We start from the raw sequence: 72,089 nt of genomic DNA, 5'->3' as shown, positions 1-72,089 counted from the left end.
ACAGAGGTTGAGGGGACATGACAGAGGATAGACTTTAAATGAACACTCTAATGCAAATACTATCAACAAAGCAATGGGTTCAAATCAAGAAAACATCTAATGCCCAGTGGACTTACGCGTCGGCTATGGGGGGTGGGGGGGAGGAAAAGAAAATGATCTATGTCTTTAACGAATAATGCTTGGAAATGATCAAATAAAATATATTTTAAAAAAAAAAAGATTCTGCTGACAGATATCTATCTATGTCCAGGACACTCTTCTTCCTTTTACAATAAGTTTCTGGCTCTTGTCCTTTCTTCTTTAACTCCTCCTTTCATGATAGAAGACTTCAATATACATATTGATATTCCCTCAAAAACCTTAACCTCCCTGTTCTTCAACTTACTTTTCAGTTGCTATTGCTCTACTCCACCAACTCTATACACAAAGATGGCAATACCTTTGAACTTGGCTTCACCCACAAATGTACCATTTCCATGTTCAGGAACTCTAAATTCTTTTATCTGATCACAATCTTTATCTGATCATTCCACTGCTCATTCTACCTTCTATCCACAAAACTTGTTCACCCTCATCGCAAGTCTCCAATCCTCCAATGTCTCAATTCTTTTCAAGGCCACCGCCCTGAAATGCTTCCTCATATTGATCTTTTCATGAACAACTTAAATCCTCTGTTCTCTTCCCTGCTTCCTTGTTCTATCACTGATCTAGCTCTGCAAATCTTACTCCTTGGCTCACAACCACCATAACCGGCATTCATTCCTATCCACCTGCTGAAGAACAAAACTGGAGAAAAATCGCAAAATTGTGCAGCGTAAGCTCACTACAAGTTTGTGACACATTTCAACTGGGCCCTGATTGTGGGAAAACAATCCTTTTACACTAATGAATTCACTATCTGATTCAGCACAGAAGCTTTTCCAAACCTTTTCATTCCTTCTCAAACTTCCTATGCCCCTGATTCCCACTTTTTCTCAGCTCAGAAACTTGTTTCATATATCTCTAAAAAAATTGAGGCTAGTCTCAAACTGCCCTATCTTTCCCCCTCCTCATTTCATATCACTCTGATGGTTTCTGTCACTTTCTCCTCCTTCCTCTCTAACTTAGGAGGTAGCCTTGTCAAAGCAAACCTTTCTACATACACAAGCTATTTAATAATATATTGTCTTGTCCAACAGATTAGGGAGATCAATTTGGGAATTAGGAAGATCAACTCTTTCACTAAATGTTCAGTATCTTCTTGTCCACTGTCTGCTTTACTATTGTCTCCAAATTCAGCCTTGTCTTCTCCATCTTCAAAAATCCCTCTTTGATCCAATCATCTCTGCTAGCTAGCTATTGTCCTAAATATACATTCTCCTTTTTTTAAAATACTGAAATGTCTTGAAAAGATTGATTACAATGGAAACTTTCATTTTTTTATCACATTCTTCTGAATTTTTTTAGTCCAACTTTAGAATTTATCATTCAACTGAAATGGCTCTCTCCAAAGGTAATGGTGATTAAAAAAATTTTTTTTTACATAAAACTCTTACCTTCCATCTTGGAATCAATATTGTGTATAGGTTCCAAGGCAGAAGAGTGGTAAGGACTAGGCAATGGGGGTCAAGTGTGACTTGCCCAGGGTCACACAGCTGGGAAGGGTCTGAGGCCATATTTGAACCTAGGACCTCCCGTCTCTAGGCCTGGCTCGCAATCCACAGAGCTACCCAGTTGCCCCAGGTAATGGTGATTTTTAATCACCAACTCTAATGTTACTTTTTCAGTTCTCATCCTTCTTGATCTTCTTGTAGCCATTAATACTCAGCACTTCCTCCTTGATATTTTCTTCTCTCGTGGTTTTCATGACTACATTCTTTTCTAATTCTCCTCCAACCTGTCTGACTATTCCCTCTCTCATCTCCACTTCATTCATTTGATGCCCCAACACCATAGACATCCTCTAAAGTTCTGCCCTGGGTCCTCCTCTCTTCCCTCTCTATCCTATTTCATGTGGTGATCTCATCAGCTTCCATTTAGTCAACTATAATTTCTATGCAAATCATTCATAGATCTATTTGTTCAGACCTAATCTGTTGAAAAACCTATTGGACATTTCAAATTGGGTGTCTTGCATCTGCAAGACATCTTAAATCCAACATGTACAAAATTAAACTCATTATCTTCTTCCTAAACTGTTGCCTCTTTCTAATTTCTCTGTTACTTTTGAGAATATCACCTTCCAGGCTTTTAACTTGTTATTCCCGATTTCTCAGTCCTTCTCAACACTGAATTGTAAAGTCTTCTTGTTTCTACCCTAAAAACTTCTCCCCTAAAATTCTTCTCTTCCCTGACATTCACACCGCCAGTGGAGGCCCCCGCCTTTATCACTTCATGTCTAGACTATTTAAATAGTTAATCTTCCACAGACCTTTCAAATTGATCTTCCTGAAATGCAAGTCTTAGCATATCACACATGTAAACCTGTCCCCTCCCTCACCCTTCCCTATTCAATTATAGTGGCTCCCTATTGCCTCCAGGATCAAATGTAAAATCTCTAGCTTTTAAAGCCTTCTGTAGGTTAGGTATTTCTTAACCTTTCTAGTCCTCTCCACACACTCTACAGTCCAATGACTTTGACCTCCTTCCTATTTTTTGAACAAGATACTTTATCTCCCAACACCGAGCATTTCACTGGCTTTTCCTTATCCTTCAAATTCTCTCCTAGTCCCTGCCTCCTGACTTCCCTGGCTAAGTTTCAGCAAAAGACTCATCTCTATAAGAAATATTTCCTACATTTGGAAAATATAATCGATCATGAAATGTGGTGGTGATATGATTGATTTTTTTTAATTTCATTTAATTAGACAATTTAGAAGATTATACCTTAGTTACAAGAATCATATTCTTTCACTCCCTTCCCCTACCCCTTCCCATAGCTGATGTGCAATTATACTGGGTATTACATGTGTCCTTGATCAGAACCTATTTCCGTGTTGTTGTTTGTACTAGGATATTCATTTAGAGTCTACCTCCCCAGCCATATCCCTTCGACCCATGTAATCAAGCAGTTGTTTTTCTTCTGTGTTTCTGCTCCCACAGTTTTTCCTCTGAATGTGGACAGTGTTCTTTCTCGTAGATCCCTCCAAGTTGTTCAGGATCACTGCATTGCCACTAATGGAGAAGTCCATTACATTTGATTGTACAACAGTGTATCAGTCTCTGTGTACAATGTTCTCCTGGTTCTGCTCCTCTCACTCTGCATCAATTCCTGGAGGTTGTTCCAGTCTCCATGGAATTCCTCCACTTTATTTTTCCTTTTAACACAATAGTATACCATCACCAACATAAACCACAATGTGTTCAGCCATTCTCCAATTGAAGGTCATCCCCTCATTTTCCAATGTTTTGCCACCACAAAGAGTGCAGCTATGAATATTCTTGTACATGTCTTTTTCCTTATTATCTTTGATGATTGGGGTTTTGATGTTAAAGGATTACACTACTGCAGATATGAATAACATGGAAATAGGTTTTGAACAATGATACATGTATAACCCAGTGGAACTGCTTGTTGGATTCTGTAGGAGGACAGGGGGAGAAGAGAGGGGAGGATCATGAATCATGTAAACATGGAAAAATATTCTAAATAAAAAAGTGGGGGAAGAGAAATATTTTCCAGTCTTCCTTAATAATAGTGCCTTCTCTCTGCTATTATCCTGTATATGTCCTAATTGTACAAAGTTGTTTTCATGTTATCCCCCCATTAGACTATTGGGATCTCCAGTGAAACTGGGACTTTTATTTAAACTTTCTTTCTCTCTCTAATTCTTAGTACAGTACCCAGCACATAGTGGGTGTTTTATAAATATTCTTTGACTGAATTGTGCTCACTAACTCTCTGAATTCCAGTTATTGGGATATGGACAAAAGCTGCTGGAAAATGTCAAAGCAGTCAGACAGAAATTAGGTTTAAACTAATCATTCCATATACTATAATAAGATGCAAGGTACAGGACCTAAATATAAAAGGCCATATCAAATAAATTAGAAATGGGAAGGAGATACCTTCACATTTATGAATAGGGGAAGATTTTTATCAAACAATGAATAAAGATGATTATAAAAGATGAAATGAATAATGTTGATTACATATAATTGAAAATTTTTGTACAAAATCAATTTCGTTAGCATTAGAAGAGAAAGAATTTTTAAGTGTAATATTATTTCAGCAATGATCAAAAATCCTTTTCTCCCTCCCTTTTTTGAAGAAGAAAATGAAAGCAAAATTCTTATAACCAATAGGCACAAACAAAATAAAAATTTTAATTAACTATATCCAAAAATATATGTCTTATTCTTACTGAATCCATAACTTCTCTATCAGAAGGTGAATAGTATGTATCAACACTGGTCCTCTGGAATCATGATTATTCAATGTTTCTTAAATCTTTTGAATTATTTTTATAATGTTATTATTGTTTAACTTTTTTTTTTATTCTGCTCACTTCACTCTCTATCAGTTCTTACAACTTAGAAGAGAATTGGTTGAGGGGAAAAATCTTTGAGAACAGATATTTAAAAAGAATTGTATATAAAATGCTGTTACATATAGTTTTTTAAAGTATACAAATAAATCAGCCTATTAGTTTCAAAACTATCCAGCTTGGCTGTATCTCCAGCTGAATTTCTTTCTGTTTTTTTTTTTGTGAATAAAAAAAAGAAAACCAAAAAAACACCCGACCATCCAATGATTCAGTTTCCTTTTTGTTGTACCAGCACCAACACTCCTTTCAAATCTTTCCCCAACCAGTGAAAAAATATCTTCCCTTTAACAAATTTGAATAGTGTCTCAAGTAAACTTGAAAAAGATAGATGTACTCCTGGTGAAATCAGTTTATTAACAGTAACTGGGCACCTCAGTAAAGACCATGGACCCAGTGAGAAAGGGAAGACCCTCTTTATTGATAAACAAGAAAGAAAGGGAGTCTTAGTAGTCATAGAACATTACAATTGGCTATCCTAAGAAAAATGGTCTAGCATTCCCTTTTTATTTTTCATTGATAAACTGGCACCCAGCTATTCCTCATCCCACCATGTCATTATCAACCAATAAATCAACATTTATTAAGGACCTATTACAGAATGGGATTATAGAGCGAGTTAGAAATTGAGTTACTAATGATACCTATTTGTTCAAGCTTACTCTTTCTTGAAAAGTTGAGTAAGCACAAAATGAAGAATAAATATAATTTACCTTCATGCCTACTGGTTACCAGGAAATCCATAAGTATCTCAAATGTATAATTTAACAGAGTTAAATATCTATACAAGCAAAGACCACACACTTTTAACAACAAGAAAATAGGTGGATTCAGTTTAAATTCAGTGATTGAATGTTGTGGAACAATCTCAGGAGGATAATGATATGACAGGCAAAAATATCAATAAATAAAGAATCTGTGACTTTCCCCCCAGTGTGGTAGATCTCCTAACTATCTCTACAGACATACTTACTGCATAAATATTAGGGAATTAATAAACTTATTAACAATAGCATATATGACTGTTAGTTCTATTACCACAGGTTCAGTAAGAATAGAGCATATGGGATATGTTTCCTATTGATACATCACTAAATCATCTTCTTTCCTGGTCATATTTTCTTGATAATTTAGAATTCTTGCTCAATTCTTCATTGGGATATGGTATAATGTATACATCATCATTGTCCATTTCTCCATTTCCTTTTCAGTTACCTGTAATTTTAAACTTTGGAAAGTGTAGACTTCATGTTTTGAAAGCATATAATAGCCCTTATAAATATTGGTGTTAAAAATGGACCTTTGTTGCAGGAAAAGGCTTGGAACCATTACAATTCCCATCATATTTGCCAAATTTAATCCAATTCAGGCCTCTTCAATTAAGAATTAAAGAATAAAATTAAAGAATAAATACTTTTATTAAAGAAAATGATAATAAGGAGACAACATGCCATAACTTATGGGATATAGCAAAAGAAGTAATTAGAAATTAGTAGAAAATTCTCCAGTTTATAAATTATAAAAAAATTAAAATTTTTAGATGAAGAAATTAAAGCTATATACAACTATGTAAAATGATCTAAATAATTATTTGAGAAATGCAAATTCTGAGATATCATCTCACACCTGTCAGATTGGCTAAAATGATAAAAGGGCAAAATGGCAAATATTGGAGGGGATGTGGAAAAATAGGGACAGTAATACATTGTTGGTGTAATTGTGAATCACTCCATGTTTTTAAAGTGCATTTGGTAAAGATATCTTATTTTACCAATTTCATGTAATAACAATTTTCCACATATGTTTTCTTAGGTTAGGTGAGAAAATTGTCTTCCTTCTTCCCTTCCCTCACCCTTCCCAGAGCAGATAAGTAATTTGATCTGAGTTATACATGTATTATCATGCATAACATGTTTCCATAGTATTCATTTTTGTTAGAGAATATTCTTATATATATATGTATATATATCTCTATATATAAATAAAACTAAAAACCCAAAATAAGAACCCAAATAAACTAAAATGAAAAATCATATGCTTTCATCTTTAGTCTGACTTCAACAATTCTTTTCTCTTGTGGCAAATAGCTTTCTTTGTCATAAGTCCTTCAGAATTGTCCTGGATTATTGCTGAGAGTAGCTAAGTCTTTCAGTTGATCATTCCACATTATTGTTGTTACTATGTACAATATTCTCCTGTTTCTACTCATTTCAGTCTGCATCAGTTAATGTAGATCTTTCCAGCTCTTTCTGAAATCATCCTGTTCATTTCTTACAGCACAACATCACCATCCTATATCACGATTTCTTCAGCCATTCCCCAACTTATGGGAATCCCCTCAATCTCTAATTCTTTGCCACCATGAAAAGAACAGCTATAAATATTTTTGTACAAGTAGTTTCTTTCCCCTTTTTTGATCTCTTTGGGATACAGACCTAGCAATGGTATTGCTGGATCAAAGGGTATGCATTGTTTTATAGCCCTTTGGGCATTAATTGCCCACCAGATTTGTTAGAACTGATCCATTTTGAAAAGAAATTTGGAATTATACTCAAAGAGTTATTTTAAAAAGTGTCTATACCTTTTGACTAAGGTGAAGAAGGGAAAACTAAAGGAAATAAATATAACATCTCTTTTTGTGATGGCAAAGAACTGGAAACTGAAGGGATGTCCATCAATTGGGAAATGGCTGAAAAAGTTGTGGTGTGTGACTGTAATGGAATATTATTGCACACAAGAAATGAAAAAACAAGATAATCACCAAAAATGGACTTATATGAAATTATGCGAAGTGAAATGAGTAGAACCTAGAGAACATTGTACATGGAAACAACAGTAATGTAACTTGATCTGTTGTGAATGATTTAACTATTATAAACAAGACAAAGATCCATCCCAGTTTAGGAGCAACTGTAGCATCATATACCTAACACATTTCACTCTCTCTAGCCCTTAGGGTATTGGCTAAGACTGCTTCCAAGTATGCACAATGAAAAGGCCATTGTGAAAGGATGCCCATGCTCTTTGGAGGATGTGCAGGTATTCTTTATTTCCTGTTCACTTAATTTGTGGTGAAAAAACATCCTTCATGTTGGCTGCTGAGCCATAACTGAAAATACATATAAAAGGTATTACTGATCAATTTGATCTCTCTGTCTCTTAGTTGTATTCAAGGGCAATGTGTTCTACGTAAGGACCTGGGACCTTAATCATCACACCAAAGCAACTCTGTGACCCCTCTGAGCTAACGGTTGCTTTTGTCTCTGTTATTTATAATTCTTTCTTGGTCTTGAGTAATGGAGATGGAATGGACTAGACTTGTTTGTTTTGAAAGGTTGGAGGAGCAGTGTAATTGTGTTCCATGCCAGAATTTGTATCATCTAAGCCTGGGAGTCCAATGTAGCCCAAAGTAGCAAACTTTAAACTAAGCCATAAATGGATCAGTGCTATCCTCTATAAGCAAGGGAGCAACACCAACTATGCCTAGTGGGGTAAATGTTTTATAGCAATCCATTTAAATTAGAGTCCACTCTCCCCAGAGCCCAAGATCATAGAGGGGAGAGTTGATTCCCTCATTCTGGGGTGGGGATGGATGGATTTGTACTTTGGCTCTTGTATCATTTTAATAAATCTTTTTTTTATAAATTATGATAATTATTTAAATTGATAGTGGGTTACTAAATACTAGATCAATAGTGATTCAAGATATACTTACTATAAGTAGTTATTGGATATTATGAACACACCAGAATCTTCTATAGGAAACCCTTCTCAAACTCTTTTAATTTTAGTACCTTCCTTCTGTTAATTATTTCCTATTTATTTTGCATATAGCTTCCTTGAATATATGTGTATATATCTGTATCTATACAATAGATCTGCATCTATTGTTTGCATGTTGTCTTTCCCATTAGATTGGTGAGCTTCTTTAAAGCAATGACTATCTTTAGCCTCATTTTTATATTCCCAACTCTTAACACAGTACCTAGCACATAGGAGGCATTTAGCAAATTGATTGACCAGTGATTGAGAATGTAAATAACATTAGAAGAATCATCCCAATATGTTGACCCCTGGAGCTTTGAGAGGGAGTTGTAGTTAGCCAGCTCTGGGGACCCAGGACTCTTAGTGGATATATGGGTTGATAAAGAAAGCCCAGAGCCTCACTTTATTTGAATATTGAATTTAAGTAGAAAAAGTAGAATAAAAAGTGAAGTAGACTCTTTCTTCCTCTCTCTCCTTCCCATCCAGGCAATAGTATAATCTAACCAGTTATCTTCTGTATCATTTAATAGGCAGTACTTTTTCAGGCATGATACCGGATGTCATGTCCTACTTTCTTTGTTCATAGGAGGGTTGAGGATGTTTCTGAAGTATGCGCCAACCTGATAACATACCCGAGAGAAAAAATAAGGTCCCAATCATGTAATAAACCACTTGATTACAGAGCCAAAGGATAAAAACATTGTGTGAAGGTCAAGATCAAGGAGGAGTTCATGGGAAGACATTAAGTAGGTCCATGTTATAATCAAGGGAGAGGTAGGAAATGGGTACCAGATATCCAAGAGTTCATTCAAGAAAAACGGTTCTAATGAATTGAAGGAAATAAATATGTATGGGGAGTATTGGCTACTGAAAATACAGTGTGACTTCTTTGGCACTTCTCCCATAGCACCATCTTTTATGTTGGAGGATGTACTGACAAAGCCCCCTCCTCTTATTTGATGCCAAGCAGCTGCGAGCTACAGTTGGCTTGGACACCTAGGAAAGCATAATCAGCCTTTATAGACTTGGCATTGTATTTTCAAACTATTAAGGGATGCCAAATGGCATACTACCCAATCAAGTCTTGAGTTTCTGGGGATCCTACAAAAGAAGGGGATGTCTTTCTGATGGATATTTTTCTTCAATTAACAATAAGTAAAGGGTCTTTTTAAAAAAGACTTTTGTCATAGACCTGCAATTTCATATATATTAACCTTGTCTCCTTATCTATACTGTGAATTATTTGAGATTAAGGGCCATATCTTTTACTTCTATATCTCCTACAGCAGGTGGGAACAAATAACATGTAGGAATATTGCTGACATATTTATAGAACTTTGTCTCTGATTCATTCATTCAGCATCTTGTCATTGGAAGGCACCTTAGAGGTAACCTAGTCCAATCTCCCAACCATTCTAGTCCTGGAATTATTACAATATTCCTGACATGTATAGTACCCAACATTTTAAAGACACCTTTTGAATGACTCTTCCCTTTGTTACAACTCAGACTCTCTCATGCCTTAATAGTTTGAAAATACAAACTTTTATCCGAGGTATCATAGAAAATTCTTTTCAACTCATAATAGCTTTAACCCTTTTGACCTCTAGCTTGATAGCTTGGGTTTCATTCAAATTATCCAGAGAATTTGTTTGAGAATAACTTTAAAGAAGTTTGGTTACGTTCAGAGAAGGAGATTTTTTTCAGCTCCCATAATGCCCCTTGTTTCGATGCAAATCAATTTGGGAGCAAGACTGAAAAGGGCTGAAGAAAGTTAATGAGGATGTGATTTCTTATCTTCCTAGTAACCTAAATTGGTGTACTCTTGATATTTTACAGTCTTTATTCCATATTTCTTCATGTTTGTATTTCCTGTAGTCCCTTGGACATAGTGGTTTGGCATTTGTGAGGATCAATAATGATTTGATTAAGGTATATATAGGTATGTGTAGCCTTAAGATCTCTTCATCCTATGAGATTCTTGACAACCTTAAAATAAATACTGTAGAATACAGATGCCCAAATGGCCATAAAACTATGCATACCTTTTGACCCAGCAATACCACTACTGGGTCTGTACCCCAAAGAGACCAGAAATAGGGGGACAAGACCTACTCATACAAAAATATTTTAGCCACTCTCTTTATAATGGCAAAGAATTGGAAAATGAGGGGATATCCATCAATTAGAGAATGACTGAATGAGTTATGGCACCATAAGAAATGACAAACGATGATTTCAGAAAAAAAAAGTAAAAGATTTCTATGAAATGATGCAAAGTAAAGTAAAGCATAACCAGGAGAACAGTGAATACAGTAACAGAAACATTGTAACATGTCATCAGTGAAGAACTAAACTATTATCAGAAAATTAAGGTCCCAAAATAATTTCAAGGAACTCATGATAAAAATACTCTCTATGGCCAAAGGAGAATCTGTTGGAATAGGATTTCAGATGAAAGTATGCCATCTTTCATTTTATTTTCTTCATGAATAAAAACTCATTATGTGTGTGATATGTGTCTTCTGTCATGGCATGAAGAATATGGAAGTTTATATTTCATGAAAGCACTGATATAACCTGTTATCAGATTACTACTTTGTGGAGGGGAGAGAGAGGGAAAGAGAAAATCTGAATCACAAAAGGTCAGAAAACAATTTTCAAAACTTGTTTCAATAAGTACTTTTAAAAAATAAAATAAATATATAAATAAATAAATAAATAATGAAGAGAAGGTCCACTCAAAGCATTGGAGATCTTCCCATTATTTTGTTATTCAAGCTGATCATCAATTGTCTCTGATTTTTCCCACATGAATACGCTATTTTCTTTTTTGGTCATGTATTTCCTTAATTTTCTGTAGTGTCACTTTTCATGTATGTTATTGATAATATGATACCATCCTTGTGCAGAAACCCAGAAATAAGACTACGGGTAGCATCAAGGAAGAATTGAAGTTCAAGAGAGTGCCCTGTTCTCCCTTAGAACAGAGCCTACTTTTAAAATAAAAGTGAAAGTCAAGAAAAAGCCTGGGGAAATGAGCAAACACACACACACACACACACACACACACACACACACACACACAAAACACCTAATCATAGGAAAATTTTATAGCATCAAAGAACAAGGCACAGGCACAAAAGGGGACAATGAAAGCATGGCAAACACATGCAAAGTTTCAAAGAAAAATATGAATTGGTCTCAGATCCTGGAAGAGTTAAAAAAGAATTACAAAAAACAATTAAGAGAGGTAGAGGAAAAATGGGGAAGAGTCATGAAAGCAATTGCAAAAAGAACTGAGATAAATCAAAAAGGAAGCTCAAAAGCTCATGGAAAAAAATCATGCCTTAAAAATTAGAAATGGGCAACTAGAAGCTAATGATTTCATGAGACATTTCATGAGAAACAATCAAGCAAAATCAAAACAAACAAAAAATAGAAGGAAATGTGAAATAGCTCATAAAAAACATTGATCTGGAAAATAGATCCAGAAAACACATTTTAATAGTTATTGGATTACCTCATCAACTGGGGAATGGCTGAAGAAATTGTGGTATCTGATGGTGATGGGATACTACTGTGCTGAAAGGAATGATGAATTGGAGGATTTCTATGTGTACTGGAAAGACCTCCAGGAATTGATGCAGAGCAAAATGAGAAGAACCCAGAGAATGTTGTACACAGAAACTGATAGATTGTGCCACAATTGAATGTAATGGACTTTTCTACTAGCAGCAATGAAATGACCCAGGACAATCCAGAGGAACTTAGGAGAAAGAGCACTATTCACATCCAGAGAAAGAATTGTGAGAGTAGACACACAGAAGAAAAACATATGATTGATCACATGGTCCGATGGGGAATATGATTGGGATTTTGTCATTAAAATATGAATATATTGCAAATATGAATAACATGGAAATAGGTTTTGAACAATGATATGTGTATAACTCAGTGGAATTGCTTGTCAGCTCTGGGAGGGGGTAGGGAAGAGGGATGGGAAAAATCATGAATCATGGAATCATGGAAAATATCTAAATAAAATAATTAAGATAATAAAGGATTAATGGGCTATCTAAAACCATAATAAAAAAGGCCTGGACATCATAATAAAATAAATTATCAAAGAAAATTGCCCTGTTATTCTTGAACAAGAGAGTGAAATAGAAATTTAAAGAATCCATAGATCACCTCCAGAAAGAAATACACACATGAGAACTCCAAGAAATATAGCTAAATTCAAGAGCCCCCAAGCTAAAGAGAAAAAACTGCAACCAGGCAGAAAGAAATAATTGATACCATGGAGCTATAGTGAGGATTATACAGGACTTAGCAGCCTCCACATTAAAGGATCAAAAAGCATGGAATATGATAGTCTGGAAGGCAAAAGATCTAGGTTTACAACCTAGAATCACCTGTCCAGCAAAACTGAGTATATCCTTTCAGAGGGAAAAATGGCCATTCAATAAAATAGAAGATTTCAAAGCATTCCTGATAAAAATACTAAGCCTAAACAGAAAATCTGATGTCCAAACACAAGACCCAAAAGAAGTCTATAAAGGTAAATAAGAAAGAAAATTTAAGGGACACAAAAAACTGTATGTATTCCTACATGGAAAGAGGCTATTATAATTCTTTAAAATTCTTATTAGCAGTAGATCTATTAGAAGGAGTATACTTAGACAGAGGGTGGGGAAGTAATTTTATTAGGATGACATGATATGCCAAAAAATCAAAGGGTGAAAAAGTATTGCATTGGGAGAAAATGGAAAAAAGAAATGGAATGGGATAAATTGTTTCAACGAAAGAGGTGTGAAAAACTGTTACACTGGAGAGAATGGTGAAGGTGGTAATGGACAATGTTAAATTTTACTCTCATTGTAACTGGCTTAGAGAGGGAATAACAATCATACTCATTAAAGAATAGAATCATATCTTACCCTATAGAAAAGTAGCAGGGGAATAAGACAAGGTCAGGGGAATGGTAATAGGAATGAGGGGGAAGTAGTAGAGGGTGATAAAAAGCAAAATATCTGGAGGAGGGACAGAGTGAAAGGAAAAAGATCAGGATCAAAAGGAGAAAATAAGATGAAAGGTAATACACAGTTGGTAATCATAACTGTAAATGTGAATGAGATGAACTCACCCATAAAATAGAAGCAGATAGCAGAGTGGATTAAAAACCAGAATCCTACTATATGTTGTTTACAAGACACACATTGAGGAAGGGTGACACACACAGACTAAAGGTAAGGGGATGGAGCAGAATCTATTGGGCTTCAGTTGAGGTTTAGAGAGCAAGAATAGCAATCATGATCTCAGACAAAGATAAAGCAAAATCTGATTAAAAAAGAGAAGGAAGGAAATTACATCTTGCTTAAAGGTACTATAAACAATGAAGTAATAACAATATGAAACCAAATGCACAAAATATTATAGACGCTAAATATTTATAGGAGAAATTAAATGAACTTCAGGAGGAAATAAATAGTAATACTATACTAGTTGGGGACTTCAGTGTCCCCCTTTCAGATCTAGATAAATTGAACCAAAGAAGTAAATTAAGTGAATGAAATCTTAGAAAAGTTAGAACTAATAGATCTCTGGAGACAACTATTGGGAATAGAAAGGAACATCCCTTCTTTTTGGTGGCACACAAAAATTGGCCACATATCATGGCATTAAAAACTTAACAACCAAATGCAGAAAAACAAAGATAATAAAAGCATCTTTTTCAGCTCATAATGCAATAAAAAATTATAATCAATAAAACTCCATAAAAAGACAAGTGAAAAATTAATTGGAAACTAAATAATCTAATACTAAAAAGTGGTGAGTCAAAGAAGAAATTATAGAAATTATCAATAATTGTATTAATGAAAATGACAATGAGGAAACAAAATATCAGAATTTATGGGATTCAGTCAAAGCAGTACTTAGAGGAAATTAGTGAGGAGGAGCCCGAGGTGAATGAGGTAATCAGTGTAAGCGAGATGGAGGAAATATTGAGGATTTAGGAAAAAATTAAACAGTTTATTGAGAGAAAATATTGCAGTAGGTCGTGCATTGGAGCTGTGTGATGAAACTTGTTTCACACATTATCAGAAACATTCTGAAAGGGAGGAAGAAACAAACTTCCATGGAAAGGTTTTGTTGAAACAGCCTCTAAGTGAAATCGAGGAAATTATGACAAAACAACCAAAATTCAATAAAGAAAATAATGATAATTAAGTAAAGTAAAAAAATAGCAATTGAGTTTAGCAATAAAGTTATATATCATAAGTAATGTGTAAGGGCAATTTTGCATTTAAATGTAGCGTTATGTATGTATAGAATAAGTTATGTTAGCAATAGCGTAGGAATCCGCTGGAATCTTTCCCTGACCTTAAAGGCAAATGACATTTCATAAACAAGTTTATTCCTTTATGTTCTTTCTTATTATCTATAAATATATTTATTTTTTATTTATAAATTATAAATTATAGTTTCATAATGTGGCAGAACCAACTAGGGTTCATATTTTTAGAGCCATTTTTAGAGATATCAGAAAGTACACAAGGGTGAAATAAAATAATGACCAAGATGCTAATCATGTTTTCACATTGAGCAGTAGACGAAGTCCATCAGAAAAGTTACACAAGAGAAATTTCACATTGAAGACAAGTCACAGACAATCTAAATCTTCAACCTGGATATTTTGGGGAAGGAAATCAACACTTAGAAACTGGTGAAATATATGATATGTGGGAAACATTTATCCAAAGGACATACTGAGAATGCTCATGGGAAATAGTGACCTTAAGCATTGTCTATGATGATCACTTTAATCAATCATAAATTTCCCCTTAAATACCACCCCCCAAAACTCTTTGATAAGGAGACAGATACCAAAGACTTAAGAGAACTACCACTTAGAAAAGAAAGAAAACCAGTTTCTTTTTTTAATTTTTATTTTGTTTTTTCTCACATACATATGAACACAAATTTTCAACATCTTTTTTTCCCCCGTGTGTTTGTTTTTCATAATTATTCATTTATTTTGGCAATATAGAACATTATTCCTTGGTTACAAGAATCATATTCTATGGATCCCTACACTACCCCCACCCTTCCCATAGCCCATGCACAATTCCATTGGGTATTACATGTGTCCTTGATGAGAACCTATTTCCATGTTGTTGATGTTTGCACTAGGATGTTCATTTAGAGTCTACATCCCCAACCATATCCCTTTGATCCATGTATTCAAGCAGTTGTTTTTCTTTGGTGTTTTTACTCCCACAGTTTTCCCTCTGAATGTGGATAGTGTTGTTTCTCATAGATCCCTCCAAGTTGTTCAGGATCACTGCATTGCCACTGATGGAGAAGTCCATTACATTCGATTGTTCCACAGTGTATCAGTCTCTGTGTACAATGTTCTCCTGGTTCTGCTCCTCTCACTCTGCATCACTTCCTGGAGGTTGTTCCAGTCTCCTTGGAATTCCTCCAGTTTATTATTCCTTTTAGCACAATAGTATTCCATCACCAACAGATACCACAATTTGTTCAGCCATTCCCCAATTAAAGGGCATCCTCTCATTTTCCAATTGTTTGCCACCCCAAAGAGTGCAGCTATGAATATTCTTGTACAAGTCTTGTTCCTTATTATCTCTTTGGGAGTACAAATCCAGCTGGATCAAAAGGTAGGCAGTCTTTTATCGCCCTTTGGGCATAGTTCCAAATTGCCCTCTAAAATGGTTGGATCAATTCACAACTCCACCAGCAATGCATTAATGTCCCAACTCTGCCACATCCCCTCCAGCATTCATTACTTTCCATTGCTGTCATGTTAGCCAATCTGCAGGGTGTGAGGTGGTACCTCAGAGTGGTTTTTATATGCATCTCCCTAATTATATATTTAGAACACTTTTTCATGTGCTTATTAATAGTTTTAATTTCTTTAATTGAAAATTGTCTATTCATGTCGCTTGCCCATTTATCAATTGGAGAATGGCTTGATTTTTTTTGTACAATTGATTTAGCTCTTTATAAATTTGGGTAATTAGACCTTTGTCAGAGGTTTTTGTTATGAAGATTGTTTCCCAATTTGTTATTTCCCTTCTAATTTTGATTGCATTGGTTTTGTTTGTACAAAACCTTTTTAATTTGATGTAATCAAAATTATTTATTTTACATTTTGTAATTTGTTCTAACTCTTGCTTGCTTTTAAAATCTTTCCTCTCAGGATGCCCATTATCACCTCTATTATTTGACATTGTATTAGAAACACTAGCAGTAGCAATTAGAGAAGAAAAAGAAATTGAAGGCATCAAAATAGGCAAGGAGGAGACCAAATTATCGCTCTTTGCAGATGACATGATGGTCTACTTAAAGAATCCTAGAGACTCAACCAAAAAGCTAATTGAAATAATCAACAACTTTAGCAAAGTTGCAGGATACAAAATAAACCCACATAAGTCATCAGCATTTCTATATAATTCCAACACAGCTCAGCAGCAAGAACTAGAAAGAGAAATCCCATTCAAAATTACCCAAGACAAAATAAAATACTTAGGAATCTATCTCCCGAGACAAACACAGGATCTATATGAACACAACTACAAAACACTTTCCACACAACTAAAACTAGACTTGAACAATTGGAAGAACATTAACTGCTCATGGGTAGGACGAGCCAATATAATAAAAATGACCATCCTACCCATACTCATCTATCTATTTAGTGCCATACCCATGGAACTTCCAAAAATTTTTTTTACTGATTTAGAAAAAACCATAACAAAGTTCATTTGGAAGAACAAAAGATCAAGGATATCCAGGGAAATAATGAAAAAAAATACAAAGGAAGGGGGTCTTGCAGTCCCAGATCTCAGACTATATTACAAAGCAGCGGTCATCAAAACAATTTGGTACTGGCAAAGAGACAGAAAGGAGGATCAGTGGAATAGACTGGGGGCAAGCAACCTCAGCAAGACAGTATATGACAAACCCAAAGATCCCAGCTTTTGGGACAAAAATCCACCATTTCATAAAAACTGCTGGGAAAATTGGAGGATAGTATGGGAAAGATTAGGCTTAGATCAACACCTCACACCCTACACCAAGATAAATTCAAAATGGATGAATGACTTGAACATAAAGAAGGAAACTATAAGAAAACTAGGCGAACACAGAATAGTATACATGTCAGACCTTTGGGAAGGGAAATACTTCAAAACCAAGCAGGAATTAGAGTTACAAAATGCAAAATAAATAATCTGGATTACATCAAATTAAAAAGTTTTTGTACAAACAAAACCAATGTAACCAAAATCAGAAGGGTAGCAACAAATTGGGAAACAATCTTCATAAAAACCTCTGACAAAGGTTTCATTACTAAAATTTATAAAGAACTAAATCAATTGTACAAAAAATCAAGCCATTCTCCAATTGACAAATGGGCAAGGGACATGAACAGGCAATTCTCAGCCAAAGAAATCAAAACTATTAATAAGCACATGAAAAAGTGCTCCACATCTCTTATAATCAGAGAGATGCAAATCAAAACAACTCTGAGGTATCATCTCACACCTAGCAGATTGGCTAACATGACAGCTATGCAAAGTAATGAATGCTGGAGGGGATGTGGCAAAGTGGGGACATTAATTCATTGCTGGTGGAGTTGTGAATTGATCCAACCATTCTGGAGGGCAATTTGGAACTATGTCCAAAGGGCGATAAAAGACTGTCTGCCCTTCGATCCAGCCATAGCACTGCTGGGCTTGTACCCCAAAGAGATAATGGACAAAAAGACTTGTACAAGAATATTCATAGCTGCGCTCTTTGTGGTGGCCAAAAATTGGAAAATGAGGGGACGCCCTTCAATTGGAGAATGTCTGAACAAGTTGTGGTATATGTTGGTGATGGAATACTATTGTGCTAAAAGGAATAATAAAGTGGAGGAATTCCATGGAGACTGGAACAACCTCCAGGAAGTGATGCAGAGAGAAAGGAGCAGAACCAGGAAAACATTATACACAGAGACTGATACATTGTGGTACAATCGAAGGTGATGGACTTCTCCATTAGTATCAATGCAATTTCCCTGAACAACCTGCAGGGATCTAAAAAAAAATACTACCCACAAGCAGAGGATAAACTGTGGGAGTAAAAACACCGATGAAAAGCAACTGCTTGAATACAGGGTTGGAGGAGATAAGACTGAGGAGAGACTCTAAATGAACACTATAATGCAAATTCCAACAACAGGGAAATGGGTTCGAGTCAAGAACACATGTGATAACCAGTGGAATCATGCGTCGGCTATGGGAGAGGGAAAGGCGGGGGGGGGGGGGGGGGGGGGGAAGGCGAGGGGAGGAAAAGAAAACGATCTTTGTTTCCAGTGAATAATGTATGAAAACAACCAAATAAAATAATGTTTAAAAAAAAAATAAAATCTTTCCTCTCCCAAAGATCTGACATGTATACTATTCTGTGTTCACCTAATTTACTTATAGTTTCCTTCTTTATATTCAAGTCATTCACCCATCCTGAGTTTATCTTGTTATAGGGTGTGAGATGTTGATCCATACCTAATCTCTCTCATACTGTCTTCCAATGTTCCCAGCATTTTTATCAAATAATGGATTTTGGTCCCAAAAGCTGGGATCTTTGGGCTTATCATAGACTGTCTTGCTGAGCTCACATACCCTAAGCCTATGTCACTGATCCCCCTTTCTGTCTCTTAGCCAGTACCATTGATGACCACTGCTTTATAGTATAGTTTAAGATCTGATACTGCAAGGCCATCTTCCTTCGCATTTTTTTTTCATGATTTCCCTGGTTATCCTTGATCTTTTCTTCTTCCACATGAACTTTGTTATGTTTTTTTCTAATTTAGTAGAAAAGGTTTTTTGTAGTTCAATGGGTATGGCACTAAATAAATAAATTAATTTGGGTAGGATGGTAATTTTTATTATGTTAGCTCATCCTACCCAAGAACAGTTAATGTTTTCCCAATTGTTTAGATCTAATTTTAATTGTGTGGAAAGTGTTTTGTAGTGGTATTCATATAGTTCCTGTGTTTGTCTCGGCAGATAGATTCCCAAGTACTTTATATAGTTTAGGGTGATTTTAAATGGAATTTCTCTTTCAAATTCTTGCTGCTGAGATGTGTTGGAGATATATAGAAATGCTGATGACTTATGTGGGTTTATTTTGTATCCTGCAACTTTGCTAAAGTTGTTGATTATTTCAACTACCTTTTCAGTTGATTCTCTAGGATTCTTTAAGTAGACCTCATATCATCCACAAAGAGTGATAGCTTGGTCTCCTCCTTGCCAATTTTTAATACCTTCAATTTTTTTTCTTCTCTAATTTCTACTGCTAGTGTTTCTAGTTTCTAGTACAACGTCAAATAATAGAGGTGATAATGGGCATCCTTGTTTCACTCCTGATCTTATTGGGAATGCATCTAGTGTATCTCCTTTGCAGATGATGTTTGCTGATGGTTTTAGATAAATACTGTTTATTATTTCTAGGAAAGGACCTTCTATTCCTTCTAGTGTTTTCAATAGGAATGGGTATTGTATTTTTCAAAGGCTTTTTCTGCTTCTATTGAGATAATCACATGATATTTGTTGGTTTGCTTGTTGTGGATGGTTTTCCTAATATTGACTATCTTTGCATTCCTGGTATCAATCCCACCTGATCATAGTGGATGACCCTTGTGATGACTTGCTGGAGTCTTTTTGCTAGTATTCTATTTAAAATTTTTGTATCTATGTTCATTAAGGAGATTTGTGTATAGTTTTCTTTCTCTGTGTTTGACCTGCCTTGCTTTGGAATCAGTACCATATTTGTGCCATAAAAGGAATTTGGTAGAACTACCTCTTTGCTTATTCTGTCAAATAGTTTGTATAATATTTTGATTAGTTGTTCTTTGAATGTTTGATAGAATTCATTTGTGAATCCATCTGGACCTGGGTATTTTTTCTTAGGGAATTCTTTGATGGCTTGTTCAATTTCTTTTTCTATTATGGGATTATTTAAGAATTCTATTTCTTCTTCTGTTAATATAGGCAATTTACATTTTGTCAATATTCATCCATATCACCTAGATTGCCATATTTATTGCCATATAATTGGGCAAAATAGTTTTTAATGATTGTCTTAATTTCCTCTTCATTGGAGGTGAGGTCTCCCTTTTTCATCTATGATATTGTTAATTTTGTTTTCTTCTTTCTTTTCTTTATTAGATTGACTAGTACTTTGTCTATTTTGTTTTTTTTTCAAAATACCAGCTTCTAGTCTTATTTATTAGTTCAATAGTTCTTTCACTTTCAATTTTATTAATTTCTCCCTTAGTTTTTAGGATCTCTAATTTCGTTTTCATCTGGGGATTTTTTATTTCTTTGCTCTCAATTTTTTTTGAATTGCATGTCCAATTCATTGACCTCTACCCTCCCTAATTTGTTAATATATGAACTCAATGATATAAATTTCCCCCTGAGTACTGCTTTGGCTGCTTCCAATAGATTTTGAAAGGATGTCTCATCATTGTCATTTTCTTCAATGAAATTATTAATTGTTTCTATGATTTGTTCTCTAAGTAACCAATTTTGGAGAATCATAATATTTAATTTCTGATTAATTTTTTATTTTCCTCTCCATGTACCCTTACTGATTATTATTTTTATTGTGTTATGATCTGAAAAGGTTGTATTTATTATTTCTGCTTTTTTGCATTTGTTTGCCATGTTTTTATGCCCTAGTACATGGTCAATCTTTGTGAATGTACCATGTGCTGCTGAAAAGAAGGTGTATTCCTTTTTGTCCCTATTTATTTTTCTCCATATATCTATTAACTCCAATTTTTCTAAGATTTCAGTCACATCTCTCACCTCTTTCTTATTTAATTTTTTATTTGATTTATCTAAATTTGATAGTGGTAAGTTCAGGTCTCCCACTAGTATAGTTTTCCTATCTATTTCTTCCTTCAATTCTATTAGTTTCTCCTTTATAAATTTGGATCCTATGCCATTTGGTGCATACATGTTGATTACTGATATTTCCTCATTGTCTATACTGTCTTTTATCAGGATGTAGTTACCTTCCCTATCCCTTTTAATCAGATCTATTTTTACTTTGGCTTTGTCAGATATCATGATTGCAACTCCTGCCTTCTTTCTATCAGTTGAGATCCAATAGTTTTTGCCCCAACCTTTAATTCTAACCTTGTGAGTGTCTACCCACCTCAAGTGTGTTTCTTGCAGATAACATATGATAGGATTTTGATTGCTAATACACCCTCCTATTTATTTTCATTTTATGGGTGAGTTCATCCCATTCATGTTCAAAGTTATGATTGCTACTTGTTTATTCCCCAGAATTTTGATACCCTCTCCTAGTTCTGTCCTTTCTTCTTTTGCTATATCCTTTTAAACCAGTGGTTTGCTTTTAATCAGTCCCCCTAATCTCCTCCCTTAATAAACTTACCTTTCTGCCCTCTCCCTTTTCCCTTCTTATTTTTTCAGTCTGTTAAGTTCCCTCCCCCACTCTTTCCCTCCCTTTTTGTACTCCCTGCCCCCAAACCTCCTTAGTTTTCCCTTCTCATTTTCCCTGTAGGATAAGAGAGAATCCAATACCCCAATGGATCTAGATGCTCTTCCCTCTCAGAATTGATTTCACTGAGAGTAAGATTTAAGTATTACCTATCAACACTCTCTTCCTCTCCTTCTTATAAGAGTGTTCTTCCCCTCCACTTCCCATGTATATCTTTGTTTGATAAAGACTTTCCTATGTGTTCTCTTTCTTCAAGTATCTCTTGGTGCCATCTTCGATTCTCCCCTCTATTTTCTATTTTTTTTTGCATATCATATTATAGCACTTATTACCCCAACCTCTTCCTGTGAAGGATTCCTCTAATTACTATAATAGTGAATATAATTTTTGAGAGTTGCAAATAACATTTCCCCCTTATACTAATATAAATAATTTGATCTTATTGAAGCATTTAAAGAAGAAAGTTGGAATAAAAAACATTTTCCCCCTTTCCCTCTCTTTCTTATTTACCTTTTCATGTTTCTCTTGATCTTTGTGTTTGGATATCAAACTTTCCACTTAGTTCTGGTCTTTTCTTTACAAATACTTGGAAATATTCTATTTTGTTGAATGCCCATACTTTCCCCTGGAAGTATATAGTCAGTTTTGATGAATAGGTGATCCTTGGTTGAAGACCCAATTCTCTTGCCTTTCTGAATATCATATTCCAAGCCTTGTGGTCCTTTAGTGTGGAAGCTGCCAGATCTTATGTAATCCTGATTGGTACTCCTTGATATCTAAATTATCTCTTTTTGGCTTCTTGTAAAATTTTCTCCTTAGCTTTGAATCTCTTGAATTTGGCAATTATATTCCTGGGAGTTGTCTTTTGAGGATTTAGTGTAGAGGGTGCTTCTATGAACTCTTTCAATGTCTATTTTGCTCCCTTGTTCAAGAACATCAGGGCATTTTTCTTGGATAATTTCTTGTAGTATGATGTCAAGATTTCTGTTTATTTCTGAGTTTTCAGGTAGACCAATGATTCTCAAATTGTCTCTTCATGCTCTGTTTTCCTGATCTGTCATTTTTTCAGTGAGATATTTTATGTTTTTTTCTATTTTGTCAGTCTTTTGACTTTGCTTTATTAATTCTTGCTGTTTTGCAAGATCATTGGATTCTAATTGCCTAATTCTGGTCTTTAATGACTGGTTTTCCTTTTCGGTTTGGTCTATCCTGCTTTTCATGGCTTCCAACTGTTTCTCCAATTGGGAGTTCTTGCCCTTTAAACTTATTTTCTTTTTAAACTATTTCCAACTTTTCTTGCCAGAAGGCTTCCATCTTTTTGATAAGCTCCGATTTAAATTCTTCAAGAGCTTGTGGACAATTTCCATTTTTTGGGAAGGTTTTGTTGCTTTTATTTGTATTTTCTCTTCTATTTCCTCTGTAGCCTGGGTTTTTCCTCTGTAAAAATTATCCAGAGTCAACCCTTTCTTCTTGTTTTTCTTGGTGTTGGGAAGTTGTTGTTTCTGGGTACTGCTTGCCATCACTGTGGTGGTTTTTCCTTCCCTTTCCAGTTAGAAATCTGAGTTAGATGGGCAGGCTCTCTGTGTATGGAGCTAAGGAGCAAGGATTTTGGCTCAGGCCATATCTCGAGTCTCTGCAGCTTCCACTGTTTACTGCCCCATCTCTGTGCTATCTCCTTGCCAGCTCCCATGGTCTGCGCTCCTCAGTCTGATGGGGCCTCAGTTCTCGCTGCTCTCAGGGGTCGGTCCTCGGTGGTCTCAGTCAGCTGCCAAGGACCCAGAGGTGCCCCTCACTCACTCCAGAGGTGCCCGTTGCTCACTCACTGATTCTAGCACATGCTGGCTCTGACTCTGGCTCCACAGGTGGGGTGGGGGAGGGTGGATCAGCTCATGTTTTGGTGGAATCTTTTTCACCCTTTATAGTGTAGAAATGCCCAAATCCCACGTACTTTCAATGCTGCAACCTACTGTAGAGTTCCTTTTTTTTTTTTTTTTGCTTTTTGCGGTAGTCTGTATCAGTAGGTGGTGAGGAGAGGAAGAGTCCTGGATCTAGACTGCCACCATGCTTACTCGGAAGTCTCTCAACATCTTTTTTTTTTTTAGTTCTGAATTCATTTCTTCCATCCTCTGTTCTCTCACTCCCCATCCTTGAGAAGGCAAGCAATTTGATATAAATTCTAGATGTGCAGTCATACAGAACATTTCCATATTATCCATAATGTAAAAGAAAATATAGACCAAAAAATAAAAACCCTAAACCCAAGAATGATAAAGGAAGCAAAAAATAGTTTGTTTCAATCTCCAACAGTTCTTTCTCTGGAAGTAGATAGTATTTATTTTTATTTATTTCTTTTTTAAATTTAGAATATTTTCCCATGGTTACATGATTCATGTTCATTCCCTCCTCTCCTCCCACCCCACTCCTGGAGCCAACAAGCAAATCCACCGGGTTTTACATGTGTCATTGTTCAAAACCTACTTCTATATTATTAATATTTGCAATAGTGATCATTTAGAGTCTACATCCTGAATCTTATAGCCATCAAACCATGTGATCAAGCATATGTTTTTCTTTTGTGTTTCTTTTCCCACAGTTCTTTCTCTGGATGTGGATAATGTTTTTCTCATAAGTCCCTCAGAATTGTCCTAGATCATTGCATTGCTGCTAGTAGAGAAGTCCATCACATTCAATTGTGCCAGTGTATCAGTATCTGTGTACAATGTTCTCCTGGTTCTGCTCCTTTCGCTCTGCATCAATTCTTGGAGGTCTTTCTGGTTCACATGGAATTGCTCCAAATCATCAGTCCTCACAGCACAATAGTATGTCATTGCCATCATATACCACAATTTGTTCAGCCATTCCCCAATCAATGGAAACCCCCTCATTTTCTAATTTTTGCCACCACAAAGAGTGTGACTATGAATATTTTTGTACATGCATTTTCCCTATTGTCTCTTTGGGGTACAAACCCAGCAGGGGTATGGCTAGATCAAAGGGTAGGCAGTATTTTTAAAGCCCTTTGTGGATAATTCAAAATTGCCTTCCAGAATGGTTGTATCAATTTACAACTCCATCAGCAATGCATTAGTGTCCCAATTTTGCCCCATCCCCTTCAACATTTATTACTTTTTTTTGCTGTCATATTGGCCAATCTGGTAGATAGCATTTTATCATAAGCCCTTTTGTAATTGTCATGGATCTTTATATTTATGACAATAGCTGTCATTCATAGTTGGTCATTATACAATATTGGTATTTCTAAATACAATGTTCTCCTGGTTCTGCTCATTTCACTTTGCATCAGTTCATGTAAGTCTTCACAGGTTAGGAAAACCAGTTTCAATGCAATATACATTTCTTAGTTTCCCCTGTATACTAGACAGGTAACAGGAATGGAGGTAAAACAATGTGAGGAGAAAAGAAGAAAGAGTAACACACTGGAATATAGTTCTAGAATCTTCTGTTCTTTATTTATCTCTTAATCATATCTTTGACCACAGACTTAAGAAAAGAGATTTACAGCTGGGAGGAACCTCAGAGGTCATATAATTCAACTCTTTCATTTTTCAGATGAAGATAATTGGCCTAGAGACCTTAAATGATTTGACCAATGGTGGAAAACATCAGATGTGGTCTTTGAACCTCCTCTAATTCTATATTTCACCATCTTTCCACTGTGCCATATTGCTGTCAATTTTTCTACTGCTCCCTTGTCTATTTATTCCCATTAATTTTTCTTTATTCTATTTTTGAAAACATAACCAAATTCAAAGGGTTGAATCTCCAGTTGCCCCTCAACTGAGACCATAAACCAATAAAACATTGTCATCAGCATAGTTTTCAAATTGTACACAGAATGGAGTTTGCAATTATTCTCATATAGTAGTAGTAGTGTTGAGTGGTTTAACACTACTTTATGGTCCAAGACTGCATCCTCACACACCTGTTTTGGAAACATATCATTGCAGTTATCAGTGTTCAGTCATGTCTGACTCTCTGTGCTTCCATTTGGGGTTTTTCTTGGCAAAAATACTGGAGTGATTTGTCATTTCCCTCTCTAACTCATTTTACAGATAAGGAAATATAGGTAACAAAGTTAAGTGACTTGCCAGGGAGAGTAGTCTTCCTGACTCCATATCCAACTCTCTACCCACTGTATCATCTAGCCACCCAGCATGTGTACTGATAGGCTAACTATCCAGTGGTTTACTGTAGAAAATCCGATAAAGGCCACTTGTTTTGTTCTCATATTTTCATCAAGTATACATTTGATAGAACTATTTCCTATAAAGATCTTATGAATGAGAATGTAGGCATTTGAATCAATAGTTACTGATAAATGTTATAATCAGCAAACATTTAATAAATATTTACCCTGTATAGAACCTATTCTTAGGACTAGGAATAAAAAGACAAAAGCAAAAGAGATCTACTCACTCTCAAGGAAATTACAGAGAAGATAACATGTATACATATATTTATATATTCAAGATACACACAAAATACATATAAAGCAAATATGAGGTAAACTCAAAAGGGAATGAACTAGCATATGAGAAAAAAGGATCCAGGAAAAGTGTCTGCAGAAGATTGCACTTGAGCTAGGTATTATGGGAAATCAAGAGGTTTCCAAGAAGTGAAAGTGGTGGAGATGAAGGAGAGCATTCTGGGAATGATATATAGTGTAAAATTTAAATTGTATCTCTAATAATAAAAATATATTATTTTATGAAGTTTATTAAAGATTATTAGAAATCAAGGATACAAAATAAAACCACGTGCCCATGGCTGATTAGCCCATTCAAGTCCCCGAGCTTAGCTTACCACTATACTTTCTACATCTTGCAAAGAAAGGGAAGAGAGCATGGGAGGTGTTACTGCCAGTTAAATACTAATTATGATCTCGCCCAGGTGGAGACTCAGGTGAGATTATAGGGAATTCTGGGAAATACCAAGGACTTCTGGGGATTGAAGTCTAGGGTTCAAAATCTCCATTTTTACAATAGGCAGTGCAAAGCCATGGAGTCAGTAGATGGAACATCATATGTGAGAAAGAGAAGAGATAGTAAAAAATAAGAATAGTGGGAAGGAAGAAAGTAGTTAGATTGTGAAACACTTTAAATATAAAAAAGAGGAAATTATATTTGATCTTAGTAGTCACAGCTTCATTTCTTTTTTTCAAGGAGGACCATGATGTCATGAGGTGATGAATTTATTTTACTTTATTTGTTCATGAATTGGATTAAATGAGACACTTGATTCAAGTGAACTGCATGGTCATCAGCCTCATTTTCTCTCCCAGAGTTACAAAGTCCAAAGATAAGACAAAAGTCTAGATGGCTGATGCAGTGGATAACTTTAGCATCTTCCACTTCTGACCAAACCCTAAACTCTCTACAGTGCCCACTATAGCTACCTTCATGGCCTTTGGTACAAATTGCTCTCAACTCATTCCACTAGAGGAGGTCTTCACTTGCTTGGGGTAGACATCCTCCTAACTCACCAGTAGGTCTGAGGCTTATTGACTACCTTCAACCTGGATTTTACCGGAGTGTGGCTACTATGCATTCTACATAAAGTCATGCTTTGTGGATCCACAGGTGTCAGAAAGACACCAAAGGTGGCTGAGTAGCCCTAAAAGGGCTTGGCAAGTCCTTAGACCAGAGGAGCTAATACTCCATACATGCTTTTTTGAGTTATAAGGAGCCACTGAAATATATTAGGTAGGATGTCAATAACTTTCCTTGAGAAAAATCACTTTGGAGAATTTGTAAAGGATAGATGGGAGTAGAGGAAGAATAATTAGTTACAAAACTACTATAATTATTTAGATAAGAGATAGTGAAATTCTGAAATAGGATAGGTGGATAGTAGAGAATATTTGGTAGATATGTTGTCCAGATGGAAATGGCAATATTTGGTAATACATTGTACAAATGGGATGAGAGTAAGGAATTGAGAATAAAAATGAGGTTGAGTGTCTACATGATTGGTAGAATGATGGTGCTCTTAATAATAGGAATATAGAGGTGGGAAGGATTTGAGAGGAGAAAATAAGTTTTGTTTTGGACATGTTGAGTTTGAAATGTCTATAAGACATCTTGTTAAAAATGTGTCATAGGCAGTTTCCAATGTGATATTCAAGTGCAAGAGTAAGAGAGGTCACAAATGGGTGTATAAATATTACAGTATAAAATATAGAGTATCAAGATGATAATTGAACCAACGAATTCACCATGTATTAGAATATAGATAGAAAAGACAAAGAGCTTTGGGATATGCCCCCAATTAGTGGGCTCAAATTGGATAACGATACAACAAAGGAGACTGAGAAGGAATGGCCAGATAGATAGAAACATGAAGAACTAGAAGAGAATATAGTCATGAGAAAATAATCTAGAAAGTGATTAACAGTCATGTGATGTGGTGAAGTAGAGAAAGAGGCCATTAGATTTGATAATCACAAGTTCACTTACTACTTTGGAGAGCAAGTTCATTTGAGTGATCTAGTCAGAAATTAATTTAAGACAGAGGAAATAGAAGCAGTGAGTATAGATGGTTTTCTCAGTGAGTTTGGCTGAGAAAAGACTAAGACATGGGAATATAACTAGAAGAAATGGTAGGATAATAGTGAAGATTTTGCAGTATAGCCTAAGCAATGTGGGCATAAATGGCTCTCTGAAGAAAAGTTCTTATAGCTGATGGAACTACTGATTGAGAGTATTGGGCCTATGATACTGCACAGTGGAGGGAGATGTGACTTCAGAATGTCAGAGACTTCAGAGAGAGAGAAATGGAGTACAAGAGAGAAAGTAAAAGGTGAGGAGAGAACTTTGAATGGTGGGGCAAAATAACTATCTGGAACTCCAGGCCTGGAGGGAAAGCTGGTCCTCCCACAATTCCCTTTATTTCCAGTGTCTGCTTCACCAGAAACTGTTAAGAGATGACTTCTTGAGGGAAATCATTCTTTCCTTTTATCTTTTGTTCAAGTCAAAGAGTCCATTAACTATTGTGTCTTCTATTGTCTACCTTAACCAGAATAACTTTCCTGACTTCTATTGCATGACTCAGATAAATGTTTTCTTGAAGTGTGTTCAGTCATGTCAAAGTCTTCATGACCCCATTTGAGAATTTCTTGGCAAAACTACTGGAGTGGTTTGCCATTTCCTTTTCTAAATCATTTTACAGATAAGGAAGATTGTTTTAAGGGACTTTCCCAGAATCACATAGCTGGTAAGTGTCTGAAGACAGATTCGAATTCAGGTCTCCTGAATCCAGAGAACTCCTGGTTCTCTATCTTCTGTGCCACATAGCTGCCTGTTTCTTGACATCCGTGATTATCTTGTGTAAAAACCTTTGGTGGGAGAAATCAAGTTGGCTAAGAGTAAGCTAAGCGTTATCTTCTCCTTTATAGCTACCAAAGAAAATAGATTTTATCCCGAATCCCATCATACCTCTAAACTTCAAATATCTGACATATAAGAGCTATTCTGAGACTTCAGGGATTCCTGACCAATAAGATGGAGAACGAGACATTTTCTCAAAATCTTATGACTTCTCAAACCCCTCCAAATCTAAGCATTATGCTCAAGAGAGAAGGCAATTTCCACCTTCTCCACACATGATGTCTAAGATACCCCAACAAAATAACAAGCAGATGAACTACAACAGAGTAAGTCAATCTCTACTGCCTGACACCCTTGTTCAGCACTTGCTCCCCAACCAGCACCACACTCGTGCAGGACCTTATAAATGTCACCATCGGCTTGAAACAAAACTCAATTCTGCCTGACTAAAGCGAGCTGCTTAGAATTTCTGTAATCTCTCCCTGTTTTCTTCTCAACTTTATCCTTTTTTGATAAATCTTTTGGAACACTTTTTGGTGCCCTTTTTGGTCATAGATAGCTAGCTAATTCATAAATGATTCCTTCATTAGTTACTAATTTTATTCTTTCTGTTAAGATTTTATTTTCAATGATGTTGTTCAGTGCTTGCCATGTCCACTGCCCTCTAACACTTTCTTTTGAAGAATATGTTCATGATATAAAGGAATGAGATTTCTGAGTTACTGACAAGCTTTTGGTATCTTTAGTTTCTTAATCTCAAATTATATTTTCTAACATTTCCCCCCATCTTAACCTATGTCCTCCCTTGCTTGATAGAACACTGATACATTTATTGGGTTTAGAGCAGGGATTCTTTTTTTTTAATTCTTACCTTCCATCTTGGAATCAATACTGTGTATTGGCTCCAAGGCAGAAGAGTGGAAAGGGCTAGACGATGGCGGTCAAGTGACTTGCCCAGGGTCACACAGCTGGGAAGTGTCTGAGGTCAGATTTGAACCTCCCATCTCTAGGCCTTGCTCTCAATCCACTGAGCTACCCAGCTGCCCCCTGGGGGATTCTTAATCTATTTTGGGTCATGGGCCCCATTGGATGTCTGGTGAATCTTCTGGACTTCTCAGAATAATACATAAAATAAGCAGGATTCTAAATTAAAGTTACATAATTACATTACAATAATTATCATAATATTAAGAAAACAGATCCACAGGTTTCAGGTTAAGAAGTCTTGGCTTATAGAGTCTTACCTAGTTCTTTGTAGAATGTCTATTTTTTCATTTCTGCAGCAAATGTTGTGACATTGAAATTGTTTTCATGATGTTCTTTTTGTACATATTCATCAGAAGAACTGGATAATAAGATGAGTAAGTGTTCCATGATGACTGAATTTAAGTTCATTAAGTCCAGGGACTATTTCATTTTTATATCATTTCCTCAGTCTAACACATGGTAGATGCTTAATAAATACTAGTTGATTGACTGAAGAAATATTTTTGTTATCTTTGGGAAGCTATTTACTTATCTGAGGGCAATCTCTGAGTCATTTTTCTGGTTACCCTCAACTTTTCTATATGTTACATAGACATTTATAGAAAGAATATCAACATGAATAGTAATAACTGACACTGACATGGTCTAAGTAGGGTTAGACTAAGAAATATTTTATATATCCTATAGCAGTGATGGCAAACCTTCTAGAGACAGAATGCCAGACCCCCAGCCATCCCACCCCCAGACCGAGCATCATGCCCACCCATCCCCAAAATCTGGTACCATGCCCCCTCCCCCACCACAAAATGCCAGGTATGACCTGCCACCCCCTTACCCCACACAGGGGAGGGAGAAAGCACTCCTATTGGGCTGCTGGGTAGAGGGGTGAGTGAAGTGAGGAATGTCCTCAGCCAGTGTAGAGAGGAGGAGAGGAGTGGCTCAGGCACTCCACTTCCCTCTAGCTCTGCTGCCTTTGAACCACCCACCTTACCAGATGTCCACTCACATTGGGGTATCATCATTTTACTTAAATATTATTGACTGTCAAAAGTTCTATTTTATTTTTATGCTTTTTCAAGTGTAATTTGGTTTGTCATGGACATGTACAATTCTAACATGGAGATGCCTATGAGGGATCATTTGAGCATGCCCAATTTACTTTGCTTTAAACTCACCAAGTCATGTAGATGGAAGTTGTCTCCTTTATTGATTTTGTCTTTAAGGCTGTCATTCAGTGGTTTTTCAACTGATTCTTTTCTACCATCTTTTGACTGTACTCTTTTCTGTCATCTACACCCAGGTTAGATGCCATAAATCCTGTTCTCCTTCTTTTAAACTCTAAGGTTGGGTACTGTAGCAAGCCAGCCCGGCATGGAAACCTGAGGAATGAAATGAGGAAAACCATGAGAGTACCTGGGACTAGAGCCTGAAGGATATTTTGAATTAGAAATTGGCAATGTAATCAATAGGAACCAGCTAAGCTATGAACACAAACTATAGTGGTGCAGAGAAGGAGGAAAATTACATGTATCTAAGTTGACTAAAGTTAACATTTTTGTATAAAAATTAATATGACTGTTAGTTGGTAAATGGATTTGAGTATGGGGAGAATACCCCAAGTCCCACCTCCTACCTTAAAGGTACTGAAGAATATTGAAGGAAGAATGACATCTAACAGAGCCCATAGACCACTTCATGCAATAAATTCCCAAATGATAACTCCTAGGAATATTATAGCCAAATTTGAGCTTCCAGGGTAAGGAGAAAATACTGCAAGCAGCCAGACAGAAACACTTCAAATACAATTGAACCACAATCAGAATTACATAGGATTTAGCAACTTCTACATTAAAGGATTGGAAGGTTTGAAATATGACATTCCAAAAGGCAGAGGTTTACAACCAAGAATTGCCTACCCATCAAAACTGAGTATATTCTTTCATGGGGAAAAAAATGACAATTTAATATAATAGATTTCCAAGCATTCCTGAAGAAAAGATCAGACCTACACAGAAAATTTGATGTCCAAATTTGTAATTCAAAAATTTTTTATCATTAGCAGAGCAGTTAGAACGAATATACATATAAACAGAGGGTAGGGAAATAAGTTGTTACAGATGACATGATATACACAAAAAAAAATCAAAGGGTGAAAAAAAGAGTATTGTATTGAGTGAAAAGGGAAGAGAGAAGTGAAATGGAATAAATTATCTCCCCTAAAGAGCACAAAAAACTATTACAGTGGAGAGGAAGATGAGGGTGGTGATGGGAAATACTTCAACCCCCTCCATTCCCTGTTACAAAACCTTCCTTATCCCCTGTTCTTCAATCCTCTATACCCCCTTTAACTATTACAAACCTTACTGTCATCAGAATTGATTCAAAGAGTAAATAACCATCATACTCATTGGGATAAAAAAAATCCAATCTTATCTCATAGAGAAGTAATGTAATGGTAAAATTAGGGTTGTTGACTGAATATATTATACTTGTGGTTGCCAGGGATTAAAATTCAATCCCAATAAAATACTCAAGTTAGTTTGGGATTTTTATGGTTGTTTAATTATAATAGAGGGAAGAAATTAAGAAGAGAGAGAAAAAAGGGAATTGGGCTGCTCTGGCAAGCCAGATAGGAATTGGAGGTCAAGGAAAGGAGGAAAGGAGGAATCAGTTCCCTCACCACCAAGCCTCAAATACCAAAACTTGCCAAGATGCCAAGGACACTGCCACAAGCTCTCAATGCGGAAAAAACCCAATGTCTCCAAGAGAGCGAGAGATAGAATGTGATGTGAAATATATAGACCGTTCTTTACATCATTTCTTGCATCTCACATGTACCAATGGTAGCTTAAGCTTGATTTAGGACAGCCCAGGGGGTCTGTCAGTTGTTTCTTATTTGTCACTTGCTAGCACATGCTGGTCATAGGCCATCCTCCTCAACACTTAATCCTTAACTAGGGGTATATACATTCCTGGTTGCTAGAATTCTAAAACTAAGCAAAATGGAGAAAATCTAAAATTCGCAGTAAGAGGAGAATTAGAAGGGGGGTCAGTGGGAAGGAGAGTAATATAATGGAGAGAGAATTGGGTGGTGATTAAAAGCAAAACATTTGTGAGAAGTGACAGAGTGAAAGGAGGGAGGAAGAATAGAATAAAAAGGGGGGATATGGAAAATAAAATATTGTTTATAAGAAACAATTTGAGGCGTGTAGATTCACAAATAGTAAAAGTAAGGGAATGCAGCAGAATCTATTGGACTTCAACTGAGGTAAAAAGAAAAGCAGAAGACTAGCAATCATGATCTCAGACAAAGATAAAATAAAATAAATCTAATTTTAAAATATAAGGAAAAAATACATCTTGATAAAAAGGTACTATAGACAATGATGTTCTATCAATATTTAACTTATGCCTCCAAATATTTAAAGGAAAAATTAAGTGAGCTCCAGGAGGAAATAGACACTAAAACTATGCAAATGGGGGACTTCAGATTCCCTCATCAGCATTTCTATATATCTCCAACCCATCTCAACAGCAAGAATTAGAAAGAGAAATTCCATTTAAAATCACCCTAGACAATATAAAATACTTAGGAATCTATCTGCCGAGACGATCACAGGAACTATATGAACACAACTACAAAACACTCTCCACACAATTAAAACTAGATCTAAAAACTTGGAGAAATATTGATAGCTCGTGGGTAGGATGAGTTAACAATAAAAATGACAGTCCTGCCCAAATTAATTTACTTATTTAGTGCCATACCCATGGAACTACCAAAAAAACTTTTTTACTAAATTAGAATAAACCATAACAAAGTTCATTTGGAAGAACAAAAGATCAAGGATATCCAGGGAAATCATGAAAAAATGCAAAGGAAGGAGGACTTTCAATCCCAGATCTCAAACTACACTATAAAGCAGTGGTCATCAAGACAATTTGGTACTGGCTAAGAGACAGACAGGAGGATCAGTGGAATAGACTAGGGGTAAATGACCTCAGCAAGATAGTCTATAATAAGCCCAAAGATCCCATTTTTTGGGACCAAAGCCCACTATTTGATAAAAACTGCTGGGAAAATTGGAAGACAGAATGGGAGAGATTAGGTTTGATTCAACATCTCACATCCTACACCAAGATAAACTCAAATTGGGTGAATGACGTGAATATAAAGAGGGAAACTATAAGCAGATTAGGCAAACACAGAATAGTATACTTGTCAGATCTTTGGGAAAGGAAAGACTTTAAAACCAAGCAAGAGCTAGAAAAAAATCACAAAATATAAAATCAATAATTTTCATTACATCAAATTAAAAAATTTTTGTACAAACAAAACTCATGCATTGCAAATTAGAAGGGAAGCAACAAATTGGGAAACAATCTTCATTACAAAAACCTCTGACAAAGGTCTAATTACTCAAATTTATAGAACTAAACCAATTGTACAAAAAATCAAGTCATTCTCCAATTGATAAATGGGCAAGGGACATGAATAGGCAATTTTCAGATGAAGAAATCAAAACAATAAGCACATGAAAAAAAGTGTTCTAAATCTCTAATAATCAGAGAAATGCAAATCAACACAACCCTGAGGTATCACTTCATACCTACCAGATTGGCTAATATGACAGCAAAGGAAAATAATGAATGCTGGAGGGAATGTGGCAAAGTTGGGACATTAATGCATTGTTGGTGGAGTTGTGAATTGATCCAACCATTCTGGAGGGCAATTTGGAACTATGCCCAAAGGGTGCTAAAGGACTGTCTGACCTTTGATCCAGCCATAGCACTGCTGGGTTTATATGCCAAAGAGATAATAAAGAAAAAGACATGTACAAGAATATTCACAGCTGTGCTCTTTGTGGTGGCAAAAAATTGGGAAATGAGGGGATGCCCTTCAATTGGGGAATGGCCGAATAAATTGTGGTATATGTTAGTGATGGAATACTATTGTGCTCAAAGGAATAATAAAGTGGAGGAATTCCATGGAGACTGGAACAACCTCCAGGAAGTGATGCAGAGCGAGAGGAGCAGAACTAGGAGAACATTGTACACAGAGACTGATAGATACACTGTGGCAAAATCAAATTTTCTCTACTAATAGTAATACAATGATCCAGGGCAATTCTGAGGGATTTATGAGAAAGAACACTATCCACATCCAGAGGAAGAACTGTGGGAAAAGAAAGACCTAGAAAAACAACTGCTTGATCATGCGGGTTGATGGGGATGTCATTGGGAAAGTGGACTCTAAAAGATCACCCTAGTGTAAATATTAATAATATGGAAATAGGTTTTGATCAATGACACATGTTAAACCCAGAGGAATTATGTGTCAGATGTGGGAAGGGGATTGGGGAAAGAACATGAGGCTTGTAACCACAGAAAAACGTTTTAAGTAATCTAATTAAATTAAACTATGAAAAATATGTACATCCTTTCTGTTCTCTTTTGTAATTGTCATAAATATTAGTAAAAAAAGTCATTTATCAAAACTAACTTCTCTAAATTTCTTTTCAGATTTTTAATTTCTTTATTGTTGATTTGGTTAGATTAAGTACACAAAATTCCCAAATATTATGGGTTTACTATCTATTTCTCTCTCTCAATTTATTAACTTTCATTGAGTATTTAGATGCTATACCATTTGACATTTTGTGCTGTGTGTATATGTATTTAATAGGAATTGACCTTCATCAGAGAAACATATTATTAAAATATTTCTCAAATTATGTTTCCCTTCTAACTTTAACTCCATGTATTATTATATTTACTTCACTCTGAATACATTCATATGTGCCTGTGTTTCTCTGAAACCATTCCCTTTTTATCATTTCTTACTTAATAATCATTTCTTGGACTTATGAGAAAGAAAGCTATCCACAGCCAGAGAAAGAACTGTGGGAGTAGAGATGCAGAAGAAAACATATGATCTATCACTTATTTATATGGGTATTTGATTTGGGGTTTTGGTTTTAAAAGATTACTCTACTAAAAAAATGAATAATATGGAAATAGGTTTTGAGTGATAATATATGTATAACCCAGTGGAATTACTTGTCAATTCTTGCAGGAGGGAGGGAAGGGTGCAGGGGGAGACAACATAACTCATGTAAACCATGGGGGAAAATTAAAAATAAAAATAAACAAAAAATAATCATTTCTTATTTCTTCAGGCACTCCCCTATTGATGAGAATTCCCTTCGTTTCCCAATCTTTGCTATAATAAAGAGAAATACTATGAATAGTTTCATATATAATATGTGGATCTTTCCCTTCTGTGTAAAGGGTATACACAATTTAGTGACTTGCTGGGCACAGTTCCAAATTGCTTTCCAGAATATCTAGATCAATTCACAACTCCACTAACAATGCATTAGTGCTTTTGTTTTTCTGTATCATCTCCAACAACTATCGTTTTCCTTTTTTGTTACCTTTACCAATCTGATAGCTGTGATGTGGAACCTCAGAGTCCTTAAGTAATTTTTCAGCTCACTTATAGTGATTAATTAGTTTTAAACTTGGGTCCTGTTTTGCTACTTGATATGCAGTTGTATCTCCTTCCCTTTCAAATGAAAATGTTTGCATTCTTATCAAGAACAATTACGGATAAAGAAAAACCTTCATTCAACAGGTGTGTTGACTAAAGAAGAAAAATAAATGAAACAAATGGATGACTAAGACACAGTCTTCCTAAGTGTAGCCTTCTAAGGACATCTAACCTGACCCAGAAAGATCACCTGCTTTCAGAGAAAGGTTTTGTTTCATTAAACACAAGTTTATCCAGTTTATTCACTGACCAGCAGGATTAATCAGACACCAGTGAAGCAGCTGGTGAAGATGTTAATTGTGTTTGCATAATAACCAGCATTCATCATCTTCTTTGTTAAGAGATACAGTAACTATTTCCCTAACTCCCCCCCCCACCCACTCTGTGACCCTTAAAGGGATCAGGAAGAGGCATAACATGTTCAAATACAATATGGCAATTTGGCACTCACCTGGAACTAAGGGCTAGAGCTCATATTCAGAGTGAAGCATGCTACATTGATTCATTTTAACTTGGGATGAATCTAAATGACTTTTCTTCGCTGTTTATTTTAAACTAAAATGTATCAAGGATGCAGAAATAAAATTAAAGTGAAAAGTGTAATATGAAAAAGAGAAAAGAGAAAATGATAGGTAGGGAAGGGGAAAGAGAGAGAGAGAGAGAGAGAGAGAGAGAGAGAGAGAGAGAGAGAGAGAGAGAGAGAGAGAGAGAGAGAGAGAGAGAGAGAGAGAGAGAATCTTCACTAGTTTAAGATAATTTCTTTGAGACGTATTTTACACATCAAAAAAAATTAAAATGTTCACAAATATTTTTATTTTATCTCATCCTTTTTCTGTATCTCTATCTTTGTGTCTCTGTCTGTCTCTGCCTCTCTGTCTATCTCTCTCTAGTGTTGGGTTAATTCTGATGGTCTATAGGAGTAAAACAGTATTTAATGTTTTCCAACCAGGTTTGTTTTTACATCTGTATTTCTTTTGGTGGTTATTACTACATATTAAATAATACTTTATCCATGCCACATTTTCCTATTATTTTAAAGAAGTCAAAAGAATTACTAAATTGACTTCTTCAAATAGTAAATACCTATTTTGTCAATTTCATCATGTTTTAAAATTCCAAAAGATTTCTCTCCAATTTCTAAACATAAAAATGAAGCTGACAAAAAACCCAGAACAACAGGAAAACAACAATTAGTTGCCAGAGTGGGTAGAATAATGAACCAGAAGTCAGGAGGACTTCCGTTACAATCTTGACTTAGACACCAATTGTGTGATTTTGAGAAAGTCCCCAAGTTCCTTCATGTGTGAAAACAGAGGGTTGGGCCTAATTTCCTCCAGGGTCCCTTCCAGCTATAAATCTATGAACTCTAAGAAAACAAATAAGCGCTTCTCGTCACCTAAAAGAGACGATACCACACCACGTTAATGTTATTTCAATACTATGATGGATCTGTGATTCAGTCACCACAGGCTCTTCTTCCATTAGCAAAAGTTGCAAGTTCTCCAGTACTTTCTCATCCTATACATTCCTATCTGAGTCTTCCCATAAACCATCCAAAGAAGACCCACTGAGCCATGGATGGTAGTCCTTCTTCTAGGTCTTTACCCATTTCCTGGGCAGTCCATCTGTTACCCTTCCATTCGCCACATGACTAACCAGCATCCTTTTCTGGTCATGCATGTCCTCTGTACCACTTCTTGGTGAAAGCCATTGTTGGTCATCTCACTTCAGACCATTTCCATGTTTCTTTCCTTTGCCCTTTGTGTGATTCTCTGAAGTTATGATATTCTGTGATTCATATCTATAGAGTGGTACTGAGAAAATACCAAATATTATTAACCAAAAATTGGTAGCAGGGAACAGAAAATGTCCCATGTTAAATAAATAATGTTATAATAAATGGAATAACATGCAAATAAAATGATAATAAATAATAAAGTAAATGAGAGCACTCTATCCATTCTTGTTCTTCATTTTAGGTTTTATAGGCTTTAGTTTTCTTATCTAAAACAGGGGTGAAAAAATCCTCTAAAAATTCTGTACGAACTGTCTCTTCCAGTTCTGTTTTTTTGAGATGGGAAAATATCTAGGGCATGGCTTAACTAAAAGGTAAGCAGTGTGGGCCGAGGAGCTATTTGTAATGGGGGAGAGGGGAAGGGCTGCTTCTAGGGGTGTTAAGGACATAAAAATACATTCAGGAGAAACTACATCTCCCAAATCACAGGAGACATTTGAAATTAAAGCAGATTCCAGAGGGATCTTCATTAAAGAGGCAGAAAGACACAAAGACAGGCTGAGAGACAGAGAAAGAAGGAGGCAAAGAAAGGCAGGGAAAGGAAAGCCCTTCTATTATGTATGTTGGGACAATAATGGTCCATTGACACAGCAGAGTGAAATGAAAGGCAAAGCATAACTGCATTTCTTCTGTGCCCATCCCATCATCTCAAGACTTATTGCTGACACCTTCCAGAAATGGAGTCACAAGTTAGGAATCCTGACTTGGGGACCGAAAGTAGTCCTTGGATTTCTGTTTGGGCCTTAAAGGGCTCTAAAGAGCTAGCACAAACCCAGCAATTTCCACTTTTGCTTCTTCAGAGCGTTAACATGCTAAAAATGTGCTTTCTACTCTCTGGAAGAAATCCTTATTTTCGAAGGGAAAGTATTTCTCTTTCTGATGTCCAGGGAGGAGACGGCCTTTACTCTCTTGCACTGAAAGACTTAAGGTAGCGAAGGGATGTGGATGATCCCTCTTCCTTGTTACCTTGGAAGAGGTAGACAACCAGAAGTAAGTCTGACATAATAGGCAAATGGCGTATTCCTCCGTGCTCAGGGAAAAGTTATTGCCCCTCCAAATGCCAGTTTGTTTTTTGATTTTCCACGGTCTGGCCCTGTATTTAGCACAGAAAGACCCTTCAGAAGGCCGGACACTGATAATAACCCTAAATATACACAAGGACAAAGCAAGGGGCACATCTTTTTGTCCCAACAGGCAAATTATGATCTAAGTGTTCCGCCAAGATGGGGGCTCCAAAGAGGGGAGAGCTGGGAGGTGGGAACAGACAAGGGGGCTGCTTATTGCAACACCCACATGTTTATGGAGATTCTAAAATGCAATTAAACTCACTGGAATAAAAGAGAGAGAGAGAGAGAGAGAGAGAGAGAGAGAGAGAGAGAGAGAGAGAGAGAGAGAGAGAGAGAGCGTGCACGAGCTTATTATGTAGATTTAAACTGTTTCAAATGGAAACACGGCTCCTATTGTGAAAGCAGTAAAAGCATGGTGGAAAATTATCCCAGATTACTTAAACTAAAGGCAAGATTTTTCTGCCATGCTGTGACACTTGCTTAGGGACCTGAGGAGAAAAGGATACACCAGGATTGTATGAAAACAAATGACTAAACCAATACAGGGAGATGGGAACCTCACTTGGATTTCGTACAGGAATGATAATAACCGATACCAATTACCGAGCAGTAAGTAGTCCGGTAGTCAGGGTTCCTCATGCAGCTGCAAGGAAGCCACCATCTTGCTAGGCTTTTGGTTTTTGTTAAAAATTAATTAAATAGTTTGGGTTTTCCTCTAAAATACCCAGTCGCTTCTCTCCCTCCCTCCATGAAAGAAAGTGCCATTTGACCAAAAAAAAAGAGACGTGAATATATAAAATGGTGCCTTACTTATTTCCATTAATCTGTTCTTTTTCTGGTCATGGCCTTACACGAGTCATTCTCTTTCTGTTGCTGTATAGAAAGACCTCTTGGTTCTGCTTGTTTTGTTCTTCGTGATTTCATGGAGGTCTATCCATGTCTTTCTTGGTGGTATTTCCTACAGCACTGTCATATGCCATCAAGATCATACGCCACAACTGGTTTAGCCCATTCCTCCACTGATGGGCAGCCCTTCCTACTGGAAGAGAGGTCACCTAGCAACCCTTCTAAGATATCACCAATATCTTTTCTCCAAGCTGCTTTTCTCCAAGCTGCTCCAAAAAGCCACTGACGTTTTTCATGGCTGCCATATAGTGGGGCATTTTATGGGAATGGCTTTTGGCTCTTCTGGGTTTCCACATCAGCACGTTGGCCGATGAAAATACTGATTTAGGGGTAATAGTAAGCAGTTCAGTTTAGGACCTACTTGTCCTTTAACTTGTATGCTGGCTATTAGGCATCTTTGGCATTTCAAGTCATAATTTATGATCTAAATAAATTAGATTTTTAAAATAAAATGTTTTAAAAATCAGTTAAAATGTAGGTGGGTAAAAAAAAAAAACCAGAACTACTATGTAATGTAACAATGCTAGGTCACATTTGGTTTTTTACCATTTTATTCTTTATAAAGGGAATTAACAGACATTTCCTATCATTCCTATAATAATTCGGTGAGGTAGGTTTTTGTTCTCATTTTACAGATATAAAAAATCAAAATGTATCATTGACCATAACATGTTTCTACAACCCACAAACCTTTGTGAAATAAAACACTGAAAGATGGCTCATTTCGAGTGTAGAAACTAAAATAAAAATTTTTCAATGGTGGAATAAACAAATATTTTAGACTACTAAAAGCTGGCCTTACTAATTGTCAACTTTAATATCTGCTCATTTAAAAGTGATGATGGAATCTTCCAAATTTGGGTACCACAGGAATTTGAGGGATAACAAACACTTGGCAGTGGATGGGCAACAGAGGCATTCATCTATGTTTTAATTGCTCCATCTCAAGTAGTATATGAATCAACTGGAGGATTTGGAATATATGCTATCACTCTTCAAATCTGCAAAGCAAGTTATCTAAAGAGCTGCTGCAAAAACTGAGATGTTTTTGTCCCAGCACATTTCAAGGCTGAGCAGAAATCACCAGGAGTCAGCTGCCTCCATTTTTGCAAGGAGCAGCTCCCAGAATCTACTCTGATGTCTTGAATTAGTAAATAACCCCTTCCAAAGGCCGTCATGAGATGATGTACTAGAAACCAAATAACACATCTGACCCAGAAGCCTCTGAAGTTGCAGCCCTTTTGTATTTACACTTTTGAAATATTTCTATTGTGATGCAAATTCTGATTTCCAATCCAAAATTGGCCAGGAAAAAAGAACTCTCTGGAAATGGTTGTAGGAAGTCAGCTTAAGTCTAAAACATTCCTTGCTCTGGTTTTATGTGCGATGATGAAATAAATGGCTGATATTAAACTAGTACGTCCTTTTGAAGTGTCGATTCAAAACTCCGCAATGACAACTCACACCCACTTCAAATAACTGCATTTCAATGCCATTTCCACTGGGTTTGTTCATCCAGGGAGTATATAGATTTGGGTTTGTGTGTGTGTGTGTGTGTGTGTGTGTGTGTGTGTGTGTGTGTGTGTGTGTGTGTGCAGAGAGAATGATTCTTAGAGCATTTCAACTTCTCCTGTATGTTCAAATCAAGCCAATTTCAGAGGACTCTTTTTTTGCCTCCTTCAGAGTAGGTCCCTCATTAGTAGCTATCCATGTCAATGATATTTTGAAATAAAGAAATATCCTAGATGGAAAATAGCCACATTGACCCAGAGACACCACACTTCCCTTTTAAATTCTTTTAATTTTGAGCATTGAAAAAATAGAATCCTCTCAAATTCCACTTTCTCCTCCCTCCCTCCAAGAAAAAGGAAGTTGGAAGAGATCTGACACCTCGACTAATATTTTTTAGATCTTTTATCCACATCAGGTTAAAAGTTTTGTGGTGGTGGTGTTTTTTTTTACTGTACTCCTCTAGATGTAATTCTGAAGGAACATTTCTGCTGCCAAAATACACACACAGTCTGGGATTAAAAGGGCTGAAACCTACCACCAAGTTCTTAACGCCCTCCCACAATCATTAGACTAAATCCGCCATCATTCCAGATTCATTTTTCCCTTATTCATCTGTCCAACTAATTCCTGTTGCATTCAGCAGGCTTACATCTTAATCTTTTCTGTTACATAGAGAATACATAATGAAAAGCTGCATTTTCTGGGTACATGCACACATTTGGAGCGGATGAACCATATGTGAAGTGACATACAATGCTGAATGGTGGCTGAATGGTATCCAGTGCTAAAAACACTGCAAACCCAGGAACAAAAAGCAGGGGAACAAGGGCCCTGTGCTGGGCTTGCCTCTGCTTGAACACCAGGGGATTCACCACTAAAACATGGGTATAATTTCACTGTTTTCACTCACACAAGCTGTGGGAAAGGAGTCACCATCTGATGTTGGATTGTGAGGGATATGTTTTTGGCAGTGGCCTTGTATTCTACATTGAAGGGGAGAGAACGAGGGGGGGCAGAAAAATAAAAAGAGAATAGAGCTACATTTGCTGTTTTGAATTTGGCATCTGGGGGGAGATGCGGGCACAGCTGACAGAGTCCCTCATTGCTCGCTACCTGAAAAGGAGGAACATGCCTCTTCTACTGTGTCTTGCTCCCCCATCGTCCCATCCCTTTATCCCTCCACTTTTTACATCTCTCTCCCTCCTTCCTCCCTCTATATCCCTCCCCCCCCAACTTTTCCTTTATGTCTATACTCTCTCCCACAAGGAGACTTTTATCCTTCCTCTTCACTGGTCTGGTTAACTTACACTGAGCTGTGTGGTTGACGTTTGCCTGATTTAATAAAGCCTTTTATCCAGAAGAGAGACTGCGGAAATTTCCTGGATGGTAGGACTCAAAAGTGATGGTTTCTGGCAGCATTTAAGGAGGACGAGCAGTCAATTACCATCCGGGATTTGTTGAAGTGAAATATAGAAATATTCCTGCCAAAATGGTTCTGTAGAAAATTAGTCTAGTGAGTAACTATATATCGGGCTAGAAAACACAAGTTCACCAGGTTGCAGAGTCCTTAATGGATGGTGAGGTCCAACGAAAAAAAGATTTCTGTTGTCAAAAACATCTCAAGCTAAAGCTGTTAAATGTATATTTTAGGTCCCCATCTTCGATTTCAAGAAAAGCCACTTTCCGCTTGATCACCTGCGAAATAAATTAGCGCTCAGAGGAGAAAAGACCTTTTTGCTAGGCCACCATCCTTGCAGTGCAGAGGCTGCTTGGGCATTAGCCAGGAATAGTCTAGTGTCTCATTTATTGTGGAATTTCACTTGTGATGTTGTGCCGAGCCATCACATATAACCAGAAGCCTAACAGCTTCTGAAAATAAACAGCTACTGAGGGAAAAGCAAATGGGTATTTTCACTAGTGTTACAAGAACCCTGGAAGTTAGTACTATAGGCAAGAGCCTCCCCATTTTATGCGTGGGGAAAATGAGTCTGAAAGATTAGGAGACAAGTCCATGATCGTCCATTTAGTAAGCAGTAATTGAATCTAGGATTTCCTGACTCCAAGTTCAGCATTCCATCCACTATGCCATGCAGTCTGGAGCACCTCAGAAGAAAGACCCTATTATTATTAGTCACAGTATTAATTAGACACAAATTAAAATGTTTGTCCTATTCCTCTAGCTTTCCTGTGGGTCCCGCTTGGTGTCCAGTGTTCCTGAAGCACAAGAAGTGTTAGAGGGACCAGAAATAAAAGAGTTACTTATTGGGTCCCTTGGGCTGGAGAAGAAAGCCCTTTGAAGCACCAGCCCTAGCTCTTCTCTTTAGGTTAAACAGATCTCTTGGCCTCATTTCTCTGTTAGACAGATGTGAATAATTTTGTTTGAGCTGAGTCTTTAACAAATACAAAAGTCCCCTGGGATCTATTCACCAAAGGCAAATACACCCAAACTCAGAGTTCTCCCTTTTCAGAGCTTTCTCCTGTCACTCTCAACTTGCCCCACTTCCTCCCAAATTCACACATAAACCAGCACAAGTGTTCTCTCTCCCTCTCTCCCTCCCCCACTCATTCTCTCTCTGCCTCTCTCTTTCTCTGTGTGCTTCTTTCTCTCTCTCCCTTCCTTCCTCCCTCCCTTTCCTCTCTCTTCCTCTGTCTCTATCCCTCCCTCCCTTTCTTTTCTTCTCCTCTCCTCTCCCCCATCTCTTCTATTCATCTCTCTCTCTCCATCTCTGTATGTCTCTCTCTAACACACAGACTTTCACACACTCATAATCTCTCTCTCTCTCTCTCTCTCTCTCTCTCTCTCTCTCTCTCTCTCTCTCTCTCTCTCTCTGTGTCTATCCCCCCCCCCTCAGTACCACAACTGTCTACTACTGTGCACAAGAATATTGTGTGAGTATTTTTTACGAACACTGATTTTTGTTAATAAGTTGCTAAAAGCCTGGATAGCCTCAGGAATTTGTCTCGCACCCTGCAGGACAGACATATTGCTCAGAAGAGTTTCCTTTGGTTGGCCCATAAAGCAAATCTTAACAGAGAGAAAGGAAAAGTTGTCCATTGTGAGTGGGTGGCGGGCAAGAGATTCCAAAGGCAGCGAGAAGGCTCTCCAGTTACATGTTACGATTTATCCAGTAGGTGGGGATATGAAAACGGCCTTGGCTAGAAGGCCATTGGAACAGGCTTTATGAATCTGTTGCTTCTTTGATGCTCACAAACAAACTTTGGGGAGAATCTTAAGGGGAAATTTTGAAGAAGTCCAGCTTTGCGGAGGGCTTCTTTGGGGAGAAGGGAGAGTGGCTGCATACATTGACTTGGCTGGGAAGTATGATTTTCCCCATGTGGTGGAATCGCTCTCGTTTTGAAACTCAGTGCAGAGGCACAATGGAACTGTGTAATTATCACGTTAGCATCAGGGAGCAATATATCTACAATAAATTAAGGCTGCTTTGCAATTAGTTGGAGGAACGCAGCTGTGGAGACAAATGACATATGTGCTAATTAAATAATTTGTCACTTGACTATTAAACAAACAATTCAGCCTCTTTCCATGACAAACTAGCATCTCTCGAACAGTCCATGGACTATTAACTAAATGGAAGGCACGGCTTGCCATGCCCTGCTTGCCTGCTAGCCGTGACAATAGCAGGATGAAAGCGACCATCCACAAAATGAAACCTGGGATTCCTAAAAAACAACGGCAAATACAATTGCAGGGCAGCGGCCGACCACCTAGAAAACACTTGGAGGAGTGGCCTTTCTGGATTGTAGATCTGCAAGAATGGGGACTACTTCCTTGGCCTCAGACTTATTTGGAACAACTTTGGATTGACTTGGTTGAGATCAGATTTCCCTAGTAGACTAGAAACTCCTCGAGTAAAAGGATGGTTACATTTCTGTACCTAGCACAATGACTGGCACACAGTAGGTGCTTAATACATCTATATTCCATTGAATTTCAGCTGGACATTGCTGACTCACAGCAGCTACTTTCTTTTTACTAGTTAGCATTTTTTCAATGAGAAACAATATTCTAACATCCTGTTTCATGTTTGTTTTCATCTTTTTGTCACTTAACATAGACTTACTTGACCCTGTTGCTTGTCTCTTGAATTTTAAACATGCCCCAGAGGGCAGATACTGTGTCTTAGAATTCTTTGTATTTCTAACACTCAGCTTAAATCTAGCATAGCAGATCCTCGGTTTATAGTTATTGATGCAAAGATAATCAAATGATTCTGCGTTTACAGGTGAATTTACAGGTCATTTAGTCTGAACTCTGAAGTTTATGAATATGGAAACAGTGGCCCAAAGAGGCTGAATTATTCTCCCAAAGTGATCGTTTCTAAGATAAAAGATTAAAGATTAGTCTTCTGGCCACTCAACTGTACCACAATCAGTTAGCAGAAAAGGAGACCTTAAGATAGAGAAACTCTACCCTTGCTCCCAGGTCCCAGGGCTTTGGCATTTGACTGCACACTCGATGACAGGAAGGAATGAGGCAGTTCCACCAGCCATCCTGAGCCAAGACCTCTCCCCTTCATATTGAGGTTTATGGGGTGTTTGGGGAGTGCAAGCCCCTCTGGGGGGAGAGCTTGCTGAGACTTTTCAGGGCTGCTCATCCACCCTTAGTGTCTACCTGCCACCCTACTCTCTTCTGTGGGGCCAAACTGTAGCATGGCCAGCAGTCACATCCTGGTAAAACCTACGAAGACAGGTTAAACCAGCCTGAGGGTAACGACACACCTCAAAGCCATTGGTAAGTCAGAGGGATGTCAACCCCCAAATGTGAAGACTTTGCCCAGCGCAATATGCAGGTGAGAACCATTGGTTCCAATGGCTGTAAAGGCAGCAGAAGCAGGAGCTGTGGAGCACTTAGAGCTTGGTTAGACACCGAAGAAGCCAAGGTCCTCCACTGCATCCTGGGCCATCTTTAACCAGAGTGATTTTCATCTTGCCATTGGACTTCGATGGATCTGGAAGAGAGAATGGGCTAATGATTTCATGCAACTCTGCCTCATTTAAATCTAATTCATGGGTAAATCAAGACATCAACCTGTGATGTCATTGGTCTTTGAAAATGAAGGACGAATAACAACAACAACCCTTAGGATTATTTCTTTCACATCCTGCCCCAGGTTGGGATGGGCAGGAGTTCCTTCCGCATAGTCATTAATCATTCTCCTTCAGAAGCAGTCCATGCCCCTTTCTACCAAAAGAGAACAGAGCAACAAGTCTAGTCTATAGACCGAAACTTAGTCTCCATTTATTGGCATTCTACAAACTTCCTTCTTTCCCATTCTACTTCCTTCTCCACAGTGAACCCAGAGCAGGAGCCTGGGACATTGTTCAAGTCTTCAATAGCCTGTCCATCATTAATACATAAGACAGCCTGTTCAGGAGGTAATGCTGGCCATGTTTCATGCTTAAGAGTATGGTGAGCCAGGGCCCAGCAGAGGGCAGGGCCCATCTGGCAACGAACAACAGAACCACATAGGTCAGACAGTGCTCAGAGCGATTGGTCTGGACTGCGCTGTGTTCTGAAGGCAGAATCAAGAGCAAGAGCTGAACAGGAAGAAGAGTAAGGGCACTGGGCCGCAGAGTCTGGAGGAGGGCCTCCACAGAACCATTGTCATGACACAAAGTTGTCACCCCCTGGTAGCTATGGGAGAATTTTTCAAGAGCTATGTTGTTCAAGGAACAGTATGGACACATGCTATGTATATACATCTATAACCAGATCAAGTTGCTTACCATCTCCAGGATGGGGTAGGAAAGGGAAGGGAAGGGGAAGGGAAGGGGAAGGGAAGGGAAGGGAAAGGGAAGGGAAGAGAAGGGAAGGGAAGGGAAGGGAAGGGAAGGGAAGGGAAGGGAAGGAAGGGAAGGGAAGGGGAAGGGAAGGGAAGGGAAGGGAAGGGAAGGGAAGGGAAGGGAAGGGAAGGAAGGGAAGGGAAGGGAAGGAGGAAGGGAAGGGAAGGGAAGGGAAGGGAAGGGGAAGGGAAGGGAAAGGGAAGGGAAGGGAAGGGAAGGGAAGGGAAGGGAAGGGAAGGGAATGGAAGGAAGGGAAGGAAAGGGAGGGGAAGGGGAAGGGAAGGGAAGGGGAAGGGAAGGGAAGGAAGGGAAGGGAAGGGAAGGGAAGGGAAGGGAAGGGAAGGGAAGGGAAGGGAAGGGAAGGGAAGGGAAGGGAAGGGAAGGGAAGGGAAGGGAAGGGAGAAGGGAAGGGAAGGGAAGGGAAGGGAAGGAAGGGAGGGAAGGGGAGGGAAGGGAAGGGAAGGGAAGGGAAGGGAAGGGAAAGGGAAGGGAAGGGGAAGGGAAGGGAAGGGAAGGGAAAGGGAAGGGAAGGGAAGGAAGGGAAGGGAAGGGAAGGGAAGGGAAGGGAAGGGAAGGGAAGGGAAAGGAAGGGAAGGGAAGGGAAAAGGGAGGGGGAGGGGGAGGGGAGGGGGAGGGGGAAGGGGAGGGGAGGGAAGGAAGAAGACAGTTTGGATTTTATAACCAGAAAATGTATGTGGAAAATTGTTATTACATGTAATTGGGAAAATAAAATATCTTAAAAAAGAAACTGTGTTGTTCATATTCAGTAAAACCAGTACTACAAACTGTGACAGTGCACGATATGCATACATCTATCTGTCTAAATAGATTTATGTATACATGTGTGTATGTTTTACAATGGGCTGACCAATGAGAGCCCTGTCCTTTATAGCATGTGGGATACAAATATGGTGTCCCTGGCTGAGAGAGTGCCCAAGATCTTTCCTCCTTTCCATACCAGGCTCATAGCAGTGGATCTCTGCTGTCTCTAAACCCATGCCCTTATATATTTTAAGGTTCTAAATGGGCTCTTTTTGCTCATTCGATCCTCAAAATAAGGCTGAGAAGTAGATGCTATTGTTATCTCCATTGTACAGATGAAGAAATGAGGCAGACAGTAACTTGTCCAAGGTCCCAAGAGCTAGTATCTGGAGCTTAATTTGAACTCAAGTCTTCTGACTCCAAGCCAAATATTCTATCTACTGTGCTACCCAGTTTCTGCTAGGTTGTAAAATATCCCATTAGCTACCAGTAGAAAAAATACAAGTCAAAGAAAATAATATTATCATAGAGTTCTAGATTCTAGTATATATCCTATATTATTGCAGAGAAGAAAGACTCTGACCTAGAGAGCAAACTTGTCCAGAGTCACCCAGCTTGCTAATTGCCAACTGGGGCTATGGAACCTCCACCTCCTGACTCTATTTACACTTCATAAGCCTCTGTTGATCTAAAGATCAAATGGAATTGTCCAGGGAAATAAATACTATAGCCCTCAATGGGAAAAAGAGAGAGACCTGGGGGGCAAAAAGGGAAAGAGGAACACCACAAATGCAGTGGGAGCAAATTATGGCTTTTCTTCTCATTAAACACAATCATATTTTAGAGTATTTTGGTGGAGAAGGGAGAAGAGAGGCTAGGGAGAGTGAAAAGAAAACATTTTAACCACCATTTTACAAGGGATATTTTTAGTATTCTCATAGGCTTTTAGCCTATACGATTTATGAGTGACAACATCCTACCTCTGAGGTCCCTTCCAGCTCTAGGGACCAATGTGATCCTCTGTGCTTATTTCTCTGTTTTTCTGTATGGCCTCCCTGTATGGGCTACGTCAGCCTTGGGGTTGCAGGGGCCTGTCCATTCAGAGAGAATGAGATGTGAGTGAGAAAAACTGTAGAGAGCCAAAAAAGGATAGAGGGGCAGTGAGTTGACCTGTTAGTTAGAGTCAGGTGTAGAGATGGGAGGTCTTGGGTTCAAATGTGACCTTAGACACTGCGCAAGTTACTTAATGCCAATTGGCTATCCATTATGCTCTTCTGCCTTGGAACTATACTTAGTATCGATTCTAAGACAGATGGTAAGGTGTTTTTTTTTTTTTTTATGAATAGAAAAAACCCTGGAATCTTGGACCTGGAAATGATCTTCATATTCTCCTTCTAGCTCATTTTCTACCTCCATTTTATGGATGAGGAAGCTGAAGTCCACAAAGGCTAGATGGGAATGATTGTAGAAGAGCATCAAATAGAAACTTTCTTGTTTGTTTCTTTCTCTCTTCCCCTCCCACATTTAATTTGAAGGGGGGTACCACTTCCCATCTCCTCTTTCTGATGTAAGGTAGAGAAGTCAATAAAGTGTCTTTTTCTGCTTAATATTAACTAGTGTGGTCTCAGGCCCCACTTGGCAACTCATTCATCACCCGTCGCGACAACCACTTATTAAGTGTCTACTGTTTGCGAAGCACTGAGGGAGATATAAATATAAGTAAGGTACATTCCTTGCTCTTCTGGAGCATACAATCACTTATAATTATTGAATACATTTGGTTAAGGGTAATTTTATTTTATTCTGCTTAGTAAATGTTTTATTATAAAGATATTTTATTTTACCAACTACATGTAAAAACAAATTTCCACTTAAGTTTTCCAAAGTTATATGGTCCAAATTGTCTCCCTCCCTTCCCTTCCCTTCCCTTCCCTCCTCCTTCCCAGTGCTGGCAGGCAATTTGATCTGGGTTATACATGTATTATCATGCAAAACATATTTCCATATTGTTCAAGGGAGATTTTAAAGGGAGAGAGGGAGTCCTCTTTCCTCTTAAGGAGACTAATGTGCAACAGGCCTGGAAGTGCAGACTGGACTGTGTGCAAGGGTTTAAGCAAGAAATAAAGGACTTTGTATTTTATCACTGAGTAAAGAGCAAGTGACTTGAGCTTCTTGGGAACCTATCCCAGGGCTTAACACACACGGTAGTAGGAATGATTGTTGGTTCAGTGCTTATTGCTTGAGCAGGGGATAGTGGTGGTCTGATCTCTGCTTTACGGAAGACCAGGGTTCAGACCCTGACTCTACCACTGAATGACTATTGGTGCAATATTGGGCAAGTCATTTCAGCTCTCTGGGCCTTACGTCCTCCATTTTAAAATGAGGAAGCTGGGCTAGATGACCTCTAAGATCCTTTCCAGAAATAAATCTATGACTAGTTGAGTAATAGCACATTGGCACCTGTGTGGAGGATAGATTAAAGAGAGAAGAAATTGGAGATGAGGGGGCGAATTAAAAAGCTGTAGCTACAGTCCAAGTGAGAAGCAACAAGTCTGAATTAGGAGGGCAACTAGGTGAATGGAAAGGAGACAGATATGAGGCATATCATGGAAGTAAAATTGACAAGACTTGGCAAAGGGTGAGGAAGAGGGAAGAGTTGAGGCTGAGTCCAAGGCTGTAAATTTGGGTGACTGGATGGATGATGATGTTCTCAGCAGAAATATGGAAGTTAGGAAGAAGTGAGGAGATGGTGGGGAGAGATAATGAAAAGCTGACTTTTAGACCTCTCTTGGACATCCCATTTGAAACCTCTAATGGAAAACTGTTGCAGCAAGATTGGAGCTCAGGAGAGAGAACAGTGATGTAGATTTAGGAGACATCTGAATAGAAGTGATAACTGAGTCCATAGAGCTCATGAGATAACGGAGATAGTGTGATGAGAAGACTCTGGACAGAGTCTTGTGATACATCCACATGTAGGGAATGGGAGAAAAGTCATGATCCAACAAAGGAAAATACACACAGAGAAAAATGAATTTGTGCATAATTAAGTCCATACAGGACAAGAACTTTTGTTGAAGAGACAACTGACTTCTGGAGGGATTAGAAAAGGCTCTAAAGGGAAGGTAGCATGAATTCCGAGTGGAAGTAAGGAGATAACTCAGCCCAGTAGAGATATAATGTTCAATGAATAGCAATTCAAGTTGGTTGAATGTAGAGTGTATAAAAATATAATAAAACTAGGGGGCAGCTGGGTAGCTCAGTGGATTGAGAACCAAACCTAGAGACGGGAGGTCCTAGGTTCAAATCTGGCCTCAGCCACTTCCTAGCTGTGTGACCCTGGGCAAGTCACTTGACCCCCATTTCCTAGCCCTTACCACTCTTCTGCCTTGGAGCAGTATTGACTCCAAGATGGAAGGTAAGGGTTTAATATATATATATATATATAATATATATAATATAATATATATATCATATATATTATATTATATAAATTATATATATATAATATATATATAATAATAAAATAAAATATAATAAAACTAGAAATTTAAGTTGAACCAAATTGCAGATGTGCCTAAATGCCAGACTGAGGAGTTTGTAGTTTATCTTAGAGGCATGAAGTCACCGAAGGTTTTGGATAATGGGAATGACAAGGTCATATCTGTATTTTAGAAATATTATTTTTGCAATTGTGTGAATGATTGTAGCTAGAAGAAACTGAAAGCAGGGAAACCAACTGGAAAGATATTACAATAATCCAGGTGTAATATGGTGGCCACATGAGTGGAAAGAAGGGAACAAATTGAAGATCTATAATATAGAGAGAATATATTGACTATAAGGGGGAAAGTGAGGTAAAGTCTAGGTAGGTTTGCAATTTTGGTTCTCAGTTTGTGAATAGTAAATCAGTTCCCCTTCTCCCCATCCTGATTATACAATAGCCATTAATGGTCAATTTCTATAGAAAAAGAGATCTTGATATACCCAAGTGGGTGATTTTTTTTATTTAAATAATATTTTATTTGATCATTTCCAAGCATTATTCATTAAAGACAAAGATCATTTTCTTTTCCTCCCCCCCCCACCCCCCCCATAGCCGATGCGTGATTCCACTGGGTGTCACATGTGTTCTTGATTCGAACCCATTTCTATGTTGTCAATATTTGCATTAGAGTTTCGTTTAGAGTCTCCTCTGTCATGTCCCCTCAACCTCTGTATTCAGGCAGTTGCTTTTCCTCGGTGTTTCCACTCCCATAGTTTATCCTCTGCTTATGAATAGTGTTTTTTTCTCCTAGATCCCTGCAGATTGTTCAGGGACATTACACCGCCACTAATGGAGAAGTCCATTACATTCGATTATACCGCAGTGTATTAGTCTCTGTGTACAATGTTCTCCTGGTTCTGCTCCTCTCACTCTGCATCACTTCCTGGAGGTTGTTCCAGTTCACATGGAATCCCTCCAGTTCCTCATTCCTTTTAGCACAATAGTATTCCATCACCAACATATACCACAGTGTGTTCAGCCATTCCCCAATGGAAGGGCATCCCCTCATTTTCCAATTTTTGGCCACCACAAAGAGCGCAGCTATGAATATTCTTGTATGAGTCTTTTTGTCCATTATCTCTTTGGGGTACAAACCCAGCAGTGCTATGGCTGGATCAAAGTGGGTGATTTTTACTAAGATACAAGCAAGTATTCTTTCTAAAGAACTTTTTCAGAAAATTATTTCAAGAATCTTCTTGTAATCCCCCAGAAAATTCACATATCATTAGGAATCATTTATTCCAAACAGGATCTAGGTTAAAGTTCTATATAATAACCCTGATTTGAAACTAAAATCTCACAGCTCCCAAATTCAGGGGTAAATCAAACTTCAGAGAGTTTCATTTAATCAATAAACACAGTGGAAATCTCATTTAAGGGCATTTTGATGATTTGGAACTTGTTTTAACCTCAACCTTCAGGGGGCTACTGGGTGGCTCAGTGGATTGAGAGCCAGGCCTAGAGATGGGAGGTCCTGGGTTCAAATCTGGCCTCAGACACTTCCCAGCTGTGTGACTCTGGGCAAGTCACTTGACCCCCATTGCCTAGTCCTTACTGCTTCTGCCTTGGAACCAATACACAGTATTGATTCCAAGATTTAAGGTAAGAGGTTAAAAAATGAATTGAGTACCCTCAACCTTCATATCTTCATTACATATTCTAATGTACCCAGGCAGTGTCAAAAGGATTGGGAAGTAAAATCCACTGATAATCTCTGTAGCACTATAGATTCTGGGGTTCTCTTTTACATTGAGAAAGTTAAGCTCCCCTAAAAAGCTTTCAGACTTCTTGGTATTTTCATATTTCAAAATATGGCTTTTTTGCCTTTTAGTTTAACATAGTTTTGATCATTTGCTCCAAAATCTTAGAGATTCACAGATGGACTTGGTCATTGAGTCACCACCCTGGATTTTTTATGCAAAAGCAGTGGTTTAATTATGGATACATATTATTTATGGAAGGTAGACTAAGATCTAATAAAGTTTCCCAGGGTTCATAGAGGACGTCACTTCTTAATCACATTGCCATCAGATCTCTTGGTTTCCTACACAACACATCTCAAGGTTTTAAAGCATTTTTATTTTTATTTATAAAAGTATTTATTGTTTATTTATAAGAGCATTTAGAAAGTATTTTATTTTTATTAATAATATGATAATATATAAAATATAGAATAAATTATTTTCAATAAAATAATTATTATTAACCTATACTATTGATGGGGCTTTTCAAAGGTACTCAAAAGATAGAGTAAGTACTAATCTGCCACAGATAATACTTTTTAGCTTTTCCTCTACAAGAGAGGAGAAAAAGAGAGAAAGTTTTCAATCAAGACATCTGGGGGGGAAGGAAAGGCAGGAGACTGAGAAAAGCACTAGGAGGAAATTCAAGCAATTGGGGGGGGAAAGGGAAGGAGTTAGGGAAGAAGCCATCAGAGGAGCGGTCCGGTCTGTATTAGCTGAAATCCTGATGATGGCAGGAGTGATGAAGGTGGGCGTCTTTTTCTTATCTCATTTTCTATTCATGTTTTGTGACAAGAATGTGATCTTTTCCATGGTTGTGCTGCCTAGGGAATTGAAAGAAGGAGGGAAATCAGTTGATCCATTAATGAGCACTAATTAACGCTAACTGTGTTCCAGGCACATAGCTAGATGGCATGGTGAATTACTCTGGGACTGGAATCAGGAAAATCTGAATTCAAATCTAGCCTCAGACACTTACTAACTGTGTAACCTTGGGCAAATTGCTTAACCTCTATTTGTCTCAGTTTTTCATCTGTAAAATGGGGACACGCTAGAGAAGGAAATAGTAAACTACTCCAGCGACTTTGTCAAGAAAACCCCAAGGATAAAATCCATGAGGTCGTGTAGTCAAATAGGACTGAACAACAACAATGTGCCAAGTACTATGTTAAGTGTTGGACATCAGAAGGAAAAATGAAAGTCATCTCAGGCCTTAGGGAGCTTATCTTCTTTTTTTGGGGGGCGGAGCTTATCTTCTATTGGAAGTGAACAAGATCTATGAAACAGGGTGCTAACACATGGAGCATGGAGGCAGTGAGGTGCTGCAGTGGACAGAATGCCTGTCCTGAAATCGGGAAGATATGGGTTCAAATTTGGCTTCAGACTCTTACCAGCTGTATGATCTGGACATGCGACTTAACCACTGTTTTCCCTCATCTTCATCTTCTTGTAAAATTCTTGTAAAATGGGGGTGATAAAAGCACCCACTTTCTGGTGCTGTATGTGAAGATCAATAAAGTGCCTGGCACAAAGCAAGTGCTGTATAAATATTAGCTTTTTTTTAACCGTTACTTTCAATACTAAGTAGTAATTTCAAGGCAGAGCAGTAAGGACTGGGAAATTGAGGTTAAGTGACCTGCTCAGGGTAATACAGCCAGAAAAGGTCTGAAGCTAGATTTGATCCCAGGACTTCTTGTCTCTACACCTGACTCAATCCACTGAGCCACCTTGCTGCCTTGCTATTATTATTTTTAGTGGAAAGTGTAATGGCTCTAACAGCCAGAGGATTTGGATTGGAGTTCTACCTCTGCTACTATCTGAATTACAACGGTTTGTTTATTCTTAGGTTTTATTTGATTTCTTTTACATTCTGTAAGAAGGGGGAAGTTAATGCCCTATGAGGTTCCTTCCAGTTTTCAATCTAGAATCCGATGTATAAACAAACATTAACTGGTTTTTAACAGAGCAAAGATTATTTATAGACTTTGCTACACTTTCTATTGCAAATACTCTACAGTAATAAAACTAATTTAGCAAGAATATGAGTCTCTACAGGGACTGACCACTAATAGAACAAACTCTTTACATAATTAGAAAGCTAAGATTTACTCCTTTATCCTTTCTTACATTGTTTTCTTTTATTTCAGTCTGACCACCTGTGCCTCTTGTTTATTATTGCTTTAAAGATTTTTTTAAAAATTTCCATAAGGATCTATATGTACATAAACTCATGCACACACACACACACACACACACACACACACACACACAATCCTTCAAACAAGAACTTCAGTTTACTAGGTAACAAGGGTTGTGCTGGTTTAGCAACTTTGTGTCGGGCTCTAGGAAAATAACTGTATTGCCAACGCTCTTTAAATTTAATCTATGTTACAACATTTTCTCCATCACTTTCTTAAATCTAGATATTCAACGAAACAATGAATCAAGTCTTGATTTATAGTATTTACCAATTTCCAAGGTATAAATAGTCACACTGAAAAGTTAACAATCGATTCTCACAAGCCCCTTGGCCCAAGGCTCCACCATACTTCATTTCTCTAGAGGACACTCATTGAGCCACCTCATGTCTAACTTAAAGTATTCTGGAAATATGAATTAGTATTTATTACCATGATAGCTAAAGTGCCCTACCTAAGTGCTCCACACCTGAAATGTTCCGTCTCTTGGCTTCTCTGGCTTCCTGCTCAAATCTCCCCTTCTACAGCAGTCTTTCCTGATATCACCAGCTGCGATCCAAGATTATCTTTCATCTACTTGGTCTATATTTTCTATAGCTCTAGTCATTTCTATATTTCTTCTCTATTCGAATGTAAACTCCTTGAGAACAGATATTTTGTTTTGTTTTGGTTTGGGGTTTTTGCCTTTCTTTGTGCCTAGTTGCTGGCATCTATATAGTTGTTGGTATTGATCATTGGCTGATACCTTGCCCTGAGGGCATCTGTGTATTAGTATAACTGATTATAGGGGTAAAGAGTTGGAAGGCATCTTAGAGATCAGGTAGATGGGAAATTTACCAGTTTTATAGATCAAGGAACTAGCCCAGAAAATCAAAATAACACACCCAAGGTCGCCTGGGGTAGACCAGTAGAACCAATATAGAAATTCAGGTCTTCTGACTTCAAAGCCAGCATTCTGGCCAGCTTAGAGTATCCATAAGAGATTGATTTATGTTTACTATATCCCATTTAAGAAGTCGGAGAAGTATGGAACTCATTTTAGAAAGACTGATACGAGAAAGGTTCGAGTCATAAAACGTTTACCCCTAAAGCTTCAGTTCTCCGAACCCAAGAGAGTTCTCTTCCTGACAGTTTTCATGAAGGTAAATAAGGTTTTACTACTCACCGTTTTATTAGAGGTATTTATTATACTGTATGATATTTCTACCTCATGGTATGTTTTATGAATATTTATATTCTTTTGATTTATATTGAACTTAAATTTCTCTCTCTTTGTTGTTGACATAGTCTATTTCTACTTTAATTGTATAAGTTGACTACTTATAATAAAAATGCAGGCGTCCACCTTTCTGGGCCTAACGGTTACACTCAAACAAACTTTGGGGAGTTGTTTCCCCGGAGCTCTCTTAGGGCAGACTCTCCCTCACACATCTGGGACCTCACATCTGTTCACTTTCATTTTGCATAGGGCCACACAATTATCTCCACAGCAGCTCGCTGGCTATGCTCATTCAGTCAGTGTTCCAGCAACAGGACCTCTGATTGATGAAGTCCTCTCAGTGAACAGACCTCAAGTCAGTGATCCAAATGTCGCTTTCGTATAGAGTGAAAAGGGACAAGGGTGTTAAATCAGTTTGGGGGCCAAGAAGCAGCCTCCTCCCAACACGCGACTGCTCTTTTTCTCCCCTCACTCACAACACCAGCATTGTCTCGGCTTTATAAATGTCACTCAGCCTCCCCCACTGTTCTGGACAAGACCCGGTACTGTCTTCTTGTATAAAATCAGATATCAGTTTGGCGAAAAAGTTGTCATCATCTCTGCAGTGAGCTCTGAACTACACTCTTCTTTGGGTGAAAACCAATATTTTTGTGCTCTGTGTGATTAAAAAAATAGTCCTCTCTCCCTCTCTCCTTCTCTCCTTCTCTCTGTCTCTCTCTCTGTCTGTCTCTCTCTCTGTGTCTCTCTCTCTGTCTCTCTCTCTCTCTCTGTCTGTCTCTCTCTCTGTGTCTCTCTCTCTGTCTCTCTCTCTCTGTCTCTCTCTCTCTCTGTCTCTCTCTCTGTCTCTCTCTCTGTCTCTCTCTCTCTGTCTGTCTCTCTCTCTGTGTCTCTCTGTCCCCCCCTCTGTGTCCCTCTGTCTCTCTGTCTCTCTCTTTCTCCTCTTCACATAGTTCATGTAGAATTTCCCCAGACATGTCCTTTGCAGTTTCACATTTTACCTTTCATTAGTTATTTCCACTCAATTACATACAAGAAATGCCGAACGTCAAATACCTGCTAAGCACTGTGTATGCTGCTATCTGTATATGTCTTATTCCCCATTAGACTAGAAACTTGTCGAGGACAAGGTATGCCTCATTTCGTTCTTGTTTCTTCAGCAAATGCTTGTACTAAGTCAGTGTAAAATAAAGAATATTGTTTCATTGAGTTGAAGTGCTAACTATCCACTCCCAGGGGTCCATTTGGGGCTTGGGATACTTGAAACTTTGAAATTCCTCCCTTGAGCAGGCTACAACCTTGGACTCATGACTAAAAATGGTGGACCACTGAAAAGTGATGCATCTGATCACAAAGTATAGCCTAGATCCCGGGGGGGGGGGGGGGAGGGGAGGGGGAGGGAGAAGAAGAAAAAGAATCCAGAACTCAAATTTTTAGAAAATGAATGTTAAAAATTATTATTACATGTAATTGAAAAAAGAAAATATTATGTAAAAAGAAAAAAAAGAGATGCACCCCAGAAGTAAAACAAATCATCTATCCTCTGAAATCTTCAAAATCTAAGGCTTCATGGGGCAACTAGGTGGCTTATTGGATTGAGAGTCAGACCTAGAGACAGGAGGTCCTGGGTTCAAATTTGGCCTCAGACACTTCCTAGCTGTGTGATCCTGGGCAAGTCACTTGACCCCCATTGCCTAGCTCTTCTGCCTTAGAACCAATACACAGTATTGACAGAAGGTAAGGGTTTTTCTAAAATAAATAAATAAATGAATGAAAATACAAGGTTTCAGGGTTAACCTACATGTAGCAGCTTCTGGTAAAAGGGTGAGAAAACATGAACTATTACCTGCTATATTCATGATAAGACATAAATACTGATTGCATTTGTACCTCACTTTGAAAGTGAACAATTAATTAATTCAATTCAAATGGCTAGAAAGCACAGCATATAGAGCTGGAACCCTGAAATTAGGAAGATCTGAATTCAAATCTGACCTCCTCTAGTTATGTGACCCAGGGCAAGTCCATTAAGCTCTCTTTGCCTCTGACCTCAATTTCCTCAACTCTAAAATGGGGATGATGACAGTAACCCTCCCAAGGGTGTAAGGATCAAACGAGATGACTTTTGCAAGTATGTTTAATAAATGCTTGTTCCCTCCCTTCAATGATAAGTAGAAAAGTGTCAGGGGATACAAAGATAAGAATAAATTAGTCTTTACCGCTCTCGTGTCTTTTTGTTGACTAAACCAGCATTGGGAACTGCTTGATGCAAGAACTCTTTCTGTCATTCCATTCCTAATTTACTTTGATTATTAAATGAGGAATCGGCATGCACTTACTTTGTGTTAGATGCTTTGCTAAGTGTTAAGAGATACAAAGAAAGCTATAAATAAAAGGTCTCTGACCTCAAGGAGGGAGGAAGGGAAGTCAAATAACTACATAAATACAATATGTTGAGTCACTTCAGTCGTGCTGGACTCTTCAGGACCCCATGTGGAGTTTTCTTGGCAAAGATAGTGGAGCAGTTTACTATTTCCTTCTCCACCTCATTTTACATATGAGGAAACTGAGGCAAACAAGGTTAAGTGACTTGCCCAGGGTTACAAAGAGTGTAAATGGAAGTTTTCTCTGAGAAGCAAAGGTGAAGATGGAGAGCGTTCCACGTAAGTATGAAATAATTGCTGAGTGTCATTTGAAATGGTTTTATCATGGTCTTGTCATGTTTATGGACTAATACTGACAAGCACTGATTAAACGAACCTGTTATGTACAAGGCACTTCACTAGGCATCCACAGGAAAAAGAACAAAACAATCGTCACCCTCAAGAGGCTTACATTCTATTGGAGGAAATCAAGATGTGACCAGATGTCATGGCAGCCCAGCAGAATGGGAAGTTGTTCTGTCAGATGGCTTGAATTCAAATCCTACCTCTTATGCTTTCTCTCTGGGTCACAATGAGTTAGTCATTTCATGTCCCAGCCTCTATGTTTCCTCATATATAAAATGTGTACATTATATTCATATGTACTAAAATTTTCTAATCTAAACATATAGTTCCATATATAAGTAATAAGAAACTAATTCTAGTAGGGTAGTAAGTGGGGAGGAAAGATCTCAAGTGGGGTGGGGGGGTCACTTGAAGGGAGCTATGGCTTCTAAGATCAAGTAGCTAGGCGATGTAATGAATAGAGCACTAGGAGTGGAAGGAGGAAGACAGGAGTTCAGACTGTACTCCTCAGACATGTACTAGTTATATGACCTTGGGCAAGTCATTTAACCTTGTTTACCTCAGTTTTCTCATCTGTAAAATAAACTAGAGAAGTCAAACCACTCCAGTATCTTTGCCCAGAAAACTCTAAATGGAGTCATAAAGAATCAGACAAAACTTAAACCATCAAACAACAATGGCTTCTAACAGGCAGAAATAGAGGAGAGTATAGTAGTAGCATAGTGGATCAAGTGTTGGAGTTAGACCTGAATTCAAGTCCTGTCTCAGATGTTTACTAATAGTGTGATCCTGGATAAGCCACTTATTAACCTCAGTTTCCTTACCTGTAAAGTAATAGTATCTAAAGTCCTGGGTTCAAATATAACTTTCTAGCTGTGTAACCATGGATAAACCATTCAACTCCCATTGCCTAGTCCTAACCACCGTTCTACTTTGGAGCCAAAATACAGTACTGATTCCAAGATGGAAGATAAAGGGTTTTTTTTTTTTAATAATTATTATTACAGCATCTAATCCACAGATTTGCTGTGAGGGTTGAATGAGATAACACAGGTAGAGTGCTTTGCAAATGTTTAAGTGCTATGTAAAGGGCAGCAATCACCACGTCACCATCACCGTCATCATCCTAGGCATGTCAGAGAGCATCTTTAAAGGTATGGAGGTGGGCACTACAGTGTCCTGGAAGGGACAGTTTGGCTAAAATGCATTGTGTTCAGAGGAATAACATGAAGCCAGCCTGGAAAGGCAGGAGGGAATCCAATTGGGAAAGGTTTAAATGCCAAACAGAAAAATGTGTATTTTATCTTAGAGGCAAAGGAAAAAAGTGACACGTAGTCAGCCTGGTGGGAGTACACCAAGGTGTCGATGCACCTCTCGTATGGATACCCCAAAAGTTCAAAAAGAGTTCTGGGACATAAACAGACTCCAGGAGTGGGAATTCTCCCTCCTCTTGTAAGGCACCCTGTCTCATAGGAGCAGCAGACTCCAAACCTACGAATAGCTAAGTGGAAATAATGAGGTTTACGTGTTAATGCTCTACATTCAAAAGACGGTAAAGCGTAGAAAGATTAGCAATGGCTTTACGTTTCTGGATGCAAAATTAGGGCTCACTTTGGCAAAAGCTTTTGTGAATCTAGACTAAGTGTGATAACTAGGAGATTGTGGGGTAGGATAGAGAACAAGAGGGAGGGAGTCACTCTTCCAAAGAGATTCTAGCATGAAGCAACATTATGGAATGAGGCTCCAACAGAGCTCCTGAGTTATGGTGAATGGTGGCCTTTTTTCCTGCCATCTCACTACCCGATTGATGGCTCTTCCCATTTGAGTGAGAGCCAAAACCAAGCAGGAATCCTTGACTGCTCCACAAGCACTGTCAGAAAGCACCACGCTATTTTATTCCCGATACTCTAGACCTGAAATAGTGGGAAGATAGGAAGGTCAAGTAACAGGGCAGGCTGAAGAAAGGGACTCAGTAACTTCCCCAGAGTAGACCTTTAGTGCAAAGTGAGGGATTGTTTAAGTGAGGGGCCCTCTGCTGCATTCTGGTAAGTGCCTTGTTCAACACCAAAGAGAGAATCCATCATTGTCAGAGCCCGATTCAGAACTTGGCACCTCCTTGATCCTCACTCTCTCCTGCCTCTCTCCCAGTGTATCATGGACCTTCATTTCTCCTTTCCCTCCTGTTGCTCTTATACATTCATTCTTCTCCAGAAAAGTTAATATGAAAATAATTAGATGACTATTTGGGTTGATGAATCCCTCCCACCCACCCCAAAATCATCCAGAAGGAGAACAGACACCAAGAGAGCCAATATAATTTCCAAGTTGATTCCAGCAGTTGTGTCAGAAAAAAGATCATAATTGGATGCTTTTAAGATGAGGAGGCATACAAAACAAAATCAACGGCTTTCAGCCAGAGCACAAGTTGAAGACCAGGTTTAAAAGAAGGGAAATGGCTTGGGGTATCTACCCATCTGTGCCTAATTAGTTTTGGAAAAGGATGCTGGGGAAATAGCATGATATTGTGGCGAGATCTCCAGACCATTGATCTAGAATTAGAAGGGATTTTAGTCCAACCCCCTTGCTTTACAGATGAGAAAACAGGAAGGACAAGTGTCTTGCTCCAAGTTAAAAAGGTAATAAACATCCTAGGAAGGATCTGAACCAAGGGCTTCTATTCCCAGGCCAATGTGCTTTCTATTGTACCATGAGATCGCTACTGCCAGGTTCTCTTCTTGGATTTGCCATGTAGTAACTGCACCAGTAAGATGAGAACATTAGACTAGATCTGTTCTAAACCCCCTCCCCACTCTCAAATTCTATGGAAAGGAAGATAAAGCATGCTACGGCCACATTAAACAGGGGATAAAACTTGCAATGATACTTCTTCTGGATCCCATCTAAGTTCTGTGTAAAATGTAAAGGACATTGCTTTCCAGGTACTAAGTATTCTCTGTGCCTAGTTCTTTCATGCTCTATCCCCAAGATCTTGAAAAGTGAATATCCCCTGGCTCTTTTTGAGAATTGGCTTTGGTAATTGTGCCTCAGTTGACCAACTAGCCCCCACACCACTCAATATGGGGAGACCACTGTTGGAATAGCCATTGATGTTTGGGCTTTTCCCTGAGCCCTTACTGCAACTTCAAAGGGCCAACAGGTTCTGCCACTTGTGAATTTTGATACAAGAGGATCTAATGACTATACTACACAGTCCTCTAGGAGTCCTCTCCAGAGGAGGCAGCCGCTGGCACCCTCCCCTCCCTAGAGGTACTGTTCAAACCCTGCCATGATCCAAAGGTATATATATATGGTCTGAACTTAATGCCCTTCCCAGACCCCCTGGCTGCCACTGGTCAACAGCTGTCCCAAAGAAGAGCTCCTCTCCTGAGAATCTGTGTAGCCATTTATGGTGGGCAGCTCCTCACAAGGAGAAAAAGAAGGTTGGATTCTATTAGGTAGAGCTTATCATTTGCATCTGCCAAGATGAACACATTCTCCCCCAACAGCTCCCTGCCCCACAGTCACAGCCCTCCCCTCCTCTTTTACAGTCTCTGGTAGCTTTTTCAATAGTTTTTTTTCTTTTCCCCCTTCTTTCTGATTAAGACAGGGCTGTCTCTCTGGGTGGAAAAAGGCAGAGTGTTAGTGGGGTGCAGCTGCGTTTCAAAGGTACTTTGTTGGCCCGTTATGAATTTGCTTTCACTAATGTGGGGAAACAGGGGGATTCTTTGGCCTTTTAAAAACTGAAATTGATGTTATTCCTCTGCCAGTGGTACCCAAGGAACTGTTTTGTTCCATTTCCTCCCCTTTCAGGCAGAGCCCCGTTTATGTTTAGATCTGGTGTGCTGCCACTAAGAATCATTGTCATTACCACCAGTGTCTAAGGCCTGGCCAAATTTAGCAGCTGTGTGTTTAATGCCTACTCTCACTAAGGTTTATTTCCTTGACAACATCTTCTCCTTTGGACCAACTTTTATTCCCTCTCTGGCTTTTTTCTTCTTCAGAAAAGTTCCCTTGTAGCCCTGTGCAGATTAAAACCAGGGGTGGGATAGTGTGGCGAGGGACGTAGGAAACAAACTGGGGGGATGGAGATGGGTGTTACAGGAGGGGTGGTGCCGTTTTCACCATAAATTACAGGATGAGATAAGTTATTATTTGGATGGCCACCACTCCCCCAGCCCCTAAGCCAGCTCACCCTGAGCCTAAGCCACCCTTAGTATTCCAAATGGAATACCTAGGTGGCCCAACAGGACCCCCTGACCCCTATATCCTGTTCCTTTCTCCATGCTTTGCTGCCAGTTTCCTCGATAAAAGGAGAGAGTGAGAGATAATTAACAAAAAACATGGCCCCAGGACAATGAAACAACTGGCCTTGGCCGGCAAGAAATTTATCCTGGTTTTCTAGGTGAACTTTCTCCCATCAATCTTTCCTTTAACCTCTGTGTTAGTGGAAGCAATAGGAACACCCCCTCCCATCCCCTGAGCAATTGCTTTCTTTTGACTGGAAACAAAAAGAAGGGATCGGAGAACGCTGAGGTAAAATCTGGGTGGTATAGTGCGCCTCACAATGCCCCCACTGTGTCACTGGCAATAGCTGGTGTTTTACAACAGGGGAGGGGAGAGCATGAATAGGCTGATGATGTGAAACAATCCGACCAATTCAGGCCTACAAACCCATCTTCTGTTCCACTAGGGCCTGAACAAAAAAGGAGAGAAAACCAGGGGGAAAGAACTAATTTTTTAAATGAATTCATTTCTGAAAATGTTTTACCCTGGGAAGAAAAAAAGGATTTGAAATCACCTCTCAGGGATTTTTTGGACTTTGTCTGACAAAACTTAAAGAGAGTTCATTGAAATAAATGTGAGCGATTTCTTTGATTAAAGAGGAAAGTACAATAGGCTAAAAAGCTATTTCTCTCTCTCTCTCTCTCTCTCTCTCTCTCTCTCTCTCTCTCTCTCTCTCTCTTTCTCTCTCTCTCTCTCTCTCTCTCTCTCTCTCTCTCTCTCTCTCTCTCTCTCTCTCTCTCTCCCTCCCCCCATCCCTCCTCTTCCTGGCAGTAGTAAAAAATGACTGGTGGTGTAGTGGAAGTGCCAGTAACAATACTCACCCACTTAAGGTCCCCTTAAGAGTGTATTATAGTTAGAGAAAATATTTGTGCTCTGAAGATGACACTCTCCATTTTGTTAATGGCTCTTGTCTGGTCATGATAATCACCCTCACCAATAAACCTCTATGAAGAGTGTGCTGCTTTCTAATTAATGGGCACCCTTAGCAAAAACATTCTTTTCATGTCAGCCAAAGCATTACCATTGTGTCCTATTGGGAGAGTGGGAAGCAGAATGAATTCAATATTATAAATTAACATTAAAACAAAGACAGAAAGGTCCTCTCTGCCCCATTCCTATCCCCAATAAATTAAGGTGGAGTTTAGTGGGGAAAAAACTAGAAGCTACATTAATATTAGAAAACTTCTTCCTATAAATACCAAAGTTAGGAATTCTTTACTGCCTCCCTCCCTCCCCTCCAACCCCACCAATCTGATAAACTGATCGCCTGCTATGAAATGGAAGCTTTCCTCAAGATCATTAGTATTTCCTAATATCATCATCATGTCATCATGCAATAAAAACTACAAGGACTTAAAAATGAATGAAACTAGCTCTTGCCTTCAAGGACCAGGTGAGAATGCAAAATAGAAATGTATTTGGATTAGAAGTTAATGGGTGGTAAATTACTCAAGAGAATAGAAACCAAGTGCTAAGGAAGATCAAAGGAGGAGGAGATCACAATCTGTTAGGGAAGACCAGAGAAAAGAACTTGGAGGAAGTGTATTTTTGAGGTGGATAAGATATCAACAATTAAAGCTGTGGAAGGAAAGGATTCAAGAGATGGAATTCCAGGGGGAAAGTAGTGGTGTGGGACTTTGAGGAAAACTATTCATCTAATTTGGCTAGAATGAATAAGAAAGGTGAGAATGAAGAATTGCGTTAGGGCCAATTTCTGTAGTGTCTTGAATGGGAGGCTGAAGCATTTAAACTTCAGATAAAGAAAAGAAAGAAAAAAAGAAAGAAAAGAAAAAAGAAACTTTGTTTCTTAGGTATCACTAAAGTTTTAAAACAGAGAACTGACAGATGAGCTGTGCATCTGACAGTTTTTGCCTTTGGGCAATTAGGTAGTGTTTTGGATAAAAGCGCTGGTCTAGAGTCAGGAAGACTTCTTTTCCCGAGTTCAAATCTGGCCTCAGACACTAAGTCATTTAACCCTCTTTACTTCAGCTCCCTCATCTGTAAATGAGCTGGAGAAGGAAATGACAAAAACCACTTGAGTGTTGCCAAGAAAACCCAAAATAGCATCACTAAAATGACTGAACAACAAATACCTGAGGTCTTTCTAGTTCACTTGCTCATATGTCCAAAGTGCTCCAGTGGACCAGAAAATCATAATAATAACCTTCACAGAAGATTCCATACATGAACTTTAAGAAGAAAAAGTTAGCAGAATCCCTCATACAATAATAGCTTAACTATTTTTATTTTAACCAGTAAACAACAACAAAAAAAAGACATTATGTATAAGGAATCCTTCTTCCATTTGGAATCTGTGCTGATCATCCTCCATGATAGTAGCAAATACTTTTGATGCATGTTATATCTGAGACTATGACCATCGGGTCCAAAAGTTACGGCTTCACTTTTTATTGATGAAAACTATTTTGACCACTTGTCAGTTGTTTGTTGTATTCTCTCCAGTTTCATCCTTATATATTCTCAGAATGACCTCTCTTTCTATGGAGTTGTTTCCCCCCTCCACCTGTACTGGGCCGAGAATTGTTTTATGAAATGATACTGCTCATAAATCCCACTATTTAAATTTAAATCTATTTAAATCTCAAGATTTACAAATGACATTTTCTAAACCTTTTTGATCTGATTGTTATGGCAGCTGATTTACATTTGCTAACCTTCTTTAGGTGACAGTGGTTGGCTGTTGATGCCTGTTTTGTTCTGTTTTTTTATCCTATACCCTTTGTTTGATGCCAACAGCTACCTTAACTAGATCAAGATGGAGTTACTTTAATTGCATGAGCTGCCCGCTCCACTTTATTTTTCTGATTCAGAATTTATTTTTTTATCTTTGACATAAGACACGATTTTGACATTGGTTAACAATTCTTTCCTCTCCTTTTCAGGAATTTCGTGTGTTGTGATAGTCAGTGCTTCCTTTTTTCTAGACTTGCCAAACATTCTTCCTAAAGACATAAGTGAATTTTCCATGTATAAGTCTACAAGCCTTTGGTTTCTTTCATTCTTTCTCTTGAGGCATATTTTCCAACATATTTTTCTGAATACCTTATGCTGATCTTTACATCAGTCATCGAGTATTAACTTTATTGTTTTTTATTGGCTTTGATATGGGAGTGTATATAGCAATCGCTTTCATTTTTGACCTGCTAATCACTAGCAATGCAATACGAGATAAACAGGTAGCCCGTGAAATGTGTGTTTGGTTGTAATAACAAACGAATTCCAATGATTCTGGTATTTGTGTCTCCAAATAGGACCTATAAGCCATTCTTTCTTTAGCTACAATTTCCTTTCATGTTCTGGCTTCATTTGTGGTGAAATATGTTAGTTTCTCTAGTAATATGTCAACTCACGAGTCACTGGACAAGGTCCCACAGTCTAGTAGTGTTCTGAGTATGAAGTTAAAGTTTATGGATGACCTAAAGGGATGTAAGCACCTGCTGCCACATTGTTGACCACTGATCCTCTCACTGTAAGACGAGGAAGGAAGGGAACCATTCAGGACTGAGAGTCATTTTGTAGTTTTCTTTGCTTCTTGGGTTGCCACTACCCAGTGGCCCCTGTAAATAGATAGGCAGAGACTGGAAGAGCAAAAACAGATAATCCAAGCCTTTACAACATGGCAGAACCTGCTAAAGCCTTCAGAATCTATGGTCAGCTTCAGGCAAGGAAGAGGCAGAAGAATAGGACTTTGTAGAGTACAAAGTAGGGTAAAGTATGAAGATAATGTCAGAGTGTGAGACGAAGCCCCTTTCTTGCTAGATTTAGGGACAGGTAACAGAGACAGTGAGGTCAAAAGGCAGGTTCCTTTCACACTCTGAGTGGCCAAATTTGTAGCTTGTAAAGTATAAGAAACAGAATGCTCCATTTGCATATGAAAAGGCCAAGATCTGCAGACAATTTAGACTTGTTCCACTCTGCCCACTCCTTAGAGTGGGAAAAAGGTAGACTGAGGGTTTAAGGAGAATAGCAGGCCCTGTCCTGCCATTCCATTTGGGCAAAGATTTCAACTCAGACCAAGGCTAAAGATGTAAGTGTCTAGGCCGCAGGGGTCCCCAAACTTTTTACAGAGGGGCCACAGTCTTTCACTGTCCTTCAGAACATTGGAGAGTCGGACTATTAAAAAAAAACTATGAACGAATCTGTATACCCTGTCTGGGATAGCAGAGGCTGCAGCGCTGGCTGGGATGGGCCTGTCCCACCTTGCACAGGCCCATCACTGCCACCACTATACCAGGCAGCCGTATACACAGGGCGGAATCCCCTCCCCCAGATCGATGCTCACCATGCTGACGTCTTCCATTGTGCAGCCACATAGTCCTTTGTGTGGCGCCTCGTTCTCCTTCAGCTACTCTCAGAACAAGGAGTCATGCAAAGGATTATGTTACCAGAAGTAGTACTGTATGAGAACAGCTCCTCTCAGTGACCACCAATGAAAGAGGTCCCCCTTCTGGAAGCGTGGAAGTCTCAGGGGGCTGCATGTGGCCCACTGGTCGTAGTTTGGGTCTAGGGAATCTAACAGAACAGTTTAACCAGAAGATAAATGAAGAGCCATCATTAGAAAATATTTGGGCCTGATTGTGCTAGAGGTTCAAGTTGTCATGCACATATGAACTCCCCATAACCATGCCTCTCACAAAGTGTACTGCAGGCATCCACTTTCCCCAACAACATTGTGTGTATTTATGAAAGAGTACATCCAGATTTCTGAGGAAGATGTTTTATAGCTGCTCTGCTTGGTATGTCATTTCAGGAAGTCCCTTTGCTATATGCTAATTTGCAAATGTGTGTATGATTATGGTAGGCAGAGATGGGGAAGCAGTGCATTCTAGGGATGGGTGTCTGGAATCCCCAAGACAGAAACCAGTGAGGGAGTGGTCCTCGATACAGAATGCTGAGTGAGTAGTACAGTTTGTTTGATTCCCGACTACATGGAGAAAAGCAATGTGTACAAAGATAAGAAAAGTACAAATGGACCAGGTTGTGAAGGCTATTAAATGGCAAATGGAAGGTTTTACACTTGAACCTGTAAGTAATAAGGAGCCATTGGAGTTTATTGCATAGAGGAGTGAAATGATCAGACCTACTCCTTAGGAAAATCATGTTGGTAGTTGAGTGGAGAATTGCAATTGGGAAGAGGTTTGAGCCATAGAGACTATTGCAATAGTCCAAATGAGAAGTGATAGGGTCTGAAATGGGGAGAAGGGAGAAGAGGGGACATATGCAAGAGTCTTTGTAGAGATCAAAGCTTCTAGATCTGTAACTGATTGATACTTGGGTTGAAAGAAAATAAAGTTTGACACCAAGGTGGCAAACCTCAGGGATTGGTAGGCTAGTAGTGTTATGCACAGTAATAGTTTAGTTCAGAAGAAGGTTGGACTTGAGGAGAAAGATAATGAGTTCTGCTTTGAATGTGTTGATTTTGGGATACTTTCAAGACATCCAATTTGAAACATCTAAAAGATATTTGGTGATATACCTGAAGTGTAGGAGAAAGTCTGAGGTTGCATATATAGATCTGACAGTCATTACATAGAGATGGAAGTTGAAATCATAAGACTGCCAAATGAGAGAGCAGAGAGAGAAAGGAGCAAAGGGCTAAAGACAAAGAAATTTGGGGTGCACCCACAATTAGTGGATATGAATTTGATAATGACTCAGCAAAGGAGAGTGATAAGGAGCAGTCAGATAGGTAAGAGGAGAAGCAAAAGAGAAGTTCAAGAGGATGAGATGAAAGAATTTGTTCTATTTGGCAATTAAAAGATCACTGGTGGGGCAGAGTCAAGATGGCGGCTTAGAAGCAGCAGAAGTTCAGACCTCTGAAAACCCTTCCTTACCAATCACAAACTGACTGCTCCTAGGAGACTGAAAATCAAACCTAACAATAAGACAGAGCCAAGGAACCCTCTTGCTAGACTCAATCCAAAAGGTACGCCCCCCCAAAAGCTGGAATCTGAGAATACTCAGGTTTAAGGGGAAGGCAGAAGAAAGGTACCAGGACCCCTCCCCTCCCACCCCATCTAGAGCTAAAAATGAAAAGGGAAACCTTACCTCTAATGAAGAGGAAATTAAGGCAATCATTAAAAACTATTATGCCCAATTATATGGCAACAAATATGGGAATCTAGGTGATATGGATGATTACTTATGAAAATATAAATTGCCTAGACTAACAGAGGAAGAAATAGATTACCTAAACAACCCCATATCAGAAAAAGAAATTGAACAAGCCATCAAAGAACTCCCTAAGAAAAAATCCCCAGGTCTAGATGGATTCACAAATGAATTCTATCAAACATTCAAAGAACAACTAATCAAAATATTATACAAACTATTTGACAGAATAAGCAAAGAAGGAGTTCTACCGAATTCATTTTATGACACAAATATGGTACTGATCCCAAAGCCAGGCAGGTCAAAAACAGAGAAAGAAAACTATAGATCAATCTCCCTAATGAATATAGATGCAAAAATCTTAAATAGGATACTAGCAAAAAGACTCCAGCAAGTGATCACAAGGGTTATTCACTATGACCAGGTAGGATTCATAACATGAATGCAAGGATGGTTCAATATTAGGAAAACCATTTAAATGATTGACCATATTAACAAGCAAAGTGACAAAAATCACATGATTATCTCAATAGATGAAGAAAAAGCCTTTGACAAAATACACCACCCATTCCTATTGAAAACACTAGAAAGCATAGGAATAGAAGGGTCTTTCCTAAAAATAATAAACAGTATATATCTAAAACCATCAGCAAACATCATCTGCAATGGGGATAAACTAGAAGCCTTCCCAATAAGATCAGGAGTGAAACAAGGATGCCCATTATCACCTCTATTATTTAATATTGTACTAGAAACACTAGCAATAGCAATTAGAGAAGAAAAAGAAATTGAAGGTATTAAAATTGGCAGTGAGGAGACCAAGCTATCACTCTTTGCAGATGATATGATGGTTTACTTAAAGAATCCTAGAGAATCAACCAAAAAGCTAGTTGAAACAATCAACAATTTTAGCAAAGTTGCAGGATACAAAATAAACCCGCATAAGTCATCAGCATTTCTATATATCTCTAACCCATTTCATCAGCAGGAATTAGAAAGAGAAATTCCATTCAAAATCACCCTAGACAATATAAAATACTAAGGAATCTATCTGCCAAGACAAACACAGGAACTATATGAACACAACTACAAAACACTTTCCACACAATTAAAACTAGATCTAAACAATTGGAAAAAACATTGATTGCTCATGGGTGGGATGAACTAGCATAATAAAAATGACAATCCTACCCAAATTAATTTACTTATTTAGTGCCATACCCATTGCACTACCAAAAAAAACTTTTTGAATGAATTAGAAAAAACCACAACAAAGTTCATTTGGGAAGAACAAAAGATCAAGGATATCCAGGGAAATCATGAAAAAAAAATGAAAAGGAAGGAGGCCTTGCAGTCCCAGATCTCAAACTATACTGTAAAGCAGTGGTCATCAAAACAATTTGGTACTGGCTAAGAGACAGAAAGGAGGATCAGTGGAGTAGACTAGGGGTAAGTGACTTCAGCAAGACAGTTTATGATAAGCCCAAAGATCCCGTTTTTTAGGACCAAAGCCCACTATTTGGTAAAAACTGCTGGGAAAATTGGAAGACAGTATGGGAAAGATTAGGTTTGGATCTACATCTCACACCCTACACCAAGATAAACTCAGAATGGGTGAATGACCTGAATATAAAGAAGGAAACTATAAGCAGATTAGGCAAACACAGAATAGTAT

This window comes from Monodelphis domestica, chromosome 4 (genome assembly GCF_027887165.1).
Source record: "Monodelphis domestica isolate mMonDom1 chromosome 4, mMonDom1.pri, whole genome shotgun sequence".
In the NCBI taxonomy this organism is placed as follows: domain Eukaryota; kingdom Metazoa; phylum Chordata; class Mammalia; order Didelphimorphia; family Didelphidae; genus Monodelphis; species Monodelphis domestica.
This window is presented reverse-complemented; position numbering follows the sequence as displayed.